Genomic DNA, 72089 nt, shown 5'->3' with positions numbered 1-72089 from the left:
TGAAATTCCCTTTCTCTTCTGCCTACAGTGAGAAGGGTCAGAGTTTTACATGTCCAGTTTATCTCAGGCTTTCCTACATGGGTTATTCTCTTTCCAACTTTGAAGCTTGTTGTCTAGTACCACCGTTCAGATCAACAAATGCTTATTCCTTTGAATGAGTCTGGATGCCTAGTGCTGAGTACTCATTTGGAACCAACAAAAATGGTTACTTTCTCCAATGTACAGATTGCATCCAAAGTAAAGCAGATTTGAACAAGCACAGTGCATGCTTCTGAACAGGCATGCAGACCTGGAGGGTAGCTTCACGGTGATCACGGTCCCAAGTTCTTCTGTGACAAATTACATCATTAGAAAATGGTGGTTTCTGTGCCTTATTAAATTGATATTTCCCGCGATTTCACATCTTTTTCTCTGCATCCAATATCCCTGACCTTTTAAATTCAAATTTCCTTGCCTTAGACTCCCCCATTGACCATTTAATTGGTAGGTAGAATATACAATGGCATAAAAAGGACCCAGAAAACGTGTAAGGATATTACTCATGTAATTTTTGCTCTGGAAAATCAGTAAACCATGTGAATTTACAATATCATCCTTACACTCAAGAGTTTGCCCTACTCTGGTTTTCCATTGGCTGTGATATTCTTAATGGGTCAAAGAGTCTATGGGGCTAGTGGGACATGCCTTTGCAATTCTTGCACCATCTCCCCATTTGACCATTTTCTGAGTATCTGGGAGCCCAGAATTCCATTCCCAATGTTGAACTTACTTGTAGAGTTTATGTGAATCTTTTCCTCTAAATTTGGCCTCTGGAAAGATTAATGAGACTCTGGTCTAAAGAGGAAACAGCATCAATGGTGAGTATATCCCTTTGGTCCAAAGGGTGGCTAAGGAGTGGTTAGCTGCTGAATGAGGAATGTAGATAGAACTTGGATGTGTAAGTTGGGATAGAAATACCTGTGGCATGAGAATCCTATGGTGAGGGACAAAGCGAGGTGCAAAGAAGTAGGGGGAGGGGTGCCAGGAACAGGAGCTTAGGTGGGTGTTGATGTGGGGCTCGCTTTCTCTACACTGTCACATTCCTGGGTGACATTTTGAGAAGTCCAAGAACTGTAAAGATAGGAGGACATGTTTCCTTCCTAATATCCTAAATTCAGAGACCAATAAATTAAAAAAATAAGCAACGCTGGGCAAAGTAAGAAAAAAGAAAAGATCCAGATTCATAATAGTCATAGCTTCTCTACAGTTGTTAAAACTAAATAATTCCCAGAACATGAAAACAACCCCAATCCTTGTCATATCCTGATTTTCTGTAAAGATAGGAGGACATATTTATTTAAGAATTTGTTGGCTTAATTTATAACCTTAAAAATTTAGATGTGTGCCATGTGAGTCTACATTCCTTCTCCATCAAGCTTCCCAAATATTGGGAGGTCAGTTGGTCCTTTTTAGAAATTCATTCTTAATGTGCAAATAGAGATATGATTTTTCAACTTTCTTGGCCTTCTCATACACTACTCCTGTTTCTTATTTGAAAAAAAATATGGAAGCTCAAAGTTGGTTTCACAAGTTTTCATTTACCATTTGCTATGATTTTTGCCCTTGTCTCAAAAGTATTGCTTATTTTTTAAATTTATTGTTCTCTGAATTTAGGAAAAGGGAAACTATCTTAATATTTCCCCCTCAGAAACAATAACTAGTAGATATCTCAATAACTTATCCAGTTTTTCAAGATGAAAGTGATACACTGGTAGATGATTATACTACCATATTCAGGGTAAGGAAGAAGGGAATTCTCCACCAAAAAATAGAAATGGGAGGTGAATGTGAGTAGAGGACTGCCAGCAACTCCAAAATAAGCCAGCAAGGACCTTTGATAAAGGATTACAAAAAATCCTGCTTCATTGAATTTGCCTGTGTTTACCTAGTATTATCTAGTTGGTCATTTTGTGTGTACCCATATTTCTTTTTCTTTCTATAAATTTCATTACTGCTATCTAATTTTTCTAAAACAAAATGTGGAATAAAATAGAGTAAGAAAGTTGACAGTAAACTACACAGAAGATGATCGTATTCCTTTAAATGAAACAGATAAAATATTTGATATATGAGTTACCCATGCTTTGCCTGAGAATAGAATTTACAGAATTAGAATAATGTGGAAGGAAAATGAAAACTCTTAGAGAAAGTAATTCCACATGGAAGCTAATTTCTGTATTCCTGAGACTGGTTTTCCTGCAACATAACTTCAGTGATACTTTCTTAGATGGGCAGAGTCGAGCTGACAGTTTATTCTAGAAAGACATCCCAGATGTGGATCATGTTGCTCATTCTACCCTGTGGCCTTCAACAAGCATCAAGGGTGGATGCATTTACAAGGTAACTATGTAAGGTGATGGTTTTGTTAGTTAACTTGATGAGGGAATTTTTTACAATGTACACACAGATCAAATCATTTTGTTATACACTTTAAATACCTCACAACTTTGTCAGTTGTACCTCAATAAAGTTGGAAAATTTTATGTATTTATTTATTTAAATTCAATTAACCAACAGATAGTACAACATTAGTTTTTGATACAATGTTCAATGATTCATTAGTTGCATATAACACCCAGTGTTCATCACATCACATGCCCTCCTTAATGCCCATCACCCAGTTACCCCATTCCCTCACCTATCTCCCTTTCCACAACCCTCATTTTGTTTCTTGGAGTCAAGAGTCTCTCATGGTTTGTCTCCCTCTCTGATTTCTTCCCATTCAGTTTTCCCTCTCTTCCACTATTGTACTCTGCACTATTTCTTATATTCCACATATGAATGAAGCTATATGATAGTCTTTCTCTGACTTATTTCACTTAGCACAATTCTTTACAGTTACATCCATGTCAATGTAAATGGTAGGTATTTATCCTTTCTGATGGCTGAGTAATATTCCATTGTATATATGAATCACATCTTCTTTATCCATTCATCTGTTTAAGGACATCTCAGCTCCTTCCACAGTTTGGGTGTTGTGGATATTGCTGCTATGAACATTGGGGTGCATGTGCTCCTTCTTTTCACTACATGTGTATCTTTGGGGTAAATGCCTAGTAGTGCAATTGCTGGGTAGCTCTATTTTTAACTTCTTGAGAAAGCTGGTAAATTTTAAAAAGAAATAGCAAAATAGCAAGAACCTCTGTTCCTCTAATACAGGAGAATAAAATATTTTTCAAATATTGAAAAGAGAAAAAAAGAAAAAGAAAAGGGAGAAAAAGGCAGAAAAAGGAACACAGAACACAGATAGAAATACAAAATGGGCTAAGGAAGGGGGGAAAATAAAAAGGGGAGAAGAGGGTAAAGAGGGGGCCATGTGTCCTTGGCATTTGGAAGGGTTGCACCTTCTGAGCTTTTGTGTAGTGGTGGCAGGAGGGTGATGTGAAATTGAATGGAACATTGTTAACATTGGGTGTCAGATGTGTCTTGGTGTCCTTGTGAGATGTGTGTTCTGGTGTGTTTTATGTATTCCTACACAACTCGCTTAGCTATGTGCAGTTTTCTGCATTCATCTAGTGGTTATTATTGGAATAAATTCAGATTTTAAAACTAGCATTAAAATAGAACTGGTTATATTTTTATAGCTTTTTCACATAATTATGGATTTTTTTGATATTACACCAAAATTCAACAAGTGGTAGGTTCTTAAAGGTTAGTTGCAATATAGAATGTAAACTGTATTAATGAGCTTTTCATTCTCTTTCAGTAGAATCCATGGCCTATGTTGTATTCTGAATGGATATGTTTACCCATGCATGATTTTGTAACATCGTCTATTGGCCATTTGGAAAATAATGGTTCACTGAATTATGCAGATCTTCCAAATGGTGACATATTTCATCATACATTTATTTTTTTGAAAGATTTTATGTATTTATTTGAGAGAGAGAGCGAGCGAGCAAGCATGAGTGGGGGAAGGGGCAGAGGCAGAGGGAGAAGCAGATTCCCCAGTGAGCAGGGAGCTGGAGACAGGGCTCGATCCCAGGATGCTAGGATCATGAGCTGAGCTGAAGGCAGACACTTAACCAATTGAGCCACCCAGGCACCCCATCATACAACATTTAAAAATAACATTTGTGATTTAAGCTTCACTAAGCTCATCAGAAAAGTCATTATTGGAGAGCCATACAGTAATTGATCAAGTTTCCCCAAATTCTCAGTATTTAATAAAACTATTTTACTGTATCATCAAAGATATTCTGAAGTGAAATTGGCATTTTTTTAAGGCGAGGGTGTGTATTGGTGAAGAAAACAAGGGCTATTGGTGTAGCTCAGTTTCTCCCTTTCCCACTCCCCCTGCTGGTGTTCTCTCTCTTGCTGTCTCTCTCTCTGTCCAATAAATAAATAAAATCTTAAAAAAAAATTAAAAAAATTAAAGTGACTATTTTTCTGTCACAGAAATAATCTCAGCTTTTGTAAACGACTTAGTCATTTTCATCCCAAATATTTAAATTGGTCATATTTTAAATGTCAGGACAAAATATCTTAATATTGCTATTTAAAGTATAACTCCAAACGCCAGAATTTGAATTTAGAGCTGAATAATTCAACAGTTTTAAAATCTGAGAGCCACATACTAGTAAACAGTTGAGTTTTAATCTTTGGGACAAATATATATGTACTATCCTCTTTTTCAGCCATGTAAGTAAAAAAAAATATCTATGGCCTTATGATGGCAGATTATATTTAAAATTCTATTAAAAACTCCTTGAATGTGAAAGAGAAAATCTGAGAGATGCATTAAGTTCTGATAAAGCAATGTATTATCCCCATGAATGTAGACCATTCCTGGAAAATGAAGGAACCAAAGTTGTTTTTTCATCTGTAGTAATATTTGTTTTCTTGTTTTGGTTGTACAGTCTTAGTAATAGAAAATAGATTTTTGGAAATGGTAATAAATATTGTTGATCAGACAAAAGATATGAGATTGATTCCTTCCTTCCCTTCAAAAAGGAAAGATCTAACATCAAGATAAATACTAACCCTAGCTGCAAATGTAAATTACATAAAGAGCTTTAAATAATGAATATTTTTACCACTGTCGACTCAAATAAACTTTCTGGATAATCTTTTAGGACAACAGGGTGACATCTGCAAACTCAAATTTATGTAAAAGTTTGAAGTAAAAGAAAGAGCAATTATTGAAAACCCAGAGACAGGTGATGATCATTTTCTAGTAGGGCTATGGTCTGAAATGCTATTTTGATGTCAGTAGAAATGCTGAGAACAATAACATGAGCATAATAAAGAATTAGGACTTTATTAGCTGCAATCTACTTTTTTAGAAAGAATTTGTTTGTTTATATTTAAATTTTAGTTAGTTAATATACAGTGCAATATTGGTTTCAGGAATAAAATTCAGTGACTCATCACTTACATATAACACCCAGTGCTCATCACGAGTGCCCTTCTTAATACCCATCACCCATTTAACCCATCCCCCACCGACCTCCTTCCGTCAACCCTCATTGTGTTCTCTATCATAACAGGCTCTTACAGTTCGTTTCCCTTTCTTTTTTCCCCTTTCCCATATGTTCATCTGTTTTGTTTCTTAAATCCCACATTATAAGTCAAATCATGTGGTATTTCTCTTTCTTTGATTGACTTATTTTGCTTATATTCTAGCTCCATTCACATCATTGTAAATGGCAAAATTTCATTCTTTTTGATGGCTGAGTAATATTCCATTATATATATATATTTACCCCCTTTTCTCTATCCATTCATCAGTTGATGGACATTTGGGCTCTCTCCATTATCTGGCTATTGTTCATAATGCTGCTATAAACATCAGGGTGCATGTACCTCTTCTAATCTGTATTTTTGTATCCTTTGGGTAAGTACCTAGTAGTGCAATTGGTGGGTTGAAGGGTGGTTCTATTTTTAACATCTTCAGGAAGTTCCATACTGTTTTCCAGAGTGGCTGCACCAGTTTGCATTCCAACAAACAGTGCAAGAGGGTTCCCCTTTCTCTGCATCCTCACCAATATCTAATGTTTCCTGAGTTGTTAATTTTAGCCATTTTGATAGGTATGAGGTGATATCTCATTGTAGTTTTGATTTGTATTTCCCTGATGAGTGATGTTGAGCATTTTTTCATGTGTCTGTTAGCCATCTGGATGTCTTCTTTAGAAAAATGTCTATTCTTGTCTTCTGCCCATTTCTTAATTGTGTTATTTGTTCCTTGGCTATTGAGTTTGATAGGTTCTTTATAGATTTTGGATACTAACCCTTTATCAGATATGTCATGTGCAAATATCTTCTCCCATTCTATCAGATATTTTTTTAGTTTTGTTGATTGTTTCCTTTGCTGTGCAGAAGATTTTTATCTTGATGAAATCCCAATAGTTCATTTTTGCTTTTGTTTCTCTTGCTTCAGGAGATGTGTCTAGTAAGAAGTTGCTATGGCCGAGATCAAAGAGGTCACTGCCTATGTTCTCCTCTAGTGTTTTGATGGTTTCCTATCTCACATTTAGATTTTTTATCTACTTTGAGTTTATTTTTGTGTATGGTGTGAGAAAGTGGTCCAATTTTGTTCTTCTGCATGTTGCTGTCCAGTGTTCCCAATACTATTTCTGGAAGATACTGTCTTTTTTTCCATTGGATATTCTTTCCTGCTTTGTTGAAGATTGGTTGACCATATAGTTATGGGTCTATTTCTGGGTTCTTTATTCTCTTCCATTGATCTATGTGTTTGTTTTTATGCTAGTACTATATTGTCTTGATGATTACAGCTTTGTAATGTACCTTGAAATCGGGAATCCTGATGCCTCCAGTTTTGTTTTTCTTTTTCAGAATTTCTCTTGCTATTTGGGGTCTTTTGTGGTTCCATCAAATTTTAGGATTGTTTGTTCTAGCTCTGTGAAAAATGCTGGTGGTATTTTGATAGGGATTGCATTAAATGTGTAGATTTTTCTGGGTAGTATAGACATTTTAGCAATGTGTGTTCTTCCAATCAATGAGCATGGAATGCTTTTACATTTCTTTGTGTCATCTTCAATTTCTTTTGTAAGTGCTCTATTATTTCCAGAATACTGATCTTTTACCTCTTCGGTTAGGTTTATTCCTAAGTATCTTGTTTTTGATGCAATTGCAAATGGGATGGAATTCTTGATTTCTTTTTCTGCTTCATTACTGATGTATAGAAATGCAACAGATTTCCTCATATTGATTTTATATCCTGCAACTTTGTTGAATTCATGTATCAGTTCTAGCAATTTTTTTCATGTTTTCTACATAGAGTATTATGTAATCTGCAAATAATGAAAGTTTGACTTCTTCCTTGCAATTTGGGTGCCTTTTATTTCTTTTTGTTGTCTGATTGTTGAGGCTAAGACTTCCACTATTATGCTAAATAGTAATGATGAGATTGGACATCTTTGTCTTGTTCTTGACTGTAGGGGAAAGGCTCTCAGTTTTTCCTCATTGAGGATGATATTAGCTGTGGTCTTTTGTCTATGGCCTTTATGATGTTGAGGTATGTTCCGTCAATTCCTAATTTGTTGAGGATTTTTATCAAGAAAGGATGCTGTATTTTGTCAAATCCTTTTCCTGCATCTATTGAGAAAATCTTATCCTTTCTTATCCTTTCTTTTGTTAATGTGGTGTATCTTGCTGATTGATTTGTAAATATTTAACCAACCTGGCAGCCCAGGAATGAATCCCACTTGATCATGATGAATAATTCTTTTAATGTACTGTTGAATTTGATTTGCTAGCAGCTTGTTGAGAATTTTTACATCCATGTTCATCAGGGATATTGGCCTATAATTCTTTTTAGTGGGGTGTTTGTCTGGTTTTGAAATCAAGGATATGTTGGCTTCATAGAATGAGTTTGGAAGTTTTCCTTCCATTTGTATTTTTTTTTGGAACAATTTGAGAATAGGTATTAACTCTTCTTTAAATGTTTGGTAGAATTCTCCTGGGAATTCATCTGGCCCTGGATTTTTTTGTTTGTTGGGAGAATTTTGATTACTGATTCAATTTCTTTGCTGGTTATGTGTCTGTTCAAATTTTCTATTTCTTCCTGTTTCATTTTGGTTGTTTGTAAGTTTCTAGGAATTTTTCCATTTCTTCCAGATTGCCCAATTTTTGGCATATAATTTTTCATAATATTTTGTTATAATTGTTTGTATTTCTGTGGTGTTGGTTGTGATCTCTCCCCTTTCATTCATGTTTTTATTTATTTCTCTCTTTTTTTCTTTTCTTTTTGGTAAGTCTGGCTAAGCCAGGGGTTTACCAATTTTATTAATTCTTTTGAAGAATCAGCTCCTAGTGTCATTGATCTATTCTACTGGGTTTTGTTTGCTTGTTTCTATATTGTTTATTTCTGCCCTCATCTTTATTATTTCCCTTCTTCTTTTTTTTTTTTTAAAGATTTTATTTATTTATTCGACAGGATAGAGACAGCCAGCTAGAGAGGGAACACAAGCAGGGGGAGTGGGAGAGGAAGAAGCAGGCTCATAGCGGAAGAGCCTGATGTGGGGCTCGATCCCGGATCACCAGGATCACGCCCTGAGCCGAAGGCAGACGCTTAACTGCTGTGCCACCCAGGCGCCCCTATTTCCCTTCTTCTGATTGCTTTATGCTTCATTTCCTGTTCCTCGTCAAGCTCCTTAAGGTGGTAAGTTTAGGTTGTGTGTTTGGGACTTTTCTTGCTTCTTGAGGTAGGCCTGTATTGCTATATACTTCCCTCTTAGGATGGCCTTTTCTGTATCCCAAAGGTTCTGGACTGATGTGTTTTCATTTTCATTTGTTTCTATGTATTTTTTAAATTTCTTCTTTAATTTCTTGGTTAACCCCATTCTTCAGTAGGATGTTCTTTAATCTCCATGTATTTAAAGTTTTTCCAAATTTTTATTGTGGTTGACTTCAAGTTTCATAATGTTGTAGTCTGAAAATATGCATGCTATAATCTTGCTCTTTTTGTACTTGTTGAGGGCTGATATGACCCAGTATGTGATCTATTCTGGAGAAGGTCCCATGTGCACTTGAAAGGAATGTGTATTCTGCTTTATGATGAAATGTTCTGAATATATCTGTTAAGTCCATCTGATCCAGTTTGTCATTCAAAACCACTGTTTCCCTGTTGATTTTCTGCTTTGATGATCTGTCCAATGCTGTAAGTGGGGTGTTAAAGTCTCTTACTAGTATTGTATTGTTATCAATGAGTTTTCTTTATGTTTGTTATTAATTGATTTATGTATTTGGGTGCTTCCATGTTGGGAGCATAAATATTTACAATTGTCAGATCTTGATGGGTAGACCCCTTAATGATGATATATTGCCCTTCTTCATTGCTTATTACAGTTTTTATTTTAAAATCTAGTCTGTCTGATATTAGTATGGCTACCCCAGCTTTCTTTTGATGTCCTTTAGCATAATAGATTGTTCTCCATCCCCTCACTTTCCATCTGCAGGTGTCTTTAGGTCTAAAGTGAGTCTCTTATAGGCAGAATATAAATGGGTCTTGGTTTTTTTTTTTTAATCCATTCTGATACCATATGTACTTTGATTGGAACATTTACATTCAGAGTATTTATTGAAAGATAGGAATTTAGTGCCATTGTCTTACCTGTAGAGTTGGTGTTTCTGGTGATGTTCTTTCTTCCTTTTTAGTCTTTGTTGTCTTTGGTCTTTTTTTCTCCACTCAAAGAGTCCCCCTTAAAATTTCTGGCAGAGCTGGTTTAGTGATCACGAACTCCTTTAGTTTTTGTTTGTCTGGGAAACTCTATATATCTCCTTCTTTACGAATGACAGCCTTGCTGGATAAAATATGTTTGGCTGCATATTTTTCCCATTCAGCACATTGAATATATCCTGCCGGTCTTCTGCCCTGCCATTTTTCTGTGGACAGATCTGCTGTGAATGTGATCTGTCTTCTCTTGTAGGTTAAGGACTTTTTTTCGCTTGCTGATTTCAGGATTCTTTCCTTGTCTGTGTATTTTGTTACATTGACTATGATATGCCTTTGTGATGGTTGGCTTTTGTTGAACTTGATGGGAGTTCTCTGTGCTTCCTGGATTTTGATGTCTGTGTCCTTCCCCAGATTGGAGAAGTGTTCAGCTCTGATTTGCTTAAATAAACCTTCTGCCCCCTTTTCTCTCTCTTCATCTTCTGGACTCCTATGATATGAATGTTACTCCATTTTAATAAATGCTGAGTTCCCTAAGTCTGCCTTTGTGATCCATTGTCTTTGTTTCTCTCTTCCTTTTAACTTCATTATCTTCCATAATTTATCTTCTATATGATTGATTCATTCCTCTGCTTTGTCCATCTCATTTTTATGGCATCCATTTGGGTTTGCATCTTGGTTATAGCATTTTTAATTTTACCCTAACTAGATTTTAGTTCTTTTATCTCTGCAGTAAGGGGTTTGCTAGTGTCCTCTATGATTTTTCTAAGCCCAGCTAGTATCCTTATAATCATTGTTTTAAATCCTAGTTCAGACATCTTACTTACATCTGTATTGATTAAATCCTTGGCCGTGAGTTCTACTTCTTGTTCTTTCTTTGGGGTGAATTTCTCCATCTCATCATTTTGTCCAGAAAAGAAGAAATAAAAATCAAAACAAACAAAACAAAAACACAAAAAAACTAGATCCTGGGTGTGTTTTGGTCTGCTTGCTAAAAGAATCTGGATCCAAATATTTTAAAAAGTAACATAAAGTAAAATGAAATAAAAAATTTAAGAAACATGAATATATACACTTATGTATGTAAAAAAATAAATAATAACAAATCAGAAAGGAATTGAAAACATAAGAAAATAAGTGAAAAAATAATTTAAAAATTTTAAAAAAGTGAAAAGGAAGCTAGATCCTATTTCCCCTAGAGCTGAAGCTTTGCAGCACTCTATGATCAGGAGACTTGCTGTTAGGGAATTGTTTGTGCTGGTCTTCTGGGGCAGGGGCCTGTTGTACTGATTCTCAGATGGACTTGCCCTTAGAGGAAATGAGCCTTCAGGGCTCAGGGAGGAGGAGCTTGCTGTAAGCAACTCCGGCCTTCACTAAGTGGCGCTGTTTTGCTCCCTGAAGGCTTTCAGTACTGTCGGGCAGGTGGAATATGGTGGTATCTTGCTCTCTATCCCTGCAGCTGAAAGTTCGCTCCCCCCATTTTTCCGGGAGCCATCAGAGAAGAGCAGTCAGTCACCCCTCTTATGCCCCTAGTTTCTGTCAGATACCTGCATTCACATTGCCTGTGTCTGGCCTTTTCGTATTTCAGGTACGTGACTGAGTTTCAAACTTCAAATTTAGGGACACCTGTGGTGCGGACCCATGCTGATCCTCTGGAGGAGGGTCTCACCACACTTTTGCAAGCCAGTCCCAGGAAAGCAGTCCAACAACTGTGCAAGGGTTCAAAGTCCATGGCAAAATGGAGCAGAAAGCTGCATCTAGACTCGCTGCTCTTAGCTGACATACCCGCTCCTATGATTATGAACAGTGTAGCATGTTGGTGCCACCCGTTGTTCTTGTGACCCAGAGGATTCTCAGACCATGCTGTCACTCCTGGGACTCTGCCTCATTTTGCCACCTGAGCACCTTTAAGCCAGGCACCTCCGCCAAGGTAGCCAACTTCTAACAGTTAAGATTTTGCATTCTGGGCTTATTATACTTTGCAGTAGCCTCCGTAAGCAGGGCTCCCTCCCCGCTGTGGTATCCAGAGTTATTTCTCTCCCAAATCAACTCTCTACACCTCCTACCTTCCAAAAGGTGGCCGCTTTTCTAATTTGTAGCTTTTGTTCTCTCAGACCTCCGATTAATTTTCTTGGGTGTTCAGAATGATGTGGTAACTATCTAACTGTGTTTGAGGGATGAGACAAACTTAGGATCCTCCTACTCCTCTGCCATCCTAACCTAGAAAATATTTATTAACGATATTAATAAGTATACAAAAATAGCAGAATTTCATGTATGACCTCATTACAAGTACTTAAACATTACAAATAGGGTTCAATTCTGTCTCTGTCTCTGTCTTTGTGTTGGCTTTATTTTCATAGACTCGGTGAGGTTGTAAAATGGCCAGTAGAGGCTTTGGCCTCACAAGACCCTCAAAGCTTGAGACCCTGGAGAAAGTAATTATTTTTCCTAAGGCTTTGGGGAAATACCAGGGAGAACTCTAATTAGTCCTATCTGATGGAAGTCAACCTCACCTCAACAAATGATGTGAATGAGAGGAATTTCCCTAAAGGAAGAGATGTTGCATGTCTCTTTTTCTCTCTCTCTCTCTCTCATGCGTGTGTGCACACATGCACACACATATAGTGCACCAGGTCTACTATAAGTATATTTTATTTTAGTTTGTGAGACAATAATATGAGGCCAATTTTGGAATTACTATGTAGCCATCAAGACAGAGTGGAATATCATTACTCTTATTTTTTGAATATTCCAATAACTTTCTATACTCAGAAATGAACTGAGAATTAAGGTAATAGTATTTCAACTTATTTGAGAAAATGACTCACTTTTAGGTCATTTTCTTTAATCTACCTTGTAATAAAAGCTTTACTTCAGGCCTTCAGAAGTTCTGGATGAAGGTAAAATTTACTTTGAATACTTCTAAAACTATAAAAATACTGCCTTTGAGTGTTCTCTATTGATTATATATGTAGATTACCTTTATAAACTGCCCTTCTTATGAGGTATTAATTTGTGCTTGGAATATTTTATGTCCTTGGTAACTTGATTGATTTTGAGCAAAGTGAGTAAAACATAGATTTCTCACTTAAGTAAAATTCAATAGAAAGGCTTTCACCTGACATCAATCAGATTTTATTGAGGGTTTAATATAATTGTCTTTGATATAACATTTCATTTCATTAATAATGGAAATAGGAGTATATGCCAGATCTTGAAATGAATTATAATTAGAGCTATGGATATGATTCCAGACCACATTCGAGTATAAATTTACTTCTGTTTCAACTAACTTGATAAATAATCATGGCTTGGATGTTCACAATTCTATATCCATTACTTAACAACCTCAAGAAGTAGGTAAATTATATTAACATAAAACTTGACATGAAAAGGTTATCTGCAGTTATATGGAGCAATTGGAAGGGGCCAGGACCTTCATGGTGGAGTGGGATATGAACAGTAGGGGAGTAGGGGTAGGAGGGTTTAGATGCATGGAAGGACAGTGCTAGAAGTACAGAACACAGTTTCAGATTCCAGAAAGAAATGGTAAGATGTATGGATTATGTATGAAAGTGTATGGCTGTTGATGATTGTCCAATATATTCAGTTCCCATGTGTGGGAAGGAAGTTCAATTGGAAGGAATATGAGCTGTAGCACCTGTATTACAGAAGAATACAAGGGACAGGAAGGACTAGACTAGGGTGTCCACAAGAAAGAGTATGGGCTTATAATTACTGGGAGTATAATTTCAGAGCTAGATAAACATACAGTGTATTGTGTAAGTTTGGCATAGGGTTCCAGCACATTTGTTTCAAAAGCCACAGAAATGATACACCTGGTCCATAGTGAAAATACCAAGTCAAAGTTCAGTCTAAGATAGCAGCATTCATGACGTATTTGGGAGCCAATGTTAGACTTTGAAAGTCAAGGCAGTGATGTCAAGTCCAGAAGATGAGTGAGGGAGGACATAAATTTTAAAAAAGAAAATAATAATGAATTCCTTGTTTTTTCGGGGGGTGGTGGTGGTGGTGCTGGCCATATATCACAGCTGTGAGTTTACCTGTCTGTAGGCATAAGGCTGGTTGAGGCATGAGGACATAGTTGATATAAGGGAGGTGAAATATTAGTCTGAGAGTTTTGCAGAAATGCAGTGGTCAGCAATGGGCTCAAAAATTCAGACAAGCAGTTAGATTGCCTCATAAATTCAGATAAGCAGTTAGTTTTAGGGATGTCTATCATGAGTAATAAGGTCTCAACCATTCAAAGGATTCAGAGTCAAATACTTTATTTTTTTGACAGAGAGAAATGGGAAGATAGTAAGGAGATTACATATATATAAAATACATATGTCTAATGTATATATACATATATACACAATAATATCTAATATCAAAAAGGGGAAGGGGTATGAACAGATGATTCACACAAAAAACACTAATGAAAAAAACGTAAGAAAAGCTGACCAACCTTTCTGACGTAACAAAGAAAGGAAGAATAAGCAGATAATTTTTTGAATCATCAAATTGGCAAAAATTAAAAAGTGATAAGATCTATATTAGTTTCCCATGGCTGCTGTAATGAATTACCACCAACTGCATGGCTTAAAACAACATAAATTTATTCTACAATTCTGGAGGCCAGAAGTCTGCAGTTTCATTGGACTAACATCAAGGCATTAGTGGAGCTGTTTCCTTCTAGAGGACCTAGAGGAGAATTCGTCTCTAGTGTCTGGAGGCCACCTACATTCCTTCCTCACATCACTCTAATGTCTTGCTTTCATCATCACATCTACTTCTACATCAAATCTCTCTTATAAAGACATTTGTGATTATATTTGGGGCTCTGATTGTATTGGGGGCCATTCCAGATAATTTAGAAAAATTTCTTCAAGATCCTTAACTTAATCACATCTGCAAAGTCCATTTTCCATTTAAGGTAATATTCATCAGTTTCCAGGGATTAAGACTTTGTTCTTTGGAGGCCATTTTTCAGATCATCACAGCATCTAATGTTTGAAGAATGTGTGGAAATGTTTTTTATAGAAAATATGGCAGTACCGAGCAGATGTCAAATATTTTGACTTTTGACCCAGTAATTTAGCTTCTAGGAATTTATTTCATAACAAAAGGTGCAGATATGCATGTAGAAGGATGGTTACACATATGAGTGAAAAAAATGGAAAGCAGTATAAACATCCTTTATGATATTGCTTAAATTAATTATAACACTTTCATGTAATGGATGAACATTTGGAAGCACACAACATTCATTGTAGAAAATTTGTAGAGTCAGAAAATAAACAGAAATAAAAAATGTTTTTGTTAACAGTTTAGAGAAAACCCTTCTAGTGTTTCAAATGTATATATGCACATAAAATTGTGACACAAGATTGGGAACCTATTATACACTTGGCATTGTAACTTGCATTTAAAAATATTTTTACTGTGAAATACATACAGAATGGTATGGAAAATAAAATGTACAGCCGGACATTATATCTCAAAGCAAGCACCTGTGCAATCACTGCAAGGGTCACATGAAATCCAGCATTCTCAGCTTTGGCAGTTCAGAAACCCTCTAAAGCTTTCCTCCCAGTCCCAATACTTCCCACCCAAAGGTAGCCAGTATTCTAAATTGTATGTTGATGAGTACTTTGATTTTCTTTGTATTTTTATTGCCTAAGTCTAATTACTAACACCAAAATTTAATTTTGCCTGTTTTTGTATTTTATTCATATAGAATGATTAGATATGTGTTGTTGTTTTTGTTTGTGTTGGGTTTTTTTTTTTTTTTTTTTTTTGGTCTGGCTTCTTTCTCTGAAACATGATTTTTTTTGAGGGTTAGTCACAGGCTATAGTTAACTTACTTTCATTGTTGTGTAGTGTTAAATTGTATGAATATATCATAATTTAATCTATTTTACTGTTGATGCAAGTGTGGATTGTTTTCATTTTTTTGACTATTTAAAAATAATTCTACTACACTTCTCTTCTAATGTTAATTGATATTTTTGTCCTCTCAATCAAGAAATTTAGAACACTTTAAGACCATTATCCCTCTCCTGTCTTCTGTCCTATTCTTGCCTTCTTATTTTAATTCTCTTGTATTTCAAACCTCTTAAGACATTTAAAAAATTTTATACAGTCATTATTCATTTGAATATACCCACATATTATTTTTTTCATTTATTCCTTATTGTATCTTGTTTAGATTTTTTTTCCCTAAAGAATACCTTATAATATTTTACTTAGTGTGGCTCTGCTAGTGGCAAATCATTTTAGTTTTATTTATCTGAAAATGTCATTTCATCCTAATTCTTAAAAATGAAATAAATTCTTTATTTTAGCTTTCTAGGTTTGTAGAAATCTTTGAGCACACTAAAAATTTCATTCTGTTGCTTGTCGACTTTCACTAAATCTGTTGAGAAATTAGAAGTCAATTTTACTTTTGTTCCTTTGAAGGGAATCTTTCTTTTCTAACTCTTGACATTTTCTCTTTTTTTTTTTTCCACCAGTTTTACTATATTGGACTGAATGAATATGTAGACATTAAACAGTGTCTAGTCCATTTGGGCTTCAATAGCAAAAACATCATAGACTGGGTGGCTTAAAGAACAAATATTTATTTCTCACAGTTCTGGAGGCTAGGAAGTCAAAGATCAAAGTGCCAGCAGATTTGGTGTCTGGTGATTTTTCCTGTTTTGTGGACTGTGCTTTCCTCACTTGTCCTTCCATAGTAGAAGGTGTGAGGAGGCTCTCTGGGGTCTCTTTTATAAGGGCACTAATCCTATTTGAGGACTCCGCCCTCACAGTTTAATTGTCTCTCAAATGCCCCATTTCTTAATAGCATCACACTGGGGGTTAGAATTTCCACATACAAATTTAGGGGGGATATTCAATCCATAGCAAACCCATTCACTGAGTTCTTACTTTTGCATATTTTATTTTTTCATTTTAGATTTTCTGATGGTAGTTTTTCAAACAAGCCATACCAATTGTATATATTTCTCAGTTATTTGCTATATTTACCATGTTTTTAAAATCTTTGTGAATGTAGAATTTTGTCTGCTCAAACAAAAGCATAATTAATTACAAGTCTGTGTTTAATAATTCTAATATCAGAAACCCTTTTCCATTATCTGTTTTTTTTCCGTGCAACAACTTTCATTTGTTTTTATCTAACATGCAGGGCACCCAGTAAAGTTGATTCTCATTATTCACTGTAGTTATATTCCATAAAGTCACTGTGAACAAATATGGAACCTTTGTTCCTAGGAGAAATACAGAAATAAGTTCCCGTGAGCCTCCGATCACAACCTTATCATCAACTAATCAATATGTAACCTTATCTTATGTGTATTTTTGTTTAAAGACAACTTAATTTTTAAAAAAAGATTTATATATTTATTCTAGACAGAGAGCATGTGAGTCGGAGAAGGCAGAGAGAAGCAGAGAGAATCCTCAAGCAGACTGAGTGCAGGACCCAACACACAGCTTGAACGACCCTGAGATCAGGACCTGAACAGAAGTCAAGAGTCAGCAGCCTGACCAACTGAGCTACCCAGGTACCCCATAGAGACACCTTAATTTTTACACACACACACACACACACACACACACACACACGTTTCTTTACAAAGAATTAGTTACATGGTCTATAGGTTCATTTGCTAACATCCTTCTAAAACAAGCCAGTCTCATCAGCATTGAAACAGCTCTTCCACAGAAACCTTTTCCCATAACACTTAGCAGATATTAAACAAATTCTCCTGTAGTTTCCTGATCTGCAGAACCTGCCTTGCTTATACTTTTAACATTTTTTGCCTATATCAACTTTTGAAATGTAGAAGGCAGAAGCACTAGGCAAGAAGGGTTTAACAATTTCCTGATCCTGGGTAACGTGACTATAAATTTCTGACTTTTAGTCTCATGAGTGTGCTGGTCATTCTACTTTCCTTATTTGTTGTCATCTCACGAATCCACAAATGTAGCCACTTCTCCATGGCTTCATCACACACTATAGATGTTATTTTAGCACCTTCCTCAGTGGCCTGGTTTATGGATTGATAAATTTCCTCTTTCTTTTTCTGGACATATTGTATTGGTGATTCCCTAACATGGAACTCACAGCCAATGACTGTAGAATCAAGCTTATTTAGCACAGACATTTTCTACCTAAGGAGCCTTCTCATACTTAGGAACACTAGACAACACTTAAGTACTCCATTTGGAGGCCATTTTAAGCAACAAAATCATCACCAAAAAGCACAAAATTGGAAGAATGTAGAACTAAGTAGACTGCAAAAAGAATACTTACAATATGAGAGCTGACATAGGAAGGCAGAACATCACCTTGTTTGATCTCAATTGGAAATATGTATGTTGAGTGACTCAAATGTTTTGCCACTCTGTGCATGTCCTCAAACGACCATGAAAATGCCATGAGTATTGATTTGGGGGTTACAAATAAATTTTAGTGAATAGATGAATAATCAGGATTGACTTTATCTGGCATTTCCTAAAACCAATTTCAGGAATTGAGATTTTTGTGTCACCCAGATGGCTTGAGGCTAGGATGCCGTCTTTGTGAGGGCAATTACTTCCAGGGCACTCTTATTCCAGCAGTGTAGCCTTTTGGTGTCCCAACCGAAAACATGGAGTGCCTCACAATCCAGCTTTTTTCCTGTCTAGCCCTGAAGCTGTCAAGAACGTTGCTCAGTCACTCAGCTACTTTTTCTAGAATTGGTCACCAGCCTAAGGGTAAAATATTCCAGGCTTTCTTCTCTGAATTTCTGTCCTGTCCTGGACCTTGTCTCAGTGATTCTTCACTAATAACATGCTTTTAAATTTTATCATATCCTGATCATTTTTACATCATCATCTTCATCAGATAACAATCTGTGAGATTGGACTCCAAGATCTCTTTAACCTAAGACTTTGAAAAATGTACTATTACATTTTTATGAATTTGTTTTTGTTAGGACACAGGGATAGATCACACATTTGGGGCTGATGGGAATGTAGTTTCTTTTAAAGAGTAGAGACATTTCAATTTTCAGTTATTCTGGCAAGAGGTAAAGATAAGGTTCAACAGTTGGGTTTTATAGAAATGAAGTGAGGGGTCATTTTACTCTGAGAAATGAAGTGTTTCTGGTGACATTGTTGGAGAAAGCAGTCAGCTGCTATTAGTCATGAGCAGCAGATCAAAACTGAGGAAGATATTTCCTGGTAAGGAATCTAGGTTAAGTCTGGGCCTTGACAGAGTTATAAGTTATTTCTTGTATTGACTTGCCTTTTATTATATCTTTAGCAACACATCATTAAATGCAATAACCTAGAATCACTTGTCCCATGAAGAATTATGGATGCATTCATTCAATTCCTGGAGGAATGAAAGACAGTTCTCTTCCTCTGACATCAGAGTATAGAATGCACTGGTAATAGACAGCTATGCCCTACTTGGCAGTGACCTCACAATAGCCGTCTCCATTGGAGGTAGCATAATGAGTACATTAGTTTCCTGGGGCTGCCATAACAAAGAACCAAAAACTGGGTAGCTTAAAGCAACAGAAATTTATTGTTTCCTAGTTCTGGAGGTTAGAAGTCCTAAATCCAAGTGTCAGCAGGGCCTTGCTTCTCTGACAGCTCTAGGGGAGAGTCCTTCCTTGCCCTTCTAGCTCCTAGTGTTTTCTAGCAATTCTTGGCATTCTTTGACTTGTAAATGCATTACTCGCATCACGTGGCTTTCTTCTCCCTGTGTGCCTTCACATCATCTTTCCAGTGTGTATGTCCACATTTCCCCTTTTTATGACCTTGTCACATATTTAGGGGTTCTGGGGTTAGAACTTCAACATATCTTGAGTACATTGAGCTCCATAGAGACAGCGCCGGGGCAAGTGAGAGCCAGACGGGCACTGGGCGACTCTGTGCCTCGCTGAGGAAAATAATTAAACATGGGCAAAGGAGATCCTAAGAAGCCGAGAGGCAAAATGTCATCATATGCATTCTTTGTGCAAACTTGCCGGGAGGAGCACAAGAAGAAGCACCCAGATGCTTCAGTCAACTTCTCAGAGTTTTCTAAGAAGTGCTCAGAAAGGTGGAAGACCATGTCTGCTAAAGAGAAAGGAAAATTTGAAGACATGGCAAAGGCGGACAAGGCCCGTTATGAAAGAGAAATGAAAACTTATATCCCCCCTAAAGGGGAAACAAAAAAGAAGTTCAAGGATCCCAATGCACCCAAGAGGCCTCCTTCGGCCTTTTTCTTGTTTTGTTCTGAGTATCGCCCAAAAATCAAAGGAGAACATCCTGGCCTATCCATTGGTGATGTTGCAAAGAAACTGGGAGAGATGTGGAATAACACTGCTGCAGATGACAAGCAGCCTTATGAAAAGAAGGCTGCTAAGCTGAAGGAAAAATATGAAAAGGATATTGCTGCATACTGAGCTAAAGGAAAGCCTGATGCGGCAAAAAGGGAGTTGTCAAGGCTGAAAAGAGCAAGAAAAAGAAGGAAGAGGAGGAAGACGAGGAAGATGAAGAGGATGAGGAGGAGGAGGAAGATGAAGAAGATGAAGATGAAGAAGAAGATGATGATGATGAATAAGTTGGTTCTAGCGCAGTTTTTTTTTTCTTGTCTATAAAGCATTTAACCCCCCTGTACACAACTCACTCCTTTTAAAGAAAAAAATTGAAATGTAAGGCTGTGTAAGATTTGTTTTTAAACTGTACAGTGTCTTTTTTTTTTTTTAAGATTTTATTTATTTATTCGACAGAGATAGAGACAGCCAGCGAGAGAGGGAACACAAGCAGGGGGAGTGGGAGAGGAAGAAGCAGGCTCATAGAGGAAGAGCCCGATGCATCCCGGATCGCCAGGATCACGCCCTGAGCCGAAGGCAGACGCTCAACTGCTGTGCCACCCAGGCGCCCCTGTACAGTGTCTTTTTTTGTATAGTTAACACACTACCGAATGTGTCTTTAGATAGCCCTGTCCTGGTGGTATTTTCAATAGCCACTAACCTTGTCTGGTACAGTATGGGGGTTGTAAATTGGCATGGAAATTTAAAGCAGGTTCTTGTTGGTGCACAGCACAAATTAGTTATATATGGGGATGGTAGTTTTTCATCTACGAAATAATTGTTGTTCTGTTAACTGAATACCACTCTGTAATTGCAAAAAAAAAAAAAAGTTGCGGCTGTTTTGTTGACATTCTGAATGCTTCTAAGTAAATACAATTTTTTTTATTAAAAAAAAAAAGAACTTCAACATATCTTTGTTTGAGGGGGCCCAATTCAATCCATAACAATGAAGAATCCAAGAAAGAAAAATGTTAGGGATCTGATCCTAAATACAAGTGAAGCAGTGTACTAGGAAACTCTCCTATTCATGATTGAGGCATCATTTTTGTGGGTTTATACTATTTTATAAAATATAACATAGGCAATGTGGGGTATTTATCAGTTAAGTTTCAGTCAGGGGAGCAGAGTCACTGTGAGTTTTGAAATGAGGAATTTATTACGGGACTTCTATCTACACAAGTGAAGGATCTGGGGAAAGAAAGGTCCAGAAGGGGAGTTGGAAGTTCAGGAAAGGAGTCATTAACATGTTCATCTGAGAAATCAACCACATCTAGTCACCAAAGTGAAACAGAAAGGGAGAAGCTCATGGGGAAATGCATGGGAAGCCGTTGCTTCTATTTGGCTCCCCCCATGTGTGTCTGTAGACAAGTGGTTGTTTTGGGTCTGGAATCACTGTCAGTCAGGAAGATGAGCAATTAGGAAAAAGGACTGGATATGGAATGAAGGGTAAAGGAATCCAAGAAACCTAATTTTCCTCTTTAACTGCATGCCACAAGAGAAGGGCAGAGGTCTTCAGGGATTCACAAATTGAACGTGAAACAGAAATAAAAATTTATTACAACATTAATGGAATTATAAGAAGGAGATCTAGGGAAGTTGCACTAAAGGGATTAGATTGTTTTATTTCACAGACAAAGAAAGTTAATAAAGTGATCTATATTCACATAAGGCTTATGAGAAAGAAAGTAAGCACTGCCTGTGACCTGGGTATAAAGACTAACTTTTCCTTTTGGAAATTGAATGTAAAACTTAGGAGAACCAAATTATGCCTTTCATGTATTGAGCCACTGACTGGTTCAGTATAGTTCAACATATATTTGTGTACAAATTTTTTTGTTTGAGTAAAGATGTTTAACCAGGTCTTCCTTTCTTCTTTTCCCTACGTTCTTCCCCCAAAAGACCAGGTCATTTGTATTAGCGTTTTCCAGAAAGGCAGAATCAATAGGATGTATGTGTGTGTATATATATACACGCATATCATAAATAATATATATATATATCAATATATGTCACATATGTATGATATATATCATAAATAAATAAACTATAAATTATAAATACTATAATAATATAAATATGAATAAATAAGATATATTTATTATGAAGAATTGGCTCATACTGTTGTGGAGGCTGACAAATTCTAAGATCTTGTAGGGTGAATCAGCAAGGTGGAGACCAAGTTTGGGTCCCAGTAGGAATCTGAAGACCTGAGAACTAGAAGCAGCAATGGTGTAGCTTTAGTCCAAAGGCCATCAGGATTGAGACTTAGGAAGAACAGATGTTTTGGTTATGTTAGAAGGTAAAAAAAGCCAATCTCCTAGCTTGAAGACAGCAGTCAGGTAGAAACAATTCCCTTGCTTGGGAGAAGAGTCAACCATTTTGGTCTATTCAGGCCTTCAACTGGTTGGATGAGGCTCACCCACATCAGGGAGGGCAATCTACTTTGCTCAGTCTACCAATTCAAATGTTGTTTTTTTTTTTTAAGATTTTATTTATTTATTTGACAGAGAGAGAGACAGCCAGCGAGAGAGGGAACACAAGCAGGGGGAGTGGGAGAGGAAGAAGCAGGCTCCCAGAGGAGGAGCCTGATGTGCGGCTCAATCCTCGAATACTGGGATTACGCCCTGAGCCGAAGGCAGATGCTTAACGACTGAGCCACCCAGGCACCCCATACTAATTCAAATGTTAATCTCATCTAGAAACAGCCTCACAAACACACCCAGAATAATGTTTAACCAAATATCTGAGCACCCAAATATCTGTGGCCCAGTCAAGTTGATACATAAAATTAACTATCACATCACGATTCTCAAAAACTTTATAGGCTAGAACTTAATCATGTCCTGGAAAGAGCCTCTGAGTACTTTTATTATTATCTCAAGTTAAGGGTATTTAATTGTTTTGTTTTGGTTTGTTTCTATTTGAGTGTATAGCCTATTTCTCCTGCATCTCCATCACAAATGTTAAAGAAAAAAACCCCCACCTTAATCCAGGGGTCCTTAAAGGGATGGGCTGTTTTTATCCCAAAGGCATTTTGGCGATGTTTGGAGATATTCCTGGGTATTACATAGCTGAGAGTATGAGGGAATTCCCTGTAGTATCTAGTGGGTAGAGGCCAAAGATGCTATTAAATATCTTACATGCACAGGGCAGCCCCATACAACAAAGAATGATCTGGCCCAAAATATCAATGTTATCACTGTTGAGAAACCTTAACTATAACCCAAGAAAGATTTGAATATCAGTTTCATTTCTGGACTACTTAAAGAGTCCTCTCTGTTCATTGAATAAGCCCAAAAGCTGAGAGAATAAATGATTTAAGGAGATAAAATTAAAAAAAAATTGAGCAGGGCATTTCCAGCAAGGAAGGAAAAAGATAACCAGAGGTAGGAGCTATTACAGATCGTTTTTCCTCCAATGCTTGGCTGACTTCTTTTCCAAGCTGGTTTACCAGGTCCTCATTCATTTGCTCAATGTGAAGATTGAAAGATTATATCAGCCTTGAATAGGAGACGCTTTTCTCCTGAGCCAGTGCTTTTGAGGGAAGGGATCCATTCCTATCAATTTGGAAAGTAGCTGGAGCACATATATCTAATTTTTTTAGCAGTGATTATCCATCATTTTTCAAGTGATACTTAAATATCAAACATGTTCTAATGAGGTTACGTAATTCTTCTGTTTTGTATTCTCCAAATGATTTTGGGAGTGAGGGACTAGAACAATGGTCACTTCAGAGGACTGAATCCTGTTTCTGGTGGTGTTTCTCATGGCAAGTATTAGAAGAGGGTGTTTTGTGGGGGTGTTGTCACATTCGTCTGCACTCTGTTTTTCTAGCCTCTATACAACACACATATACCTACACACTGAGAGTGCTTACACTGTGAATAGTTTAGTAACAAAAATGGAAAGTAAGAACATTACTTTGTGTAGGAAAAAGTTATCCTTTTTAGAATAATAAGATTTTTCAAACCTTTATATTTTGGGAATGCAAATCAGCTACTCTTTCCTTCTAATAAAAGAAACTAGCTCGTTAGAAAAGCTGGCCAATTTACTTTGTATGGCACAGGCATACATTTTTTCTTGTCAGTTTGGAAGCTCTAATGACCTAATTTGATAAATTGGAGTGATATCAAGGTTTCCATCTAAGTATTTTATTTATGCAAATAAAGATTTCTATTTTACATTTCATCTAAAATTTAAGGGTTTTGCACTTGTGTTGTGATAGAACAGTGTTATTTATTTCAGACTTCTTATTTATGGAGATGGCTGTATTGTAGATTTCTATTCTTGGAACTAGAAATACAGATAGGCAAGTCATAAAAATAGCAAAGCATTTATTTCAGAAAATACCCTGAATACAGTAATTGGTCACTAAAAAGATAAGGTTGTAATTATGGCTTTTCCGAGAAATGAGAACCTGAAGATTTTATAATTAGATCATTTCTAATATCTGGCAGGCTTCATTTTCACAAATTCTATTTTAATATACATATGGGTTATTTCATTCTAGGTTATTTTATTTCTACTATCCAGGGGACTGTAACCTTTCTTTCATCTATGAAAGTGAATGTATAATATCCTGATAAATTTAATATACTCTTTAAATTATGATGTTAGTCATGCAGAAAAGCACATAAATAATTGAAATATCTTTTCTCTAAAAGGAGACATTGTATTATAATTAGATCATTAACTGTAGTGAATTGGTTATATTTACAGGAGTTAAAAATAATCTGTATTTTCTTGGTCATGAACCCCTAGATTATATCTAGACAAAAGAAATGAGACTTCATGAAAGTTTCTGACCATTTTGGTGAGAAATTTGGTTTTTCTCTGTTTTCTTGTATTCTTATTTAATTCCAATTAATAAACATTTTTTTAAAGATTTTTATTTATTTATTTGAGAGGGGTGTAGGGACACCGGGAGAGGGAGAGACAGTCTTAAGCAGACTCCCTACTGAGCAAAGAGCTGGACCCCGAGCCTAAACCAAGAGTCAGATGCTCACTTGACTGCACCACCCAGGCGCCCCTCCAATGAATAAATATTAGTAGTTGTCTATAAGTCATCTTTATGTGAGGCCATGCACTTTATGATGCATTTTTCCCCATGAATTACTTTACATTTTGGGGTCGAGGTGATGTGGAAGTCATTCATGTAACATCTTCCCCCTTAACACTATTTTCTTGTTTTATTTGCATAGTATTTTAATTTGAAGCAAAAAATCATTCTCTGGATCCTTAAACAATTTACAACACTTCTAAACAGTTTCAGCTCATGTGGAACCCTCTGCTCTTTGTATATTCATACTACTATGATTGCTGGAAGTCAGAGCATCCTTGGTACCTTTTTTTCAACATGCCATTATTTTTTTAAGTGAGGGAAAGCCTACTTTAAATGCCTTGGCTTGACTGTCAACAGACTATGAATTTGGCAGATGATCCATTATATGACTGATTTACATGCTAATAAGAAATTATGACTTGTCAATTTGTTCCTGTTTCAAAGTAATGCGTGGAAGCATTCTGTTACAGAAAAACTTTCGAACATTTACAAGTTAAGCTTTACTGGGCTCCTGGGTGGCTCAGTTGGTTAAGCATCTGCGTTTAGCTCAGGTCATTATCCCAGGGTCTTGGGATCAAGTTCCGCAAGGGGCTTCCTGCTCAGCGGGGAGTCTGCCTCTCCCTCTGCCTCTGCTCCTCCCCCACACTCATGTGCACTCTCTCTCTCTCAAATAAATAAATAAAATCTTAAAAAAAAAAAAAAGTTAAACTTTACCTTCAAGCTGTCTCCTAGGGATTGCATGTGTGATATCAGTTAGCTTTTACTATTGAAATGATAAAGGACCCCGTTGGCACTCTGAACTGTGGTATTTGAAGGCTTGCTAACACTATTCGATGTGAGTGGCCAGAATCACTGGATTCTAATGTATGCAAATCTGAAATTTTCCTAGATATTAATAATTGTTTCTCAAAAAATAAATGTTTGCTAATTTACACATCAAAGTGGGTACTATTCACTCCCAACATCAAGAGAACTTGGTGCTGTTAAACTTAAAATACTCCTTTTCCCCCCTCATTATGATTTGTAAGAAGTGGCAATGCCTTATTGTTTAATGTGTATTTCCTAATTTTTATGTTTTTTAAGATTTTATTTATTTATTTGAGAGAGAGAGAGAGAGAGCCCACGAGCAGGGGGGAGGGGCAGAGGGAGAGGGAGAAGCATGCTACCTGCTGAGCAAGGAGCCCTATGTGCTGCTCAATCCCAGGACCCTGGGATCATGACCTGAGCTGAAGGCAGACACTTAACCAATTGAGCCATCCAGGCGCCTCTCATTATACTTTTTTAACCTATGAATTATTCACACGTATTTTATTATTTTTTTGATGTATGAGCTTTGGGGGCCCACTTTTGACATTACTTTCTAGTTGTACTATATATCATGTTATGAGAAAGTAGTTTTTAAGATTTTTGGTCGAGATTTGTTTTGTGACCTAAGCCTGGTCAGGTTTTTAAATATTTCATGACTGCTTTCTAAGCATGCATGTATCCTGATTTTTTGGTGTAGGCTTATATATATTTCTTAAGTCAGCCTTCTAAATTATATTATTAATATTTATTCATTTTCTGTCTATCTGATCTATCAATTACTTGTTTGTAATGTAGGTTTGTTTAAATCTCTCTTTTTAATTGTAGATTATCTAAATTCTCCTTATAATTCTGTCACTTAGAAATATTTTGGGTTTATGTTAGGTTATTCTGAATTATTATATTTTTTGGTGCATTGCCTCTTTCACCATATGTAATGATCTTATTTATCTCTAAAATGTTTCTCCTTGAAAACAAATTTTTTTGTGATATTAACATAACTAGGTTTACTATGCTTAGTACTTCTTTTACATATCTTTGTCATCTCATTACCCGTAATAATTTCTGTGTAATTATGTTTTACTACAGTTTTCTGTAAAAAGAATTTAGCTGAAAATGTTTCCTCTTTAGTTCTTTGGTTGTTTTTCTTTTTAATGTATGCCACCAAGAACATACAATTCTGGATTATAAAGTCACCTGAAATGATTCTGTCAAATGGATGTTAATGTTTTTGATTTAAGATTTAGGGTTTATTTTTTTATTTTGTTTCCTTTAGTTAATTGTCATATTTAGTAATTAATTGTTTTATTTGATTAGAACCATGTGTCTCCTCACCTCTCATTCAGTCTGAACCAATGGTATTAGCTTTCTAAGTGTTGATCTTTTACTAATAGGTATGATTCAGACTTATGTCTTGATTTATCAGTTTATTATATTCTTTGATGCCCACCTTTGAGATAATTGATGAACTATTTCTTCTTTCCCTCTTTGTACCTTATTTCCCCACTTTTTATTATTTTGTTATTTTCACACGTTCAAGTCATATGGCATTTATTTATCCCCTATGTTATTTATGTTTTTTAAAAATACTTTTTGGGGTGCCTGGGTGGCTCAGTTGTTTGGGCATCTGCCTTTGGCTCAGGTCATGATCTCAGGGTCCTGGGATTGAGCCCTGCATCGGGCTCCCTCCTCAGAAGGGAGTCTACTTCTCCCTGTCGCTCTGGTCCTCCTCCCTGCTTGTGCTCTCTGTCTGTCTCAAATAAATAAATAAAATCTTTACAAAAATAAAAAAAATAAAAAATACTTTTTTTTGTGTAACATATTGCTCTCATAACTCAATCTACAATACAAATACTTATTATATCATGTTTCTTTTTTTTTTAAGATTTTTAAAATTTATTTGACAAAGATAGTGCACAAACAGGGGGAGCAGCAGAGGAAGAGGGAGAAACAGGCCCCCCACTAAGCCAGGAGCCCAGTGTGGGGCTCAATCCCAGGGCCCTGGGATCACAATCTGAGCCAAAGGCAGACGCTTAACCAGCTGAGCCACCCAGGCGCCCCTGTCATGTAGTTTCTGAGGACCAGTGGTCTACCAGTGCTTAGCTGACTGGTTCAAGTTTGGGTTCTCTCATGAGATTGCAGTTAAGCTGTTGGTTGGCATTGTAGTCATCTGACAACTTAACTGCCACTGGAGGATACATTTCTAAGATTACTCACTCCCACGGCTGTTGGCAGGATGCCTCACTTCCTTGCTGGTGATTGGTGGTGGGTCTCAGTTCTTTATCATATGGGCTTTTCTTCAGAGTTGCTTGAGTGTCTCATTACATGGCAGCTGGGTTCTCTCAGAGTGAGTGCTCCAAGACAGAACAAAAGGAAGCTGCAGTGCCTTCTATGACCTAATCTCTGGAGTCACATACCATTACTTCTGCATTTTTTATATTTGTTAGAAGTAAGTCACTATATCCAGTTCACACTGAGGGGAGGGGAATTAGCCTACAGCTCTTGAATGAGGCAGTATCAGAGAATTTGTAGACATATTTAAAAACAAAGAAACAAACAAAAAAACCCACTGTTAATCCCTTGGCCACAAAGTATTCTTCTCATATGCAGGATACATTTTCCTTCTCCCAGAACACTTAAATGTTTCCTATCATTAAAACATCACCTTGAAGTTCAGAATCTTGTCATTTAAATCAGCTCTAGGTATGTGTGAAGCTCCTTGAGTATAGTTCCTTTGGTATAGCTTCTTTAGTATAGTTCATCTAGATCTGAACACCTGTGACTAAAGAGACTAGTTATCCTCCACCTTATTTGAGGTAGGACAGGCATTAAGATAACCTCTCAAATTCTGGGGTGCCTCGGTGGCTCAGTCAGTTAAGCATCTGACTCCTGATTTCGGCTTGGGTTATGATTTCAGGGTGCTGGGATTGAGCCCCGCATCAGGTTCCATGCTCAGTGGGGCATCTGCTTGAGATTCTCTCTCCCTCTCCCTCTGCCCCTCCTGCTTATGTATTATCACCATCCCTTTTATTCTAGCTGGAAGTGTTTCTGAAAATATAATTCTGTTAAAAACTCTGGGTTTCCTGTGAATCTTAGTGGGGACTCACTCCATTAGATAAGAGCCGTGCTCACAGATCTCTTCAGGATAAGCCCCCTCCTCCCTCTCTTAACCTTCTGCTGAGAGAGCTGAGGGATAAAGCTCTTAAGCTTCTTAGAAATGCTATTGTTGGGAGATATGCCCCAGTGTGGTATATCCTTACACTCTTTAGAGTGCCTTTTGTCTGACTGAATGGTACTCTTAAGCACTGCCTTAGAGCTCTCTGCAGTCTTAAGAAATAATTTTAATAAAGATTGAAGCCATGCTCTGCTTCATCTTTAGGCCAAGTTTTCCTGGCAGTGCCCTGGATTTCACCTTTACTTGGAAGGCATTTCTTTTTTTTTTAAATAATATTTATTTTGTTATATTAGTCACCATACAGTACATCCCCAGTTTTTGATGCAATGTTCCATGATTCATTACTTGCATATAATACCCAGTGCACCATGCAATGTGTGCCCTCCTTAATATCCATCACCGGCCTATCCCAATCCCCCATCCCCCTCCCCTCTGAAGCCCTCAGTTTGTTTCCCAGAGTCCATAGTCTCCCATGGTTCATTCCCCCTTCTGTTTACCTCCCCTTCATCCTTCCCTTCCTTCTCCTATTGGTCTTCCTATTTCTTATATTAAGTGAAATAAGTCAGGCATTTCTTAATTTTAATATCATTTGTGATCTGGTGAGGCTGGGATTCTTCAAACTAGCAAGTCCTGGCTCCTTTTGATTTAACAGGTTTTTTTTCCCTCTCATCTCTATTCTCTCCTGTACTATTAAGTATCAAGAATAAACCAGCTTTAACTTTATGATAAAACCTTTGCTGTATCACCCAGTTCATTAGGTACATTTTCTGATTTCTGGAGAGCTACAGGTCATAGTAATGCTAAACTTCTTGTCACTATATAAGGAAGATTCCCCTTCCTTCAGTTTCCAATAATGTGTTCCTCACTTCCCTTTAAGGTCTCGTTAAAAGCCTCTTCACTGTATAGACTTCTACCCATAGTCTGTTCAAGGCATTTTAGGCTTTCACTAACAACCTTTTCAAAGTCCTTGCAGGTTTTTCCACTGCCACATTCCAAAGGCAAACTCACATTTTCATTTTTTTCCTGTGAGAACACATCCACTCACAGCTATGAAAATCTGTATTTGCTATCTTTGCTATGTAACAAATTACCTCAAAGTGTAGTAACTTCAAACAATGAAAACTTATTATTTCTTGCAATCTTTGAAGTCCAGGAGTGGATTAACTCAGTGATTCTGGCTTCAGGCTTCTCACAAGATTACACTCAATATACGGGCCAAGGCTGAAGTCATTTGAAGACCTGACAAGAGTTGGAGCTTCTGCTTCAAAGATGGCTCACTCACATGGCTTTTGGCAGAAGGCTCAGTTCCTTATCCTTTCCACAGAGCTGCCTGAGTAACCTTATGACATGGCAGTTGGTATTGCCCAGAGTGAGTGAGTCCTGAGAGACAGAGAAAGCCATGCTTGCTATCTATCTATCTATCTATCTATCTATCTATCTATCTATCTATCTATCATCTATCTATCTATCATCTATCTATATAAGATTCATTTATTTATTTTGGGGAGAGGTGGGGCAGAGGTAGAGGAAGAGAGAGTCTTAAGCAGACTCCGCACTTAACACAGAGCCTGATACAGGGCTTGATCTCAATCCTGAGGTCATGACCTGAGCCGAAACCAAGAGTTTGTTACTTATCTGACTGCCACCCAGGCACCCCAGAAGCCATGCTTTTTAAAAATGACCGAGTCTCCAAAATCATACACCATCACTTCTGCTTTTTGCTTTTTTATATTGTGAGGAGTCACTAAGTTCAGCCCTCACTCAACAAGAGGGAAGTTAGGCTAGACCTCTTGAAGGGAGGTATATAAAAGAATTTTGGACATATTTTAAAACCACCAATTCCCAACTTTTTATTTTTATTTTTTCAAAATATTTCATTTATTTATTTGACAGAGAGAGAGAGAGAGAGAGGCAGGCAGAGGGAGAAGCAGGCTCCCTGCTGAGCAGAGAGCCCTACATGGGGCTCAATCCCAGGACCCTGTGATCATGACCTGAGCCAAAGGCAGATGCTTAACTGACTGAGCCACCCAGACGCCCCCCAACTTTGTTTTAGTCTTAGATCTATAGTTCAATAAATTCAGTGCCCACCATCAGTTCTTTTTCTGAAGTTGCCCAATCATTTATTGGTTGAGTGATTTTTCCTAACAAATTCTTCCAGAAGAACACATTGCTACAGTATTTCCTGAGTTTGGCATTTTTCAAATTGTCTTGTTACTGAAAGTAGGCTGGGCTAGATAAAAACTTGTGCTTACACTCATTGCCTTGAGTACCTTATAGATATTGCTTAACTGTGCTTTGGAGGTCAATGTGTTTATGTGGAGAGGATTATGACAATCTAATTTTCTTTCCTTTATAAGTACTTGCGTATTTTTTGTTTTGTTTTTTTTTTGTTTGTTTGTTTTGCCCAGAGATTCAGAGCATTATTTTCTTTATATTTAAAGTCTAATAATTTTATTAGCATATGCCTCAGAGTTAACATTGTTGTCATTTTACTAAGTATATGGTGTCTGCTTGCAATATACACACATGACTTTTTTATTTCTAGAAATTTTCTTAATCTTGAATTATGATTTTAAATACTTCTGCTTAATTGTTTTAGTTTTCTTCTTCAGGAAAAAAATACACATATTATATATGTTATATATAACATATATAATTGTTGTGAGTTGAATTGTGTCCTTTCCCCCCCCCTCCAAAAAAGATATGTTGAAGTCCTAACTCCCAATACCTTAAATATGACCCTATGTGGAAATAGGGTCAGAGCATATATAACTATTTAAGTTAAGATGAGGTCTTGCTAGAGTAGGTTGTGTTCCTAATCCAGTGTGACTGCTATTCCTTATAAGAAGATGGTCGTGTGAAGATCGAGACAGAAAGCCATGTGGCAATGAAAATAGAGATTGGAGGTGTGTAGCTACAAGCTAAGGAACCCAAAGATTGCCTGTGAACCCCCAGAAGCTAGGAAAAGGCAAGGAAAGTCTCCTCTAAAGGTTTTAGAGGAAGCGTGGCTCTGCTGACACTTTGATTTTGGACTTCTACTTCCAGACAATAAATTTCTGTTGTTTTAAGCCACTCAGTTTGTACTACTTTGGTACAGTCACCCTCATAAACTAATATAGCAATCTTTTTTGCCTGACTTTCATTTGTACCATGTTGTCTCTGATTCTTTTTATTATTTCTATTTCATTTTTTTAAAATCAAGGATTCTTTCTGTTATGTGAAGAGCAGTTTCTTTAGTATATGATGCATTTTTGTGCTCAGGCTGTCCTTGATTTTTAGAATCTATCTTGTTTCAGTAGGATTCTATCTTGTTTCATTATCTGCTTCCTTCCTTTCCTTTCATTTACTAGCAGGTGTTACCTCTAAACACTCTGCCTCTGCCTTCCAAAGTGTGTCCCTCTCTCTCCTCCAGATGCGCTTTCCAGAACCCTTCATTATAATTCCCTTTGCCAGTGTTTGACCCACCAAGCATCAGACCTGCTTTCAGAAGTTTCTTTTCAGTGTAGAGCTCTTTTCTTTTGGAGATTTATCCTGACTAGTCCTGCATTCCAACTCTGCCAAGACTCTCCTCACAATTTTGTGCATTTCCTGCTAGACTCCCCAAACTACTCTGGTGTCTGGATATTTTTCCCCTTTTACATATAAATTGGAGTTTTGTGGGACTTTTCCTTTTAGTAACACTGTCAGTGATGCTTATAAATGCTTTTTATTAGTAGTCTATTTATATGGAAAGCTGTAACTTGGCATATATATTATGTAGAAAACTGAAGTGAAGCTAAAACAGCAGGTCTCCTAACTTAAAAGATCTGTAATCTCATTAGTTTGGAGTATACACAATGACTGTCTTGGTTTCTTGAAAATAGGGATCATTGATGTTATGACAGTTCTTTAATTTTATGAAGTTAATATGGCCTCCACTTGTTTTATTAATTCACAGGTTTTGGAAGTCATAGTGGAATTTTTATTACCTGCAGGTAGGTATGTCAAAATAAGGGCTCATGTTTGACAGAGGCCAAGATCCTCAACTTCTCCAAGCCCCATTTCCTTTACTTATAAAATGGTTTTAATACTAGCTATTTTGCATTATTGCTCTTAGTTCTCTATTTGATAATTTACATGAGCATAATATTTTTTGTATGTTAAAGGTATTCAGAAATTGATAGAAGTTGTTATTCAAAATAACATTAATATTATAGTCAGTGAACCAATTATATGTAGGCTAGTTTGGCTTATTAGCTATTTTAGATGAAATTGATTTAAACCACAAAACCCTTTTGAAATCTTGGAATATATCCACCTGTCAAAGGAAACTGAGAAGGCAATTAAAAAGCATTGGTTAGAAAAAAAAAAAATACTTGCAAATTCATTTTCTCACTTAGCTTAGAATGGCACATGCTGATACATTTTGTTTTGGCAGTCCTGATTTTTATAAAGCCTTGGACCAAAATGAAAATAATTGAATTGGAAACCTTGTATCACCCACTTCAGGGAAGAGTACAACAGCTTCTGCTATGAACTCAAGTGCATTTAAAGGGAATATATTCCCAGGTACATTGTTTATATTCTACTTGGAAAGTAGTATTATTTCCCCCACATCCGGTCTAAGGACCGCATTTAATTCTTTTACGGGAATTCAAAGCTCATAAAGAGAACTGATGGTACAGAAGACTGAACATTTTTATTCTGCAGTAAACAGAGACAAGTTTAGTTGCTATCCAGTTTTTATGTGAATATTCTGGTGTTATCACATTCGTTTTAACCACACTTTAGGGAAGTGGTTCCCAAACCTGGCTGGCCATTAGAACTACCTGAAAAACTGTTCAAGCAGACATATCCCTGAGTATTTCCCATACCTAGTGAAACATCATCTATCTCTTACAAATCTCCTCAGATGATTGGTGAACTCGTAATTACAGATGCTTCAGATTAGTCTCTATTTACTTGGATTTGAATTAAAATGCCAAAATTTGAATTAAATGCCAAATGTATTGTTAGGGGTATTAGAAGAACAACATAGACCCCTGCTTTCCAAAGTGTGGTCCATGGACCAGTAGCATCAGCCTCACCCAGAAGCTTGTTAGAAATGGAGAATTTATGCCTTTCCCCAGATACAGTGTATAAAATGTGCATTTTAACACAATTCCTAAGTGGTTTGTATGCACATCAAAGTTCTAAAAACACTGACAAGAACTTTTGTAGAATAGGTTTTGACCTTTTTATCCAAAAACTGAACATAAAGATTTCATGTAACCACAGGAGTGAAGATGCAAAATCAAAAGGCAAAATATTGATGGTTCTATATACAACATAAAGTTTTTTATTGTAATTGCAATTGTAAAAAACGAGTTCATTGTTTAGTCTGAAGCTAGAATTGAGTTCACCCACTACTGCTCATTATTTCTGTTGTTTATAATGATTTGTTGTTAGGAAGCTGGAGGTCTTAGTTTGAATTGTACTTTATTCTTATCTTACTGACATGTGAAATTTGTAATAGAGGCAGCATCAATTGCAGCAAACTAAAAACTAAAAGCAAAACATTTATCCTACCCTTTCTGGGAAAAGAACATGTTGCAATGTGGTACACTTTATTTGGTGAACAATTTAATTTACTAGTTTCTGTTAGGCTTTCCCAATTAGCTCCACTGATCATCCCTGCTGCATTGGCTCTTCTCTCTTAAATTTCTTTCTTGTCACAACTGTGTTTTAGAATGACTTAAATATTTTCATTCTTCAAATTGCAATTCCTTGAGGGCAACTTGTATTTCCTGCTATTTGTAGCTCCCAATGTCCTCATCTGCCCCATCCCCCGTTCCTAACATAGTTCTGAATAGGGTGATGAGTAATTAAGGTGAACGCATCTCCTGATTTAACTGGGGCAATTCTAGAATAAACCTGCTGTCCCACAATAATTATATATAGCAGCCACTTTCCCTTTCAAAAATGTCCTGATCAGAACCATACATTATATGGTCTCCTCTTAGTAATGAAGATGATACTGAACTGTGGTTAATTTTGTAAGGAGACCTTTTCCTTTGGAGGAACCTCAATAGCTGTTGCTAGGTGAGACCCCCATTCCTTCCTCCTTTCTTTGCTTTAGCTGTCTTTGATCAGTGTGAAAAAGCCAATATTCAAAGGATCAGGAATGACATGCCAAACTTCTTTGACAATACAGTATACTAGAAATAACTCACTGTCTATTGTGGCCATTTAATTTTATTTGAATTTCTTATTATGGTTTAATATTTTTAAATTTGATTGTATTATACACACTATGGGGTTTTCTCAGCCTTATTGAGGCATAATTGAAAAATGAGATTGTCAGGTATTTAAAGTGTACAATGTGATGATTTGATATACATATGCAGTGTGAAATGATCCCCCCCATTGAGCTAATTAACACATCCATCACCTCACATATTTAATTTTTGTTGTTTTTGAGAACATTTAAGTTCTACTCTCTTAGCAAATTTCAATTATGCAATACAGTGTTACCAATTATAGTCACTATGTTATGCATTACATCCTCAGATCTTACTAATTTTTTAAGAGGTGGGGGAAGGGGAGAGGAGGAGAGAGAGAGAGAATCTTAAGCAGGCTCCGCATGGAGCCCCATGAAGAGCTCAATATCACAACCCTGAGATCATGACCTGAGCCAAAATCAAGAGTCAGACGCTTAACTGACTGAGCCACCCAGATGCCCTACATCTCACTCATTTTGTAGCCAAAAGTTTGTATTCTTTTACCAGCCTATCCTTATTTTCCCCACTCCTCAGTTCCCAGCAACCACTTTTTTACTCCCTGTTTCTATGGGTTTGATTTATTATTATTATATCTTTTAGATTCCACATATAAGCAATACCATGCAGTCTTTGTCTTTCTCTGTCTAGCTTATTTCACTTAGCATGATGTCCTCAAGTTCATCCATGTTGTCACAAGTGACAGTATTTTTAAAAGCTGAATAATATTCCATCGTATATTTATTTCACAATCTTTATCCATTCACTATTGATGGACATGTAGGTTGTTTCCGTTATCTTGGCTATTGTAAAAATGAAGCAACGAACATGGGAGTACAGATAAATCTTCAAAAAATTGATTTTGTTTCCTTTGGGTAAATACCCTGAAGTGGAATTGCTGGCTTACATGGTAGCTCTGTTGTTAATTTCTTGAGGAAACTTCATACTATTTTTCATTGTGGCTGTACCAATTTACAGTTCCACTAACAGTAGATGAGAGTTTCCATTTTTCTACATCCTCACCAGTATTTGTTATTTCTTGTCTTTTGGATAATAGCCATCCTAACAAACATGAAGTGGTATCTCGTTTGTGGCTTTGATTTGCATTTCCCTGATGATTAGTGATGTTAACCACCTTTTCATATACCTGTTGGCCGTTTGTATCTCATCTTTGGAAAAAATGTCTATTTAGATCCTTTGTCCATTTTTTAATTGGGTTACTTGTTTTTCACTATTAAGTTGTATTAGTTCCTTGGTATTTTGGGGGCTATTAACCCATATCAGATATGTGGTTTGAAAATATTTTCTTCTGCTCCATAAATTGCCCTTTCATTTTGTTGATGGTTTCTTTTGCTGAGTAGAAGCCTTTTAGTTTGATGTAGTCCCATTTGTTTTAGTTTTTGTTACTGGTGCTTTTTGGAGTCTTACCCAAGAAATCATTGCCAAGGCCAATGTCAAAGGTGTTTTCCTCTATGTTTTCTGCTAAGAGTTTTATGTTTTCAGGTCTTATGTGGTCCTATAAGTCTTTAATCCATTTTGAGTTGATTTTTGTAAATGGTGTAAGATAGGGGTCCAGTTCCTTTCTTTTACATATGGCCGTCCAGTTTTTCCAGCACTATCTATTGAAGAGGCTATCTTTTCCTCAGTGTATATTCTTAGCTCTTTTGTTGAAAATTACATCATGTATGGGTTTATTTCTAGGCACTCTTTTCTATTCCATTAATCAAAGTTTCTATTTTCATGCTGATATCAAAGAGTTGTGATTACTATAGCATTGTAACATTTGTGCTATTTGTTTTTTAGGGCGATAATTTTCTCCATGCTTTTTGGTTGTTCCTCCTTCGTCCTTTTCTTCATGTCTCCTGCATCCATCATCCATCCCTTTTGAAGTAACTGATGTTAATACCATAGTATGTATGTATGTATGTTTCTCTATTTTCCTTCATGATCATAAAACAAATACACACACACACACACACACATAAAATATGTTGGATATTTTTTTGTCATTATTTTTTCATCTCACCAGAACCCTGTAGAAATCCATTCCGGTAATTATTTCGGTAGCTGCCTTTCCAGGATGTAGATGTATTATAATTTGCTTAGCCATTCCCCTGAGATTATAATTAAGTTGTTTCCAGTTTTTCTTCTTATTATTTGCCAATACATACAGTACTATAGTAAATGTTCTTTGACATATTCCCTTACATACTGATGACTTTATTTTTGTGTGGAGTAGGATTGATGGGTCAAAGTTGTGTGTGTGTATTTAATTTTAATAGATTTTGCCACATTACTTTCCAAAATAATTGTAACAATTCCTTGTGTTGTTGCCCTTAACTCATTTGTTGCTCTCTGACTCTAAGACCAAAGTTGGGCCCTGGATGTTAGAAAGGCCCTGTGAGACCAGGCTGCTACGTTCTACTACAATCTTTTGGTATAAATAAAAAACCTTTTCAATATTGAAGAGACAGTGCAACAATTTGAGTTTTACATTAAATTAGTTGCTTTTATGAAAGAACAGAATTACTTGAAATCTGGACTACCTCAGCAAAGCTGGGACATATGATTGCTGTATAATTTTGACACATAAATTATGAAAGCAGTGCATTGTGAACTGTGTACTAAATAGGTATAGGGTTAAGAAGTTAGAATTATGTTGAGAACACTCACTGATATTTATGATTTATATTTACTAATTTGTTCAGGGTCAAATAAGGATAAGTTCTAAGGATAGTTTGTGTGTCTGAAATACAATTTAGATGATTTGGCAACCTTTTCCTAAAGGGAAATTTTACTTTCTTTTGATTTCATCCTCAAACTCACATTGCCATGGTGACATTAATATAGGCTCGGCCTGGGCCCAGTAGCATGGATTTCCATTTACAAAGGCTGATCTAGGAATTACTGTCTTTAAATGTCTAACCTGTCAGAAAGAGAACAAACCAGAGCCTCCCCACTCCCATGAAAGGCACTATTTTTCAAGGACACCAAGCCATTACTTGGTGGCAAGTTGAATACATTGGGTCAATTTTATCTAATTTTGAGTGGGATTTGCCTTTTCTGCCTGCAGAGCCTCTGCCAGCACCACTATCTGGAACTTATGGAATGCTTGGTCCACAGACATGGAATCTCACATATCATGATATCTGACCAGGATACCCAATTCACAGTGAAGAAGGCAAGTAAGCAGGCCAGGACTATGGGATCCTTTGGTTGTATTAAGGCATATTATTCAGAAGCAGCTGGCCTCATAGAATGCTGGTATGGCCTTCAAAAGGCAAAGCTGAAGTGCCAGCTCAGAAGAAACACTCTGAAAGGATGGAATGCCATCCTTCAGGATGTATATACACAGAATATGCATAGAATCAGACCTGATTCTATGGTGCTCTGTCCATAGTAGGAAAGGTGCATGGGTCCAAGAGACAAGAGGTGGAAGCAGGAGTGAGCCATGTACAGTCATTCCCAATGATAACTGGGAAATTTATGCTTCATATACCCATAAGTCTTCTCTACAGGATTTGGGATTCTTTTTCCTCAGGGAGCATGCTATTGCCAGGGAACACAGCGAAGGCTTTAATGAACATTAAGCGATGGCTGCTGACATGACACTTTAGACTCCTGTTGCCCAGGGACCAGAGGAAGAGAAGAGGAGGCATCATTCTGGAAGGAGTGGTTGGACCGGATCAGTAGGATAAGGTAGGCTGCTTTTACATGAGGAAGAATACATGTGGAATGCAGGTGATTCATATGGATTCCTCCTGGTACTCTGTTGTCCCAGTGTAGCTGAACAAACACATGCAGCAATCCTAGACTGAAAGGGTAGGATTCTTTTTAGACCCCTCAGGGATATAGGTTTGGGTCATACCATCAGGAAAACCACCAAGACCTGCCAATGTAACAACTGTGGGTAAGGGGAATTTAGAATGAATGGTGGAAGAGAGAGGACAAAGTACCAGTTGTGGTTCTGAGATCAGCTACCCAATGGTGGCTGTCATTTATCTCACTGAATTTTCTTTCAAAAATTTTCTCTCAGGAAAAGAGATCCATGGGGATCATGGAAGTAGCTGTGCAGGGCAGGGTAGACTGTGGTATTTATGAAAATGCACCACTCAATTTGTCCATGACTACACCACTACTTTTGCATGAAGGCCATACTTCTCACAAACTACTGTCCCCCAACAACTAAACTGGCAAGGATACTAAGGCAGGTCCTTCCTGTGGGACTCCTCTCTTGGCTCAAGGACCCTTCACTGGATTGGCCAAAACTTTGTTAAATCTGAGTCTGAGGCTCTTCATACCCATCTCTCCTTCTCCTTCTTTCCACCACAGGGGTCAGACTTGCATCTCAGTCCTGGGGCTCTGCCCTCCTCTTCTGATTCCCCGCTTCCTCCTCTTTTCCCTCACAGGTATTTCTCTTGATGCATCTCTTGCATGTCTAACCCTGGTTTGGTGTCTGCTTCTCCAACAAACCTAATTAATCTGAATATTTATTAAATATATTATATTGAGATTATTTGAGCCCACGGAGGAAAGCCTTTATTTGGAAATTGATGCAGGGAAAAGCTTTTTCTTTGGAACTTTGTTATAGAAGAAAATGAAATCTCCATTACACAGTTAGGAAGCATATGCTCTAGAGTAACATTTCTTTTTTTTTATATATATATTTTATTTATTTATTTGACACAGAGAGAGACAGACAGCGAGAGAGGGAACACAAGCAGGGGGAGTGGGAGAGGAAGAAGCAGGCTCATAGTGGAGGAGCCTGATGTGGGGCTCGATCCCAGAATGCTGGGATCACGCCCTGAGCCGAAGGCAGACGCTTAACGACTGCGCCACCCAGGCGCCCCTAGAGTAACATTTCTGAAACTCTCTACTATAGGCATCTACATGCTGTAAGGGAAATTAAGAATAAAGAATTCCTGAGATTAAATATACTTGGAAAATACTACATATTCCATTTTTTGTTACTCTAGATATTTATGATGCACATTAGTGTGTCAACGTCTCTGTGACATTCTCTAGTAAAGAAACTTTGTTTTACCTAGCAATTCCTCAAATCGTTTGGCAACAAGTCCTTCCCCCCTTTTTAGTTGGGCATCTCTAATCCACGTAGAAGAAAAAACACAATTTGGATCCATGGCCAGTATCAATGCTCTCTATTGAAATAGTGGCAATAGTTTAATTGTACTGAGTGATGTATCTGTATTATTCATGTGCTTTGCTAACTTGCTTTATATACATTGTCTTCTATAATCTGCCAAATAGCCTTTGGATACCCACACTACTTTAAAGATGAGTGTATTAGGGTTTTCCAGAGAAGCTAAACCGATGGGATATATCCCCATCTGTGTCTATGTCTATAATCATCTATCTATTTATTTTTTTATAAGGAATTTACATGATTATGGAGGCTGGGAAGTCCCACACTCTGCCCCCTGCAAGTTGGAGACCCAGGAAAGCCAGTGGTGTAATTACTGTCGAAGTCCAAAAAGCCTGAGAACTAGTCCATGGCCGTGGTTCCAAGGATATGAGAGGTGAGAAGGGATTGCAGAGGTGGCATCTATTTGTCTTTCTTGATTTAATTTGGCAAAAATACATGTTGATCAGTGTCTGAAAATTCTCCAATTTATGATTCAGAATTAGATCCATATTAATTCTGAGTATCAAAAATCAAAATTGTTGAAAATAGCAGACGATGTGCAATGCTGTCCTCCTTTGCTGCATGTATTGTATTATAGTGCGTTGTATTGAATATGCAACACTGATAAACATCTTTTCATAGAAAAAAAAGAAAAAGCACAATTTGGAATTTATAATTCTGATGACATCCATTAAATCTAGAGATCATAATGAGGTACAGATTCAAAGCTAAAGTTTGACCTAATGTCCTAAGCTTCAATTCATTCCATTTCTTTAATGACCTTTCTTCCTTAATGATCTTTATTTTGCTACTCTGTCTTCTCCCTTTGTATTCGTTCTTTCAACATGATTAAGTCCCTTTAATTTTGGGAAAAAAGTCCCTTATCCCTAGGATCCTCTTTCACTAAAACCCATAAATCAAGTCTTTTGAAGATAAAGTCAGCGTTCACTGGAGTTACTTTCTCATTTCCATAGTTCTGGTCACTCCACTGAATATACTCCTATCACATGCGATGTCTATCTTCCTCTTTTTTTGTTATGATGCTATTGGCAGCATTTATGTATCCTGGGAATGGATGGACCTCAGTCCAAATACTGATTCCACAACTTGCTACCTGTTGACCTTGGTCAAATTGGCCTACTTTATCTACTTGTAACATAGGAAATACTTGCTTACAGGTATGTTTTGAGAATTAAGTAAAATGACATAGAAGAAAACACATAACACATTGCTTAATACTTTTTACTACTTCTTATTGTTTCCTTTTTTTTTTTTCTTTTGAGCCTTTATCCCTTGGCTTTTAAGACACAGTACTTAGCAAAATCTCCTCCTACCCACTGACTGCTTACTCCTCTGTCTGCTTGGCAGTACTATCGTTCTCTTCAAATCCGTTCTTGATTCTCTTTTCTTCTTATTTTTATATTATTTCTGGGTGAATTCATCTGTTTCATGGTTTCCTTTTCCACATATATCCTCATTACCCATAGATTCTTATCACTAAGCTAGACCAGTCTCTTTAATCAGACTCAAACGGAAAATTTGACAGATATGTAGAGCTCAACATCTTCAAATCTGAATACTCTTTCCCCACATTTGACCCATTTTTATATTTCTTTATCTAGCTAGTAGTACCACTATCCACCCAATCACACAAGCCAGAAACCTGAGAGTCATCCTACACTTTATCTTCATTGGAATTTCTGTGTACCATGTTACTAACTCATCAGTTCTATCTTTTAAATAATTCTCAAATCAATTCTTACTCTGTAGTAATTTAGCTCTCACTTGTCTCTTAACTGATCTTTCCTCCAGCCCCATGCCTTTGTAATCACTCTTCCATATTATGATCAGAATATTGTTTTAAAATAGAAATCCCAGGGTGTCTGGGTGGCTCAGTTGGTTAAGCGTCTGCCTTCAGCTCAGGTCATGATCCTGGGGTCCTGGGATCAAGCGCTCCCTGCTCAGCGGGAAACCTACTTCTCCCTCTTCCCCTGCCCCTCCCCCTCTCACTCCTGTGCACACTCTCTCACTCTCTCTCAAATAAATAAATAAATAAATAAATAAAATATAATTAATAAAATATAACAAATATTATATTATTATAATATATATTATAATAATATATAATAATAAAATTAAATTAAATTTAAAAAATAGAAAAGAAAAGAAAATACAAATCCCACTGTGCTACCCTTTGCATGTAGGGTTAATTTCAAACTTCTTTGCATGATATACAAGGCCTTCATTGACCTTGCCTTTGCTTACTTCTTGAGTCCCATCTTGTAAAGCTTTCCACCCCTACTCTCACACAATCATGCCAAACAACTGGTAATTATAGACACCCAATCTTTCTTTTTTTAGTAATTTTTTTGGTATGCATTCATGTACATGAGAATGCATCTACTTATCCTTTAAGATCATGCATAAATCCTAACCCTCTCTGAAGCCCTTATAAAAAACCTAGATAAAATTGATCACTCCTTCCCTTTGCTGTCACCCTAACATAAACTTATCTCTATTACTGCCATAATAAATATTTGGAGGAATAGCAACATTCTTGTAATAAATTAAAAATGTCTCAAGATGACTATTTTGAGTGGTGACACACATTTGGATGCGCACATTCTGATATGCTTGTTAAAAAATCCATTTCATTACTCTATATTCACAGTGGAAACACAACCACTCTGTTATGGGACCTGAATTTGGAAAATTAACTGTTGCCGTGTAGAGATTAATGTTAATGTGGGAATATATTTTCTGTCATTAAATCAAGGAGCTGAACTCTGCAGTGTCTCTGTGTTTAGACTGTATATTTAATAATGTAATGGGTGGCTGCCCATTCTCAAAAAATAGCATTCTCAGAAGAATATGATAACATCCTGCTAATTCCAGTTTATGACTTTTTATAATACGCTATTTGGTAAAATGATTATAGGATGATTAATGATTTGTTAAATATTTTCTACAATTGCCTAGTCAAAAGACGTGGGTGCTTTAAGTTTTAAAAGTCTGTATCTTAAATTATTTGCTAGTTTTCAGTGAAGCAAATAAAGAAAAGAAAAAGGCAACATGTATTTTACCTGTCAGAAATGTAAATCTCATCAGCTCAGCTGGAGCTATAAAATGCATTTTATCCTTCTCAGGCAGAAATACACATAAGAAAATGACTTGAAATACTAAAAAAATAATGGGCACTTGGTTTTTAATCTGGAAATCTTTGATGCTTAATAACATCTGGTAAATATAACCAAATGAATGAATGAATGGATAAGAGGCCAAGTAACTTTGCATATTTTCTATGTGTTTAAATCAAATTTATTATTGAACATTATATTATTTTTAATAAAGTATTGAAATGCCATGGCACTTTGGCACACACTCTTTTTTCTTTTTTGGTCAATTAACTTTTTTTTAAAAATGTGCCCATACTAAGCTGGATGCTGAGGATACATAAAAGAATGAGCAAAACAAATTCCCTGTTATCCAGAAGTTCACAATCTAGTATGGGCAACAGAAGCATATACAAATAATTAAAAGATGTTGTGACAAGAGCTCTGAAAGAAATATGTAGAAGGAATGGTAAGAACTCAGCAGGCTAATGTTCAGTGCCAGGCAAGTGGGGAAAGGAAGAGTTAAGGAAGATTGCTTAAATGAACACCAAAAAAGTTCATTGCATCCAAAACAAGATAATATGTATGTTTGAACTCTCATGAAGTTAATTCTCAAATTTAATTCTTAATCCTTAAGAAGTTGTGTCTAAAGAGATATTTTCCTCAATTAAAAAAAAGATAAAACAGAAAAAAGCACACAACTTCATGTGCACAGAAGGCATCTGGTAGCTTTATGATGGTCTTCAGGAGCCTCCGTGCACTGTGTCACTCCTCAGTCTGTGCCGCAGCGCTCAGCTCTCCTGGGATGTTGTCTGGGAGAAAAGGAGCCTTGAATGTCCACTATAGAAACTAAAGGAACCTTCACACAGACTTTGGTGGAATGCCTCCCTTCCTAAATAATGGATGTTAATAATGGATTTTGGGTATGTCTCATCACTAGTTTCTTTTTTTATTTCAAATATTCAGATATCTTTTACTATGAAACTAAGCATATTTCACTGATGAATTTCTCCTTTTCCTTTCTACATACCACACATTATTATAGCCGTATAACATAAGAAACATATTGTAGAGTTAGACTCTTCCTTTATCGGGGGTTGGAACATACTGGAAAAGGCAGTCTTTTTTTCTAAGATAATAGCAAGAAGGATCATCTCTTCAGAGAACAAAAAAAAGGTTAAAAATATAGATGTTAATGTCGTGAGAAGTACATAGATGGATAGAAACACATGAGTAGTTAATTGAAGGGTAGAAACTGAGATAGAAGTAGTAAGAAAGTGTCCTGGGGACATAGATGAGATAAGACATTACTTTACTGTGTGGAGAAGTAGAAGGGAAAGCACAGTGAGTGAGTGACATTTGAGCTATGCTAAACAATAGAAAAAATATATATATATAAAGACCCTAATAATATGCACGAGGAGCACAGGGTGATGTATGGAACTGTTGAATTACTATATTGTACAACTGAAACTAATATAACACTATATGTTATCTAACTGGAATTAAAATTAAAACTTAAAAAAAAGACCCAAAAATATGAATTGGAGTCTTGCCACTTGTTGCCTTGAAAAAATTTACCAATATAAGGCAGTCTACTAGAAAATTGACAAAAAATGAAACAGATTTTTATTTTATTTATTTTTTTAAATAATTTTTTTATTATATTATGTTAGTCACCATACAGTACATCCCTAGTTTTTGATGTAAAGTTCCATGATTCATTACTTGCATATAACACCCAGTGCACCATGCAATACGTGCCCTCCTTACTATCCATCACCAGCCTATCCCATTCCCCCACCCCCCTCCCCTCTGAAGCCCTCAGTTTGTTTCCCAGAGTCCATAGTCTCTCATGCTTCATTCCCCATTCTGATTACCCCCCATTTCTTTATCCCTTCCTTCTCCTACCTATCGTCCTACTTCTTATGTTCCATAAATGTGTGAAACCATATAATTGTCTTTCTCCTCTTGATTTATTTCACTTAGCATTATCTCCTCCAGTACCGTCCATGTTGCTGCAAATGTTGAGAAATTGTTCTTTTTGATGGCTGAGTAATATTCTATTGTATATATGGACCACATCTTCTTAATCCAGTCATCTGTTGAAGGGCATCTCGGCTCCTTCCACGATTTAGCTATTGTGGACAGTGCTGCTATGAACATTGGGGTGCATATGGCCCTTCTCTTCACTACATCTGTATCTTTGGGGTAAATACCCAATGGCTGGATCATAGGGTAGCTCTATTTTTGACTTTTTAAGGGACCTCCACACTGTTTTCCAGAGTGGCTGTACCAACTTGCATTCCCACCAACAATGTAGGAGGGATCCCCTTTCTCCACATCCTCTCCAACATTTGTCATTTTTTGTTTTGTCCATTTTTGCCATTCTAACTGGCGTAAGGTGGTATCTCAATGTGGTTTTGATTTGATTTTCCTTGTTGGCTGATGATTTTGAACATTTTTTCATGTGTCTGTTAGCCATTTGTATGTCTTCATTGGAAAAGTGTCTGTTCATATCTTCTGTCCATTTTTTGATTTGATTATTTGTTTCTCGTGTATTGAGTTTGAGAAGTTCTTTGTAGATCTTGGATACCAGTCCTTTATCTGTAGTGTCATTTGCAAATATATTCTCCCATTCCGTGGGCTGCCTCTTAGTTTTTCTGACTGTTTCCTTGGCTGTGCAGAAACTTTTAATCTTGATGAAGTCCCATAAATTCATTTTATCTTTTGTTTCTCTTGCCTTTGGGGATGTGTCATGAAAAAGGTTGCTTTGGCTGATGTCGTAGAGGTTGTTGCCTATGTTCTCCTCTAGAATTTTGATGGATTCCTGTCTCACATCGAGGTCTTTCATCCATTTGGAGTTTATTTTTGTGTATGGTGTGAGATAGTGGTCAAGTTTCATTCTTTTGCATGTAGCTGTCCAATTTTCCCAGCACCATTTATTGAAGAGACTTTTTCCCACCGGATGTTTTTTCCTGCTTTATCAAATATTAGTTGCCCAAAGAGCCGAGGGTCCATTTCTGGGCTCTCTATTCTGTTCCATTGGTCTATGTGTCTGTTTTTGTGCCAGTACCATGCTGTCTTTGTGATCACAGCTTTGTAGTACAGCTCGAAATCCGGCATTGTGATGCCCCCAGCTTTGTTTTTCCTTTTCAACAGTTCCTTGGAGATTCGGGGCCTTTTCTGTTTCCATACAAATTTAAGGACTGTTTGTTCCAGTTCTTTGAAAAATGTCCTTGGTATTTTGATCGGGATAGCATTGAAAGTGTAGATTGCTCTGGGTAGCATGGACATTTTAACTATGTTAATTCTTCCGATCCATGAGCATGGAATATCTTTCCATCTTTTTATGTCTTCCTCAATGTCTTTCAAGAGTGATTTATAGTTTCTAGAATATAGGTCCTTTACGTCTCTGGTTAAGTTAATTCCAAGGTAACGTATGGTTTTTGGTGCTATTGTAAATGGGATGGATTCCCTAATTTCTCTTTCTTCGGTCTCGTTATTCGTGTATAGAAATGCAACTGATTTCTGAGCATTTATTTTGTATCCTGCCACGTTACTGAATTGCTCTATAACTTCTAATAGTTTGGGAGTGGCTTCTTTTGGGTTTTCCATATAGAGTATCATGTCATCTGCAAAGAGAGACATTTTGACTTCTTCTTTGCCAATTTGAATACCTTTGATCCCTTTTTGTCGTCTGATTGCTGTTGCAAGGACTTCTAGTACTATGTTGAATAATAGTGGCGAGAGTGGGCATCCTTGTCGAGTTCCTGATCTTAAGGGAAAGGCTTCCAGCTTTTCCCCATTGAGAATAATATTTGCAGTAGGCTTTTCATAGATGGCTTTTATGAGATTGAGAAATGTACCTTCTATTCCTACACTCTGAAGGGTTTTAATCAGGAAAGGATGCTGTATTTTGTCAAATGCTTTTTCGGCATCGATTGAGAGGATCATATGGTTCCTGAGTCTTTTCTTGTTGATATGATGTATCACGCTGATTGATTTGCGAATATTGAACCACGCTTGCATCCCAGGTATGAATCCCACTTGATCATGATGGATAATCCTTTTAATGTACTGTTGGATTCTATTAGCAAGTATCTTGTTGAGGATTTTGGCGTCCATATTCATTAGGGAAATCGGTCTGTAATTCTCCTTTTTGAGGGGGTCTTTGCCTGGTTTGGGGATCAAGGTAATATTGGCCTCATAGAATGAGTTTGGTAGCTTTCCTTCTGTTTCTATTTTTTGAAATAGCTTTAGGAGAATAGGTATTATTTCTTCTTTGAATGTTTGGTAGAATTCCCCGGGGAATCCATTAGGCCCTGGAGTTTTGTTTTTCGGAAGGTTTTTAATCACTGCTTCAATCTCTTCATAATTAATTGGTCTGTTTAAAAAATCAATTTCTTTCTGTTTCAGTCTTGGTAGTTTATGGGTTTCCAGGAAGGCATCCATCTCTTCCAGGTTGCTTAATTTATTGGCATAAAGCTGTTGATAAAAGTTTCTTATGATCCTTCCTATTTCATTGGTGTTGGTTGTGACCTCTCCCTTTTCATTCATAATTTTATTAATTTGGATCCTTTCTCTATTCTTTTGGATAATTCTCGCCAGTGGCTTATCTATTTTATTTATTCTTTCAAACAACCAGCTTCTAGTTCTGTTGATCTGCTCTACTGTGCTCCTGGTTTCTAATTCATTGATCTCTGCTCTAATCTTGGTCAACTGCTGTCTCGTGTGTGGATTAGGCCTGTTTTTCTGTTGCTGTTCCAGCTTCTTGAGGTGAGAATATAAAAATTGCATTGAAAATTTTTCTATTCTTTTGAGTGAGGCTTGGATGGCTATGTATTTTCCCCTTAGGACTGCTTTTGCAGTGTCCCATAGGTTTTGGACTATCGTGTTTTCATTCTCGTTGGTCTCCATAAATTGTTTAAATTGATTTTTGATTTCCTGGTTTATCGAATCATTCTTGAGCAGGATGGTTCTTAGTTTCCAAGTGTTTGAGTTTCTTCCAAATTTTTCCTTGTGGTTGAGTTCCAATTTCAAAGCATTGTGGTCTGAGAATATGCAGGGAATAATTTCAGTCTTTTGGTATCAGTTGAGACCTGTTTTGTGACCCAGCACATGATCTATTCTGGAGACTGTTTCATGTGCATTCGAATAGAATGAGTATTCTTTTGTTCTGGGGTGTAGTGTTCTATATATATCTATGAGGTACATCTGTTATAATGGCATTCAAAGCTCTTGTTTCTTTGTTGATTTTCTGCTTAGGTGATCTATCTATTGCTGGTAGTGGAGTGTTGAGATCCCCTACTATTAACATATTTTTATCTATATGTCTCTTTATTCTCATTAAGAGTTGGCTTGTGTATCTTGCTGCTCCCCTGTTGGGGGCATAGATATTTATAATTGTCATAGCCACTTGGATAAAATATAGTTTCCTTCTGTATCTCTAACTACAGTCTTTAGTTTAAAATCCAACCTGTCTGATATGAGAATTGCTACCCCAGCTTTCTTTTAGGTCCATTGGCATGAAAAATGGTTTTCCATCCCTTTACTTTCAGTCTGGATGTATCTTTACGTTCAAAATGAGTCTCTTGTAGACAGCACATGGATGGGTCATGTATTTTTATCCAATCTGCAACTCTGTTTCATTTTATGGGAGCATTTAGGCCATTCACATTGAGATTGATTATTGAGAGATATGATTTTAATGATGTCATGTTGCCTATAAAGTCTTTGTTTCTATAGATTGTAACTTTCTGTTCTGTATCACTCATGGGGCCTTTTTACTTTTATAGAACCCCCCTTAAGATCTCCTGTGGTTTCATGGTTATGAAATTGGTCAGTGACTGGTGATTCTGGAAGGTCCTTATCTCTCCATCAATTCTGAATGACAGCCTTGCTGGATAAAGGATCCTTGGGTGCATGTTTTTCTCTGAAAGAACTTTAAAAATGCCCCCCCCCCACCGTTTCTCTCATTCTAGGTCTGTGTAGACAGGTCTGACGTAATCCTGATACTTTTGCCTTGGTACGTGAGAAATTTCTTTGCCCTGGCTGCTTTCAGTACTGTATCCTTGGCTCTAATATTTGCGAAATGCACTATGACGTGACGTGGCGTAGTTTGTCGTGGTTGAATTTGGGAGGGGTCCTCTCTGCCTCTTGGACACGAATGCTTGTTTTCTTTGCTAGATTAGGGAAGTTTTCAGCTACAATTTGTTCAAATATCTCTTTTAGACCTCTGTTTTTCTCCCCCCCCCCCCCAGGGATGCCGATGATTCTGACATTGGAACATTTCCTTGAGTCAGTAATCTCCCGTAACCTACATTCTTAAGATTGGATTTTTTTGAGCCACGTTTCTGTTTTAGCTTTCTCTTCTACCATCCCATCCTCCAGTTCGCTAATTTGTTCTTCTGCCTCATTCACCCTGGCCGTCAGAGCATCTAGTTTTGATGGCATTTGATTCATAGCATTTTTAATTTCTGCCAGATTCACTCTCATTTCCATCCTTAAAGGTTCTATATTCTCGTTAATATTTTTTTCAAGTCTACACATCATGTTGACCATTGTTACACTGAACTCCATTTCTGATAATTTGGTTATATCCATATCCACCAGTTCTGTGGCAGAGGCCACAGACTCATTGTCTTTTCTTTGCTGGGGGGATTTCTCCTTTTCATCATTCTGATGAGGAGAGGTTGTGGGATTGTCCAGAGCCCAAATTATTGACCTGGACCCAGGCAGTGTGCTCTTGTTTTATAGGGACCTTAGGGATGTGGGCTTCTTGATTTTTAAGCCTGCCTTCTGGGGGAGGGGCCTGCCGCGCTGATACTCAGGCAACCCTGTTTGGGTAGAGTCTCCCTGTCCCCTATGAGGGGGGATGGGGATGGGCACAATGTGAGCCAGTATTTCCGGGCTTTTGTTCTCTGGCACCTTTCCCTGGCAGTTTGCTGTGCCTCTTCTGAAAGTCAGCAGCAGTGGCCGAATCCTAACCTCTGTCTCAGAACAGAGAGATCACAGTCCGCTTTCCACTGAGCTCTTCTGGCCTCTTTAACTCTGTTTCTGTTGGTGCTCTAAACCCTGCAGCGTCCTTGGATGTGCGGCCTGCAGCCGGCGTCCCAGCCCTCACTTCCAGGGCCAGCACATCTCTGTCCTTTGTGTTTTTAACACTTCCAGCCGCCAGCCATCCCTGCGCTCAGAGCTCCATTTCAGTGTGGTTCGCGCGCACTCCAGAGCGCCAGTTTTCAGACTGGTCGCTCGCGTTTCTGGGCTCATGGTCTCAGTCTGCTCTCTCGCGGGTGCCTGTCTGTGAGTCCACTCGCTCCCCAGTGCAGGTAACAACTGCTTCCTGGCGTTGGAACGCGGAGGCTCCCTCCGCCTTCCATTTATCTTCCGATATCTGTGCGTGGATTCACGGCTCCCCGCTTCGTACCTCAATACTCAGTGCTGGAGATGTTCATTTGTATAGGTCCAGGTGTATCTTCCTACATCTCAGGCTGATTCTGTGGGTGTTCAGGATGGTACCTATCCAACTTGATTCAGAGGACCAGCTGAAAAAGCTGACAAAGGGGACCCCTACTCCTCCACCATCTTAACTCAGAAACAGATTTTTAAAAACATGTTTTCTAAGCCCTAATATCTATTTATAGTCTATTTCTTTTTCTTAAAAGCATTTTATTTTATTATTTATTTATTTGAGAGAGAGAGACAGAGAGAGCATGAGCTGAGGAGGGGGACAAGCAGACCACCTGCTGAATGGAGAGCACAATGCGGGGCTCCATCCCAGGACCCTGAGATCATGACCTCAGCCAAAGTCAGATGCTTAACCAACTGAGCCACCCAGGCACCCTATCCATAGGTCTTTATATGAATTCTCTAAATCTGACCAACTAATTAATGCCACATCATCCAAAACACCATGGACTGAGAAGTCACTCCAGCTTTCCTTGAGCTCCCAGGTCCCAAGTGGTCATCTCTCAACACAATAATCACTAAATTATTATTTTGTATACATCACAAAGCTGATGAACATGAAAGTCTTATGATTTATCTAATTAAAACAAAAAGCAGCTCAAACAGGGACAGAATCAGCAAATAGTATCTCTGAGAAGAAATAGACTATAGGGGCTCTTTCTCTCTCTCAAATAAATAAAATCTTTAAAAAAAAGACCTATGGATTATACACTTTTATAAAATTACAACAGAAAACCATGGATACCAGACTAAGGAGTTCGAACATTGGTTCTAGCCTTCTAAAGTCAATGAAAGTTTTTGCACAGAGTAGAAAATATACAAGGTATAAATGATATTTTGAGATAAGGGAAATCTCAAAGAAGAGGCTAAACTATACTGATACAAGAGTTATGAGCAGTGAAGGTACATTACTGAATTACATGGTCCAAAGAGGCTGTGCAATGACCATATTCCTCCACTGGGATAAATGCAGAGGGAGCAGGAGAGAGAATCTCAAGCAGACTCCCTGCTGAGCATGGAGCCCAACCCTGAGATCATGACCTGAGCCAAAATCGAGAGTCAGTCATTTAATCCACTGAGTCATCCAGGTGTCCCTCCCTTCCCCACTCCTTTTAACATTGTTATTATTTATTTCATTTATCCATATGTGATAATTACCCAGTATGTTGTTACTATTATTTTGAACAGTTATCTCTTTGATCAATTAAGAAAAAGATAGAAAACATTTTACCTTTATTCCTTCTCTAATTCTCTTCCTTTCTTTCTATAGGTTAGAGTTTCTGACACTCATTATTTTCCTTTTTTTGGGGAAGAACTTCTTTAACATTTCTTACCGACTAAGTCTACTGGTGGCAAATTTTTAGCAGTTGGAAATGCCTGGCTTCCTCAGGGTGGAATGCTGCCCTTCCTGAAACCCCCTCAGATAATGAGTGGCCAGGAACGCCTGGTCCACTAAAGGGCAGAACGCTGCCCCAACGGAAACTTGATTGCTCTTGACAATAGCCCACGGGGTCCAGAGAAACCTGTTTAAGAACAGGCGTCACTTGCTTAACGTTACATCATCTACTTCCATGACCTTCCCCATGATGTACTACTATTCACTAGGATGTGCTACAGATCACAAGACTCCCCTTGATTGTCTTTGATTGTTTATTGCCAATAAATACGCAAGGTTGCAGCTGTTCCGGGGGATCACACTCTTGGCGGTGGCACGCCTTGTTGTCGTCCCCTGCACCCACACTTTCCGTCGCAGCTAACCTGTCTGTGCCTCATCCTTCTCCCGAATCACACCGCGGCTCCGCGGGTGGTGTCGCAGCAGAAGATGTTATACACACACACACACACACACACACACACACACACACACATATATATATATCTTCTTTATCCATTCATCTATTGATGGACACTTGGGCTGCTTCCGTAATGTGGCTGTTATAAATAATGCTGCAATAAACATAGGGGTGCATATGTCCTTTCAAACTAGTGTTTCCATATTCTTTGGACAAATACCTAGTAGTGTGATTACTGGATCTTATGGTAGTTCTATTTTTAATTTATTTTTAATTTTTTGAGGAACTTCCATACTGTTTTCCACAGTGGTGGCACCAGTTTCCATTTCCACCAACAGTGCATGAGAATTCCCTTTTTTCCACATCCTTGCCAATACTTATTCTTTCTTGAGTTTTTTATTTTAGCCATTCTGAGAGGTGTGAGGTGATATCTCATTGTGTTTTTGATTTGCATTTCCCTGATGATTAGTGATTTGAGCATCTTTTCATGTATTTGTTGGCCAACAGTATGTCTTCTTGGAGAAATTTCTGTTTATGACTTCTGCCTATTTTTAAATTAGATTTCTTTTTTTTTTTTTGGTGTTGAGTTATATAAGCTCTTCATATATTTTGGATACTAACACTTTATCAAATATCTCATTTGCAAATATCTTCTCCCATTCAGTAGATTGTCTTTTAGTATTGTTGATGGTTTCCTTTTCTATGCAGAAGCTTTTTATTTTGATGTAGTCCCAAGAGCTTATTTTGCTTTTGTTTCCCTTGCCTCAGGAGACTTACCTAGAAAAATATTGCTATGGCTAACATCAGAGAATTTACTGCCTGTGCTCTCTTCTAGAATTTTTATGGCTTCAGGTCTTACATCTAGGTCTTTAATCAATTTTGAGTTATTTTTGTGTATGGTATGATGAAGTGGTCCAGTTTCATTCTTTTGCATGAAGCTATCCAGTTTTCCCAGCACCATTTGTTGAAGACACTCTCTTTTTCCCATTGCATATTCATGTGTGTGTGTTTTTTGTTGAAGATTAACTGATTAATTAATCATGGGTTTATTTTTGGGCTCTGTATTCTGTTCCATTGATCTATGTGTCTATTTTTGTGCCAGGACCATACGATTTTGATAACTACAACTGTGTAATGTATCTTAAAATCTGGAGTTGCTATACCTCAGTTTTGTTCTTCTTTTTGAAGATTGTTTTGGCTATTCAGGGTCTTTTGTGGTTCCATACAAATTTTAGCATTCTTTATTCTTTTTCTAGCTCCTTAAGTTGTAAGGTTAGGTTGTGTATTTGAGATTTTTTTTGCTTCTTGAGGTAGGCCTGTGTTGCTATAAACTTCACTGCAGCTTTTGCTGCATCCCAAAGATTTGGGACTATTGCATTTTCATTTTCATTTGTTTCCATGTATTTTTAAATTTCTCTCTGATTTCTTGGTTGACCCACTCATTGTTTATTAGCATGCTATTTAACCTTCATGTATTTGCATTCTTTGCAGACTTTTTCTTGAGGTTGGTTTCTAGTTTCATGGTGTTGTGATCAGAAAAGATGCAGGGCATGACTTCAGTCTTTTTAAATTTGTCGAGACTTATTTTGTGGACTAAGGTGTGATCTGTTCTGGTGGATGTTCTATGTGCACTTGAAAAGAATGAGCATTCTGCTGTTTTAGGAGGGAATGTTCTGAACGAATGTTCTGATGAATATATCTATTAGATCATTCTAGTTCAATGTGTCTTCAAAACCACTATTTCCTTGTTGATTTTCCATTTGGATGATCTATCCTCTAATGTAAGTGAGGTGGTAAAGTCCCCAACTATCATTGCATTACTACTGATTACTTCCTTTATATTTGTTATTAGCTGCTTTGTGTATTTGGGTACTCCCATACTGTGTGTATAAGTATTTACAGTTGTTTTATCTTCTTTTTACATTGTTCCCTTTATGATTATATAGTGTCCTTTGTCTGTTACAATCTTTGTTTTAAAGTATATTTTGTCTGATGTAAGTATTGCTATCCCAGCTTTCTTTTCACTTTCATTGCATGATAAATGCTTTTCCATCCCTTCATTTCAATCTGTTTATGTCTTTAGGTCTGAAGTGAGTGTCTTGTAGGCAGCATATAGTGAGTGTTGCTTTTTTATCCATTCTGTCATCCTACATCTTTTGACTGGAGCATTTAATCTGTTTACATTCAAAGTAATTATTGATAGGTATGTACTTATTGCCATTCTGTTACTTGTTTTATGGTTGTTTTTATAGTTCTTCTCTGTCCTTTTCATCTCTTGCTCTTTCCTGTCATGGTTTGCTGACTTTCTTAAGTGATATACTTGGATCCTTTCTCTTTATTTGTTGCATATCCATTACTGGCTTTTGGCTTGTGGTTACCTAGGTTTATGTGTAATATCTCATGCATATAGCAGTCTATATTAAGTTGATGGCCACTTAAGTTTGAACCCATTCTTTCCTCCTTTCCCTGCCATGTTTTAGGTATATGGTGTCATACTTTATATCCTTTTATTTTGTGAGTGTCTTGACTGATTTTTATAGATATACTTAATTTTACTGCTTTTGTGCTTTTTACTTTTCTTACTCCTGCTTATGGCCTTTCCTTTCTACTCAAAAATTTCCTTTAACATTTCTTGCAGGGCTGGTTTAGTGGTTATGAATTCCTTTAACTTTTGTTTGCCTTAGAAACTCTTTATCTCCCCTTCTATTCTGAATGATAACCTTACTGGATAGAGTATTCTTGGTTGCAGGTTTTTTTCTTTCAACACTTTGAATATATCATGCCACTTCCTTCTGGCTTGCTAAGCTTCTGTGGAAAAAATCAGCTGATAGCCTTGTGGGGTTTCCTTGTGTATAACTATTTCCCTTTCTCTTGATGTCTAAAAATTCTTTCTTTATCACTACTCTTTGCCATTTTAATTACTATGTATCTTGGTGTGGACTCCCTTAGGTTGATTTTGTTGCAGGCTCTCTGTACCTCCTGGATCTGGCTTTCTGTTTCCTTTCCCAGATTTGAGAAGTTTTCAGCTATTATTTCTTCAAATAAATTTTACACCCCCATTCCTCTCTCTTCTCCTTCTGGGATCCTTATAATGTGAATGTTATTATGCTCGATGGTGTCACTGAGTCCCCTAAGTCTGTTTTCATTTTGTATAATTTTTTTTTCCTCTCACCTGTTTAACTTGATTGCTTTCCATTACTCTTTCCTCCAGGTCATGGATGCATTCTGCTTCCTCTAATGTCCTATTTATTCTAACTAGTGTATTTTAAACTTCAGTTATTGAGTTCTTCATTTCTAATTGGTTCCTTTTTACATTTTCTATCTCTTTGTTATGGGTCTCACTGAGGGTCTCCACTCTTTTCTCAAGTCCAGTGAGTATCTTTATTACCATTACTTTAAATTCTCTGTCAAGCATATTATTTATCTCTGTTTCATTCAGCTTTCTTGATATGATTTTTCCCTGGTCTTTCATTTGCAACATATTCCTCTGTCTTCTCATTTTGTCTGTGTCTGTCTATTTCTATGTGTTAGGAAAGTCTCTTCTCTTGAAAGTATCTCCTATGTGTATTGTGTGTGCCTTACTGTTGTGGTTGAGCCACTTTTTGCTTCAGACCATTTGTCTGCAATGGCTCTCGTTGCCCGTTGTGGACAGTTTTTGGTCCCTGTGTTGTTAATGGGTGAGTCTGGGGGTGCCTTGGGCTTGAGTTTAGTCAGACCAGGCATTTTTCAGGGATGTGGTAGCACCAAACTGTAAGGCACTTTCCCTGTGTTGTCCCCTGAGAAGCTTTGTTGATGCATAGGGCCTGCAGTTAGACCAGATATCTGCTCTCAGCCCACTGCTGGGTTGCAGTCAGACTGGGTATGTGTGGTTATCTCCCCCTCTCCCCAGGGCGAGAGTCACTTTGTGGTGGTACTAGCCCCTGTTGGGACTGCTTGCACACTGCCAGGCTTGTGGTACCACTTTGGATGGGCTCTGGCCAAGGGCACATTGGAGGGGGTGGATCTGCAGGATAACACAGGGGCAGGACATGTGGTATGAGCAAGGCTTGGGAGGGTGTACCGTGAGAGGAGACCTAGAGCTAAGGCCTGGCTGGAGGAGGAGTGTCTATAAGAGAACATGGGAGCAGGGTGTGATGTCAGCAAGTTAGGTGAAGAGTGTTGGTACTATGCTGGTTCTAGCAGCTGTCTATGTGTCTGGGATGGGCGGTAGGGAGGGAGATTGTGCCTGCCAGCTTTGTTGTTCCTGGAGAGGTTTCCTAAAGATTCCTGACCTTCCAGCACACCCTTTGAGACTAGTAAATAAATTTCCTTCCTGTATACCCCAGGCTTTTTTTCAAACTCCTGCCCCTATGCTGTAACTCCTTGGGGCTGTTTGTTGTGCTGTCTACTTAAGGATGGGACTCAGTTTCCTCTCATCCTCGAGCTCTCTCAGAACCATACCTGCTGATTTTTAAAGTTCCAGGTGTTAAGCCCCACTGATTGTAAGAACCAGTGAAATTAGGCCTCTCTGGTATTCAAAGCCTAATTTTATGGGGATTCATCTTCCCAATGTGGGTCCCCTGTGCCTGAGGTAGCAGGTATGGGGGTCTGGTCCTCTCCCCTCTCCACATACACAGCATCCCTCCCTCCTGCAAACAGTCCAGCAGGTCAGTTTGGCTCCTGACTATATCTCCACCTTTCTTATCCTCTTTGATGTGGCCTCTTCTCTACATTTATCTGTGGAGAGTCTGTTCTGACAGACTTTGGGTCATTTTTTGGGTTATTTACACCAATATGGGTGTTATTTAGTTGTACCCATGGGACTAGGAGAGCTTAGGATCTTTCTACTCTGCCATCTTCCCTGGAAATCTCTAAGAACTCCTTAACTAGAGTCTGTCTTACAACTCTTTCAGTTGTAATCCTCTGTTATTATACTGAAGGTTTGTTGATGTGGTTTTAAGATATGTGGGAGGAGAATCATTCTCTTATCTTATGATTAATTCTCAGTCTTTTGGTGGGCTGAATCTTTGGACTCACGTCAGCCATGTTTCTTAGCCATCTTCCCTCCTTTTAAGTGTGACAGAAAGTGTAGAAGAAGCTGAATTGCATAATTGCCCTTTTATATAGATAACGCTCTGGTAGTCATTTTCTTTGGGGAACAGGTCTTTGTTATGGAGACTGTTTTGGGCATATTTTGAAATGGTTATTTTCTTGTCTCTCTGACCAAAACACAAGGGGAGTTATCTCAGATCTTCACCTTGAAACCTAGTGGGTTTCCTAAAGATAGAAGTCATGAAAGAGTGAAGACTGCTAAAACTGGGTCCCTAGGAGTTTCTCACTGTCATGCTATTCTACGCTCAGATCCCAGCAATTAGTCAAAGTAACCAAACAAGTATTCCTACCAGTTTATGGATCCAGCGGGTTCTGTTCCAAACTGGTCTTGGCTATGATTCTCAGTATCTGCCTCTCTCCAAGTTTTGGGGTGGTGGTTTGCCCCATGACCTGAATTCTCTGATGAGCCTAAGAAAAGAAGTTTGCAGTAGCTGTTTTTCTGTTGTAAAAATTGATGACTACTAAGCTCTTCACATGTTAGAGCTATTACCAGAAATTCTTTAACCTCCTTTTAAGGCCTTATCTAAACCAAATTAAATTGATCTGTGTGGAATTAGTTGAACTATTAGACTATTCTTTCTGAGTTTGAGTTATAATCTCTGTTTCTGTGACTGTGATTGTCACGCATATGTTTTTGTGTGAATGCAGATGCACAATTCAATATTAGCTCTCAACATGTGAAATGTGCCTGTCCCTTGACTCAGTAGTTCCACTGCTAGGAACCTGTCCTACAGACAGATGACCACAAATGTCTAAAATAAAGCCAAATGAAGATATTTTTTAGAGATTTGTTATAGCGCTGTCTCTGTCATTGAAACTCTTTTAGCAAGACTAAATGACCATTTGAAAGTGTTATAGAGGAGATTTTTGTGTTAAATAGGAGATTGCACTTGATGTCCTCAAGGGCTCATCTCCAGTTATGCTGTACCTCCTGATTTTTCTCTGTTCAGAGAATATCCAGTGAGTCAAAGTCAAGCACACTCTTCTGCAGAAGGGGAGAGTTTTTGTCATCATAGAAGGAATAAAAGTCACCAGCATATGGGGCACATCATATGATACACTGCATTTTACTTACATCTCTTGTTTCTTGTCCTTTAAAATGTCGGCTCCATGAAACAGTTCACTCTTGTGTTTCCAGCACCAGAACAGAGCCTGACATCACAGTGGATTTTTAATTGTTACCTTATTTATTATCTTGGAGTTCCATTAAGGCTAATAATTTGTCCATCATCTTGTTCAGTGCCATTTCTTCAGTTGTCATCATGTGGCTTTCATTAATTTGGTTACCATCTCCTCAGTGCCACGTGCATTCTCTACCCATCAGCCCCTCCATGGATGTCACCATTACCTTCCTGGCCTTTATCACCTTTTGCCACTGCCCTAACCAAAACTGCAGTTGATGGAAGATTGAAGCACCCAGAGCTTTGACTATGTGTCTGTCAGTGAATGGCCAATTGCAGTAGGAGAACTAACCAGATGTGGCACATAGAGGCAGGGAAGAGAGGACATGATGGTGACAAAAGAATGTGAAGGGCCAGTTCTGCTTCTTTCCCACTTGGAATTTATGTTACCTTATTTGCGGTCCAACGAATACACTTAATTAATTGGTGAAAAGGAAAGGTGGAGAATTAGGAAGATATTAAAATACCCTAAAAGACTGTTGGGAGAAAATTTTTCTTGGGTCTCTTTCATTTATGGATGTCTTGCAAGCAGAGGTACTGATAGCCTGTGTTCTGAACTACCTTTCTAGGGATGTTTTTATGTGAATGGCCTTGGAAGATATAGTGTCTCAAATTTCCAGAGCAGAGAGTGGACTTTCTTTCTTTCCAGTAAAATCAAGATGGCTCTCTTAAGGGCAAAGAGTGGGTTTTCTTGCAAACCCTACAAAGGATTTGGGTTCCGCAAGCTTACAGTTCCTCAGCTGTGACACAAGTGACTATGTGCAGCATCACCTGGGCCCCTACTTATTGTTTGAACTTAGGGACAAAGGGAAGTGACAAACATAAACATAAAGCTCACAGTGCTTGTTCTGCCATAAATAATAAAGTCCATTGTCCTTGACCCGGGAGTCTTCTGTCTACTGTCAGTAACAATAAAATAGTAACAAGCTAACTTATTAGAGTAAAACTTGAAACCTTTCACAGTTCTTGATAAAGGTGACTCATTCTGTCATTCCTTCCATATAAGCTCCCTAATAAATAATGTTTTTATTAACTATAATTACCATTTTCCACTTTCAAAATGTGTTTTGAAGGCAGAGTATTTTAAAATGCAAAGTCTATTGACCTCCTTACAGTTGAAATTAAGAAATAGTATCTAATTTACTGTGAGCTTATTAACAACTTGATGTACATAGATAATACTTGAGCTAGTGAAGCAGGTAGCAATGACTTATTAATATTCAAAAACTCTGGGCTAATAAAGTGATATAAATTATTCTGTCTCTTTTCTTTCCTTCTGCAGTCCTCCAAGATACAGTCAATGATTCTAAGTCTATTTAGTGATTTAAAAGGAGAGATTTATTTCACCCTTCTAGGGTATTGTTCTCCCCAGTGAATTGTTCATTTTTTTCTTTATTCATTCCAGAATATCTCTTATAACTCTATTCTAAATACATTTGCTTTTTTATTATTTAAGATAAAAATAAGGATTTAATTTATTGAAGCATATATCAATTCTGTATAGGCTTGTTGACAAAAATGGCTTTTTAAAAATTAATTTTTATTGGTGAGAAAATAACTGTATGGGAGTCAAGTATTTGAAGATACTTGATTCACTGTGACATACAATCTTTCTTGTTATCATTTTCTTATGTTGTCTTTTGGTTTTTGGAATGAATATCTAATCCAAATCTTAAGAATAATATTAACTAGTAAAATTAATAAAATAGGGATATTTTTCAGACCTCAAAGAGCCTATGGATAGAAACAAAATCAAATAAATAACACACATTCATATAGTGTTTACTATTTGCCATATTTGCCAGCTACTGATGAGGAAATTAAGGTATAGGAAGGTCAAGTAACTTGCTCAATTTCACACATCTAGGAAATGGACAGAGGAGTTCTGATGCTATGGTCTGTGTTCTTATCTACCTCACTGTGTTGCCTCTCTTAAATTTCATTCTGTTTCCACACAGAATCCAGAACCTGTTTCTACCTTTCCTTCACCCCACCTTAAATCATCATATTATTAACCATAATCTACTTCTCCTTTCTCAAAAAACTGTGTATTTTCCTTCAGTTGTACAGTGTCATATAATTGAACACAAAGCTACAGAGGGTATATTCACACAAGACTCTAATAAAGATAAAGGGTATGTCACAGGAGGAGAAATATAACACAGATAAGTATCAGAGAGGTGTGAAATTCTAGGTACAGTTCACAGGGCTCTTTCTTTACACAAGATGTCCTTCATCTCCAGATCGTGAGCCACCAAGGGAGTGCAAGACATCTTGGTTTCAGGGATAGCAAGGCACAAGTTTACTGTGGGGTCTTTTACAAACCAATGGCCATGTAGTTAAAGCCACTGGTCTTGTAGCTAAAACCAGACCTCATAACTGCTTACACCAGGTGCAAACTATTAATATATCTTTTTAAATAATATATGAATTGTTGTATAGTTTCCATTACTATGTATTCAAATTCACTAATCTTTTCTCTGTCCTGCCTCATTTGCTGTTAATCCTATTCAGTATATTTTTCATCTTGCACATTGTATTTTTTCATTTATAAAAGTTTGATTTGGATATTTAAAAATATTTCCCATGTCTCTCGTTGGCACATACAAATTTCTTCTAGTTTCTTGAACTTAAGGAATACAGTATAATAACTTATGATGTCCTGTCTACAAATTCTATTACCTGTATCATTTTTGGTTTAGTTTTGTTTGATTTCTTTTTCTCTTCATTATAGGTCATGTCATCTATATTTTATAGGTCTGATGATTGTTTCAGTACCAGAAAATAGTTTGGTTTTTTGGGTCTTGTTTTAAACTTTTTAGTTGGCACCGAAGCAGCATTTAGTCTAAGGCTAAATCTCCCTCACAATTGAGCAAGATCCTTTTTTTAAATACTGTAACCAACATCAAGTGAATTATGAAGTTTTCCACTGTGACTGTTGGGTATTGGTACTATTCCTGGCACTATGAGATTTCCAGGCACTCTTCCCTTTGTGGGTGGTCCTTCTTCAAACTCAGGTAGTTCTGTTATATATAAGTGCTGATCAGCCCTCAACTCAGTGCTCGAGGGAGAACTGTGATGATCTCTGGAGCTTTCTCTCTGTGCAGCTCTTGCTTGTTCTGTACACTGCTCCGTAAACAATGGTCATCTTGGCTTCCTTGAACTCCTAGATCTATGTCTTCAATTCAAGAAGACTAACTCAGGGTTTTGCCTGAGTTCCACCCAACTGCCACCACCTAGAAACTAGCTCCAGACAGTAAGCTGAGGCATTTGTAGGACTCACCTCATTTGTTTTTTATGTCTTGGGCATTAACTGTCCTTCATTTAGCCATGTCCAATGGCTTGAAAGCTGTTGTTTCATATATTTTGTCAGATTTTTAGTTCCAACCCCTGTTAACTCAAACTTGGCTAGAAGCAGAAGTCTATTCATTTTCTTTTCTTGTTTAAAAAAAGACCCCCAACATGGGGCTCGATTCCAGTACATTTAAATTATGACTTGAGCCAAAGTCAGACACTAACCGACTGAGCCAACCAGGCGCCCTGGAAGTCTATTCATTTTCAACAATGTGGACAAACTAAGACAGATTGCCTCAAGGACTTTCAGATTTTAAACAACATATTTTAATCACCAGCTGGTACAATTTGTTCCTTTCTTGACCTAAGGTCATTACCATGGCTCCAGGCTACCCTTTTCTGCCTGGTAGTCTTCTCTAACTCTCCCAAGCCAAGCTGAGCTTGTACTACCACTATATCTCATTCACTATTGAATCATTACATTACTGCATATGTGTGTACGTATCTATCTCCCTATTAGTCCATAGGGTCCTTGTAGGCAAAGACACTCTATAGCATCAGTGCCTGATATTCTTGGTGCTTCATAATAATACATTGAATGAAATAACAAATAGAATGAATGAATATTTGAATACAGATTATTTTAACGAATAATTAAGCATAGAAATCTTTAGAAATTAATATTAGAACTATGTTAACTATGTTACATAGTATTTTTAAGTTGTTACTTACAATTAAGTTGAAACATCTGTATTGTATGGAAGAATAATTTTCATTTCATTTAATTTTTTTACTTTCTTACCAAATCATTTGATAGTTTCAAGAAATCTGGCCTAAAATAACCCTTGCAAGTACTTTCTATATCAGAGACTGGACTGATTGAATCTTATCTGATGTTGACTTCATTTAAGATTCTCGTATACAAAGTGGACAAATTAGATTTTACTATCATAGTGTTTGTGGTTTTGACAGACTATATATCGTAGAGGTGAAGAGTAGAATTTTATTTTATAACTGGACATATTTTTTGTTGTCCTTGAGCTCATATTTTTTCTTAGCAGCTGGAAACTAATTTTCAATTCTTAGATACTCAGCGCAGTCCAGAGATATTTCTGCCATATTTAAATATTATTATTTAACTCAGCTGGTCTCACAAATGTCTCACAAATGGGATTTCTCTCCCATTCTCCTCCTCAGAGTTGTATACAAGCCAGTTGTATTCAAGGCAGAACATGTGTAGATCAGGGATCCCTGGGTGGCTTAGTTGATTAAGCATTTGCCTTTGGCACAGGTCATGATCCCTGGGTTCTGGAATCGCGTCCCCATTGGGCTCCTTGCTCTGCGGGGAGCCTGCTTTTTCCTTCTGATTGTGCTCTTTCTCTCTCTCTCTCTCTGTGGCAAATAAATAAATAAAATCTTAAAAAAAAATAAAAGAATGTGCAGATCAGCCTTAGATATGTTTGGTGAGACAGGGAGCGGGGAGTAGAGGAGGCATGCCCATGCCCTCGGGCTTACTTGTTGCTGTCTCCATGTGGCTTCAAATGTCCACACAGTCTGTACTGTGTGGTAATGGGTAATATGCGATGCACATCTTAAGGCTTCTGAATGATCTACTGCAGCTTTCTAACATGGAAGATTCTATGAAGCTTCAAACACAAAAGCAGCCCTTCCCTTTGCTCACTGAGTTTGTCTTTGGCTATAATTTGACTCATGCCCCCAGCTAACATTTACAGCTTTCTCTGAATAAGAAGAATGCTGTGCTGGCATCAGTCTCTTTAGGAAGATGTTTCAAGAAGTGTAAAGAATGGAATAACTTTCTCCTGATCACAGATACTTCTGAACTTTTAAGAAGAGCTCCCTGGGGACTGTCCCAGGGAAAGGTGAGAGTTGGGTGGAAGAGGGAGAAGAACAGGCTGCTTTGTTCTCTCACTTCTNCAGAATTCCTGCTGTTGAATTTGTCTTCCTCTCCTGACTTCGTATATTAGTACAGATTCTGTGAAAATGCATGCCTTCTCAGATCTTTCAGTTTTACATTCTCACACGTGTATTGGTGGTATGTGTGGACTAGAGAAGGTGCTTCTTTGAACAAATAACCAAAAGAAAGAGACCACTCACTGCTCCCCAAATATATGCTGATTGAAGGCTTATAGCTTGTACTGAGGCAGTTGCAAAGAAGGAAAGCAGAACATTTCGTGCATTGATTCCTGTTATTAATCCACTGAAAATAAACACTTCATATATCATTTTGCTTCACAGGTAGACCCACTCCTCAATCAGGGCCTCACAGACTACTGTATTTGAATTACTTGCCTCACTGTGGAATCTTCCAAGCAGTTACAAGACATTGCACTTCATTGTTCCCTAACACTGCCTAAAACTGTCATTCAGGAATCCTGTGAGGTAACCAAAATGAGCTGAATGTTATTTAACTGAGCTATCCTGAGGCCTTCCCAGTTGTGAAGTCTTCTGTAATAAATCCGGGTTTTTCAGGAGTGAGGATTCAGACTGGTTCATCTCCTTTTTGGCTACTGTTTTAATTTAAGGTTGCAGCTGGAATTCTTTCCTGACAGATTTATTTCAGGTTATCAAACATTTATATCCTTAGCTCTTTTACTTCTTAGGCATAGAAAGGGAAGCCCTTTTTCTAGAAACCAAATGGAAAAAGTCCTTCTTATTTTGCTTTTGCTTGAGGCTATAGCTTGAATTCTGCTTTGAGTAGCCTTTTAGTATTCTTCCATTAGGTAAGGATCTACATGCAATGGGTGTTCAGTAAATGCTCATTGAAAAAAAACAAAAACCTTGTTGCTCAACTTAAATTACATATAAAACATAAAAATGACAATTCTATGGACATATGAGAAAGAGGAACTTTAATATTTCATAGCTATCCAAACTTTTGTGAGGAGTCAACTTTTGTTGATTATGTAGTGAAATGAATGCCTAATCTAGTTCATTGTATATGATGGATGAGCTTTACTAATGACATTGATAAGATAATAAATCTCGAAATTAACACAATTTTGTGTCAGAAACATTTTTCACAACTATAACATTGAGATTATTGATAGATTTTTGATAAGCCATGTTTTATTCATTGGGTCTGCGTTTCTATGAGTGGTTAGAATCAAGTGTGAAAGGCAACCTTCATCAGCACCTTAAGTGAAGTCGCATATACAGTTTGTGTTTAAACTAGAAATAAAGGGAGAGAATGAGAATGAGAGTAAGAGAGTTGAAACAGCATCCTTGGACCTGCTACAAATCAATAAGTACTCACACAAGCCCAACCAGGAAATGACTGTTCATCCTTGGGAGCCAAGCTGTGTGCCGTTTTCCCTCTTGGTGATTCATCTGTGGCTTGCATGGGTTCCTCATCCCTTAGAGTGAAGGAGTGCTCTGCCAGTGCAACCATAGGGGGAAAAGTATCACCAGGGATTTTACTCATTAGTTTATGTTTCAGTCAATTCCTTAAATTGTAAATTCTTAAAAACAGAGCTTTTGTCTTACTAGACTTTGTGTCTGCAGGATGCACTCAGGAGATGTGCATTGAATGAATGAGTGAATGAATAAACAATTATAAACAGTGCTCACCTTAAATCCTAATAAAATGGAGTGTATAGAAATGGATATGTAGCAGACATAGTTTTATTAAATATAAGTGGGGGGAATCTAAGCATTGGCAGCTCCTAGAACAGAGAGAGGTTTTCTAACCAAAATAATACACAAGTCATAATGGATATTACATAAATAGTTTTAAATATTTGTTCAATTGTATTGTGAGAAAGAGAGACTAAAGTGTGCTTGTTTTTGCTATCAACACTGTGCCTACATGGAAGGAAATGGGAAAAGAGAAATTGGATGTGTATGTTGATTTCAGATTACTTTGGACCTTAAATGCTGGATTGAGTATTTAGGTAATGGCAAGTCATTCAGGTTTTAAAACGTAATTTTTTTTTTTTTAAGCAGGGAAAATGATGCGATCATATCTGTGCATCAGAGAGCTTTAGATGGCAAGAATCTGTATTCTGTTTAATGGAGAAGGTTGCAGATTAATAAATGGAAAATGTACTGAAATGATAAAAGGCCTTTTTTTTTTTAATGCCAGACTGAGTAACTTGCACTGCATTACCAGTTAGTAGAGCAAGGTAAAAGAGAAAGTAATAAAGGTCAGTAAAAATGTATTTGGTTTCTGGGAGTTTCTGATAATAGTTTTGACACTTTTTAAAAGATAAAGCTTTTTGTATTAACCACAATGAGCTAATCTCATTTGAATTGCTTTGAATCCTACAGTTGTCAAGAAGGAATTTAATGCATTAGTAAAAATACAATTCAGAAAAGCTAAAAAGAAAGGCAATCTTCTACATAGACTTAGGATAAATTGTAAGACAGTGACAATGGCTACATATTTTTTACTATTTGTCTATAAAGAATAGATGCTTTCAGCTTTAGAGCCTAACAAACAAAAATCATTAAAAAGTTAATAATACTTTCTCCCAAATATAAGGCTAAAACTAGAATTTTTAAGATATCTAAAAATAACATAAACAGAACACAATTCATAAAGAGAAGTTATGACTCCAGAGAGGATTTTTACTTCAAAGATTCTTTCACTAGAACAGAAAATTGACAGCAAAGGTAATCTTAGAGAGATGCTCTTTTTGTTTGTTTGTTTGGAGGCGATCAGAGAGAAGTGAAGTTGAGAGGGATGAGTGGCTTTAAATGGGACTTCTTTCTAAACTTTTAAAATTAGTCTGGCTCAAATAGTAGTAATGCTATATGGCAAGGGATCAGAAAACTGTGAAATCCGTGGAGGGCTTTCTTCCAAAGGCTTTCAGCCTCAACCTGAAAAGGAGCTATGTATTGGATTTGGGGGCATGGGAAAGACTTGTAGGCAGGATCATATTTAGAAGGCATATTGTGGGCAGATTTCAGGTTATTTGGCATTTTATTTGTGACCAAAATAGTCAAGGCAAGTGTATCTTTCGTAGGACTTGTCTTACCTATGGACCCTCTAGGAGGCATATAACTTGGCTATATACCTGGGACAGCCTAATAATTTTGGACATTTTCTAGTAGGTGATCATTACAGATTTCTTTGACACAAATGTGTTCGTGTGTGTATGTGTGTGCGTGTTGATGTGAAGGTGAACGCAAGAAGTATGGATAAGGATATCTGGAGGTTTGGACCCTCTTTTAAATATTGCTTGCACAAAACAGAAGATCTGTATTTGTAGAATTCCCCCTCTCCTTTGTTACTGGTATTACAAGAGGCAGATCGTGGCAATCCTTGCAACTGCCTGCAGTTCTCTTTCCAAGAGAAGTCATGGTAAATAAAATTTTTGTCCTTCTTCCATTTCCAGTAAATCAATTTAGCACACTTTATGGATTTTTGCTTTATTGTCTTGACCTTATCTTCCACCCCTTAATTCAGCCCTGATCCCCAATGAATAAGATCTTTTTCTACTTAAGATTAGCTCTGAGTGTTGAATGGTTTCCAAGGGGAAATTAGGAAGTAGGAATTGAGGACTGAGATTTGAAGAGAAAATGCATTTTCCAAGAAAGAATGTGAACTGATGGGTAAGTGGTACTTTGCTATCTATACTAATTGGGCAACATTGTTTGCTATGTCCCTAATCCTTTGGAGGGCTTTATTTCAAAAGTTTAGGAATACTTGTAACAATTTATAACAAGGTGTTAAAGTCTGCTGATTGTTCTTTCTGATAGGTACCTTACCCCAATTGCATTGATGTAATAAAATGACCATCTGTGGGTTTAATGTAAAGGTTTTTGGTTCAGGGAAACCAACATGTACCGTTAATACATGCAGTAGGGATACCACAGGCACCACTTTCTATTTCAATCACCTAATTTCTCTGCCTTCTCCATTTCTGCCAGTAACGTTTCAAGAGATTAACCCCTTCACTCTCTTTGTTCCCAGATCCTTGAAGGTTTTGTTCATTCCTTCAGTTTTCCATGATGTCTCTGTAGATGACTTTCAAAACAACACCTTCAGTCCTGGTCACTTTCATGATATTTAATCCACATGCTAGGAAATTTCACACTGGATGTGTTGATATTTTCTAAAAGCTAGCATGTCTAAAATAAAAAAAAAAACATTGTCTATCTCTTAATCCCTTCTTGATTCATCCATTTTTGTAAACAATAATACCATCTTCCAGTTACCAAGACTTGAATGATATATTTAAAGTGCTAAAAAGTGTAAAGATGGAAGAAAAATCATATATAATCCCACATTTTTTTCAATGCATTTTGTTTTTTTATAAAGGTGAGGTAACCCTGTGTATATAATTTTTATCCTTTTTAATTCTAAATTGTCTATGCTATCATTAGAAATTCTACATAATTTTAATTTAATGATTATACAATTTGTGAATGCTCTTGAGACATACTTAGATATATTGTCAAATTAATTCCCCAAACATTTGCCAGTTAGTACTCCCACTAGAATTCTATGGGAGTGATTATATATAAGAATTTAACCCCCACTGCTTCCTAGCCCCTTCAAATATTATTATTTTAATATTTGCTATTTTTGTCATTGTTAAACAGAATCTCAATGTTACTTTAACTTGCATTCTTATATTTATTAGCTAGTCATTGCAGTATTATAGTTGTATTATGGATTGGTAAGAGGAGATAACACAAACACATTGCTATAAAGTCCCAGTCTGGCCAAGGTTGCAGAATTTATCGGAAAAGAGATGGCTACAGAGAGCTGAAGCAGATGTGGTGTATCTCCTTGCGACTTTCTCATTAATCCTCATTCCCTGTGTGGCTGATGATTGTAGGGTTTTTCCAAAGGTGAGAAAGAATCAGAATTATCATTTCACCAGTTTCTGTTATACTCAGGATTACATCACCACTACTAAAGAATCATACCAACAGCTTTCCTGTAAGGTTATCTTGACAGATATCAAGCTCTCCTGGTTCCTGAGCCAACACGTCATTAGCAAGGCCATATCCTCTTCCAGAAGGAGTCAGTGCTCAGGTGAACCGAAACAAGGTCCCTGCTACCAGGTAGCTGAAGTTCAAGAAAAGACTGATTGTCAGATTTTGTGAATTGCCTATTTATGCCATTTGCCCAGATATCTACTGATGTGCTTAAAGTTTATTATCATTTTGATCTTTATCTAAATTAAGAATTTGAATTTTAATGTTCAAAACTTCTTATAGTTCATTTGATATTATTAACTTATAGATGTTCAATATTTTTTTTGTAATAAAATCTTTTCCCATGTGAGTTCTTTCTGCTTTTATGCATAGAAAGTTCCATCCAGAGAAGAGATAGTGTTAGTGAAGATCTTAAACAGAGAGTTTTAAAAATCTGATTAAAAATATTGACTCTATATACATTTGTCTGTTGAAAGGCATCTCGACTCCTTCCACGGTTTGGCTACTGTGGACATTGCTTTTGTGAACATTGGCGTGCATGTGGCCCTTCTTTTCACATCTGTGGGGTAAATACTCAGTAGTGCAATTGCTGGGTCATAGGCTAGCTCTCAATGGAATATTACTCAGCCATCAGAAAGGATGAATACCCACCATTTGCATCAACATGGATGTAACTGGAGGGGATTATGCTAAGTGAAATAAGTCAAGGAGAGAAAGAAAATTATATGGTTTCACTTATATGTGGAACATAAGGAATAGCATGGAGAACATTAGGAGAAGGAAGGGAAAAATGAAGAGGGTAAGTCAGAAGGGGAGACGAACCACGAGAGACTATGGACTCCAGGAAAGAAATTGAGGGTTTCAGAGGGGAGGGGGGGTGGGGGATGAGTTAGCCCAGTGATGGGTATTAAGGAGGGCAAGTATTGCATGGAGCACTGGGTGTTATACACAAACAATGAATTATGGAACACTACATCAAAAACTAATGATGTACTGTATGGTGACTAACATAACATAATAAAATTTAAAAAAATAAAAATATTGACTCTAAGAGTAAATCTTTATTGTAATGAGTAATGTAAGGAGTGGTGTGTGTGTGTGTGTGTGTGTGTGTGTGTGTGTGTGTGTTAGTTAGTTTGTTTATTTATTTATTTAAGGTAGTCTCCATGCCAAGTGTGGAGCCCAATGCAGGGCTTGAACTTACAACCCTGAGGTCAAGATCAAGACCTGAGCTGAAATCAAGAGTCAGATATTTAACCAATGGAGCCATCCAGGCACCCCAAATTTTAGATATTTTTAAAAGTGCCTAAATAATTGCCCCAGATACATTTATTAAGTATTGTACCATTTTCATTGGTATAATAAACACGATAAATATTAAGTTCTTATATATAAGCAGGGTGATCTATTCAAAAACTTACCTGCCATTTTTTCTTTCTTTCGTTCTCTTTTTCTTTGATTTCTTAACACTCTGGTTTAATTATTATGCAATGGCAAGTTTTCCTTTCTTCATTGCTTTCCTTCAAAATTCTTTTATTAATTATTACTGTATTTCTTTTTTATTTTATTTGTTATTGGTCCAGATGGAATTTAGAATAAACAAGAGTTCCATCAGAATACAAGTTCCATGATACTATCATTACTTTCCTCCTATGTGCAAGGCATGAGCTGGATGCTGGATGATGAAAAGCTAGAATAACATGCTGGTCTTCTCAAGACCTGTCATTTAGTCTGGAAGACAGGCAGTACAACAATAAACAGGTACACAAAATTACAAATCAGGAAGTTCAGTGAAACATGCAACCAAGGTGTTTTGATAAAGAATAATAAGGTCAGGGCAAAGGATGGGGAGACCTGCCTCAGAATGGCATTTACCCTTAAGCTGGAAACTGGTGAGTGGGTGCGTGCTGCCCTTACAAAGAGATGGAGGAAGAGCATTCTAGACATGGGATTAGCAAAGGCAAAGCCCTAACGTACAAAAAAGCTCAGTGCGTTGAAGAAACAGATAGAAGAGGTAGTGAGCTCAGCAGAACTAGACATCAGGGCCTCATCGGCGATAACAAGGGCTTTGGATTTACTCTAATGGCATTGAGATGGATTAAGTTTTTAAACAAAGATGTAACAATTTACATTAACATTTTTAAAAGATGACATTTAATTGCAGCTGCAGGTAGAAAAGAAGCAAGGAGATAAATTAAGACGTGGTTTCTGGAATATTGGAGATGGATTTGAGAAAAGTAGAGGGTTGCAGGGTATATTTGGAGGTAGAAACACAAAATGCAACAAAATGTGGTAGACTGCAGATGGGAGGTGAGAGAGAAGAAATCTAAGATGACTCCTAGGTTTCTTGGTTAAGTAAATGAGTAGACAGACATGCCACTTACAGAGATGGTACTCTAGAAATAGGATCCACTTTAGGTGGAAAAACAAGAGTTAAGTTTTGACTCATGAGACATCCAAGTGAAATGTCCAATGAGAAGTTGGCTGTACAAAAAGAGAGGTCAGGACTGATTACCATATAAAATGGCATTAAAAGCCAAAGGAGTGGATGAGATCTTTGAGGCTTAGGGAAAAATGTATATTGAATTAATGTATATAGAATTGGTTTATTTATAACTTCAAACTTACCATCTAGGAGCATCTTATATCTATTCATATATTCATGCCTTTTATTCTATGAATAAAATTTTGTGGTGTGTGCTATGTAGCTTTGTACATTTCTTATCGATTTTATTCCCAAGTATTTTAACATTATAAAATGGAAGTTTTTCATTATATTTCCACAGT

General features: G+C 37.2%; 1 long non-coding RNA gene and 1 pseudogene across 1 annotated transcript; both read left to right on the top strand.

Annotated features, from left to right (window-relative positions):
* Positions 1-19520: 19520 nt before the first annotated feature.
* Positions 19521-20374, top strand: LOC103661390 (annotated as a pseudogene).
* Positions 20375-38855: 18481 nt separating this feature from the next.
* LOC103661391 lies at positions 38856-65397 on the top strand. The gene is made up of 3 exons (XR_568058.2): positions 38856-39007; positions 40702-40845; positions 64650-65397. It is a non-coding gene; the product is annotated as an uncharacterized LOC103661391 (long non-coding RNA).
* Positions 65398-72089: the final 6692 nt, after the last annotated feature.

The sequence above is a fragment of the Ursus maritimus genome, unplaced genomic scaffold (assembly GCF_017311325.1).
Source record: "Ursus maritimus isolate PB19 unplaced genomic scaffold, ASM1731132v1 scaffold_9, whole genome shotgun sequence".
NCBI lineage: Eukaryota > Metazoa > Chordata > Mammalia > Carnivora > Ursidae > Ursus > Ursus maritimus.
The sequence above is the reverse complement of the archived record's forward strand: the minus strand, read 5'-3'. Positions and strand labels throughout refer to the sequence as shown.